This window comes from Hypanus sabinus, chromosome 24, assembly GCF_030144855.1.
Source record: "Hypanus sabinus isolate sHypSab1 chromosome 24, sHypSab1.hap1, whole genome shotgun sequence".
Taxonomy (NCBI): domain Eukaryota; kingdom Metazoa; phylum Chordata; class Chondrichthyes; order Myliobatiformes; family Dasyatidae; genus Hypanus; species Hypanus sabinus.
Genome location: NC_082729.1, coordinates 6,260,245 through 6,332,333, shown reverse-complemented (window position 1 = coordinate 6,332,333; position 72,089 = coordinate 6,260,245). Strand labels below are relative to the sequence as shown.

Sequence of the window (72,089 nt, the reverse complement as noted above, 5' to 3'; positions counted from 1 at the left end):
TGGAGCAGCAGATGAGAGACCATCACACATTGACACCCTCCTCTGGCAGCACGTCGAGTGAGAGGCTGGTGGGTGGCACTGAAAAGCTGCTCACCTTCCACTCTCACCTCAGTGAATTCAATCTTTCTTGATGCTTTCATTGGAGCGATCGGTGAAATCGGAGGTGATAATGGGTGCAGGTTTCCTGGCCTGCAGGCCGTACACTTCACTCAAAAACTCATGGAACACCCTCGGAGATGGCAACGTGTCAGATCATGCAACTGGCCTGGGAACAAGCCACCAAAGTGTATCTCACAGGCTACAATAGTAAGTAGAACCCACTTTGGAAAGTAAAAAGAGAGGAAGAAGTAGTTTTATTGTTCACACTGGTACCACCGTCCCCGGAATGGGAAGTGAGAAATCTTGGGAGAGCGAGAGAAAATGATTCCAGATCAGAGCGGATTGAGACAGCCCCAACGATCGGTAAGATAATTAATGATGCTGCAGCTTCATTTCCCTCACAATCTACATACTTTTCATCTTAGGCCTCTCATTGAACCATCCTGCCATCCAAGCAACCTCAAACCCTTCCACCACTCTCACTGTATCGACACACCAGGTTGCCACAACTGAGGCACCTGACCGGGGTTACAGCAAAATGCAGCATTTCCAGATTCTCTTTTGCACTTTACTTTATTGTCACCAAGCAATTGATACTAGAGCGTACAATCATCACAGCGATATTTGTTTCTACACTTTGCGCTCCCTGGAGTACAAAACGAAGCAAATATAATAAAGATTTAAATTATAAATCTTAATTAGAAAATAGAAAAGGGAAAGTAAGGTAGTGCAAGTCAGGTCCAGATATTTGGAAGGTACGGCCCAGATCCGGGTCAGGATCCGTTCAGCAGTCTTATCACAGTCGGAAAGAAGCTGTTCCCAAATCTGGCCGTACGAATCTTCAAGCTCCTGAACCTTCTCCCGGAGGGAAGTGGGACAGAAAGTGTCCTTGATTATCCTGGCAGCACTGCTCCGACAGCGTGCGGTGTAAAGTGAGTCCGAGGATGGAAGATTGGTTTGTGTGATGTGCTGGGCTACGTTCACGATCTTCTTCAGCTTCTTCCGGTCTTGGACAGGACAACTTCCATACTGGGTTGTGATGCACCCTAGAAGAATGCTTTCTACGCAATTATGTAACTTTACTCAACAAATATAAGCTTCAAACTACAAACATAATACTAAATTCATGCCATTCTTATAATGGAATTGCTGGAATGAGCTGGGGATATTCTCCCAGGCAAGCATGAATAAGCAATAAAAATATGCCCTGAGCACGCAGCCAGAATGGACTTAAGAGCAAATTATTTTCACTTGTCATTGAGCTACCAGCTTATGTTTGAAACAATGTCAAGGTTACCCATACTGGATGGCATGCTAAAATAATCCTCTGTTCTCCGGGCTGGCTTTGGAAGATAGGACAGTTCCTTATGTTCAAGATGGTCTTCTTTGGAAATGTGAAAAGGCCAAGAACAGAGACATTAGACATTAGGGAACCACATAAAGAATGGTCACCGTCCTGATGAAGGGTCTCAGCTCAAAATGTTGACCCTTTATTCCATTCCATGCTGAGTTCCTCCAGCACTTTCGATGTGTTACACTGGATTTCCAGCATCAGCAGAATCTCTCGTGACACTGACCGGAAATGTAAAGATTCAGATTCAGAATTTATTTGTCATGTGTACAGTACAGTTCAAAAGTCTTGGGCACATACATACAGCTCGGGTTCCTCGACTTCTGTACAGTACTGTAGTAATTTTGTGTATTGTACTGTGCTGCTGCCACAGAAATAAAATTCATGACATTTGTGAGTGATGATAAACCTGATTCTGATTTGGGTCTCTATTGTGGACTGAGAGTGAGAAGGGGGCAGGGAGAGGGGAATCATGGTTGGGAAAAGGGGGAGGGAGTGGAAAGCATCAGAGAGACATCCTGTAATGATCAATAATCCAATTGTTTGGAATCAAACGACCTTGCCTGGTGCCTCAGGGCCGGGTGTGTCTGCACCCACACCAAACCATGCCCCTGGCATTCCTTCTCTGCAACCTGTCCCCACACCCCCCCCCCCCCCGCAGTGCTCCACCCTCACCTTTCCCAACATCCTTTTCTCCCCCCAGATTTACAGACTCACTCTCCACTCCACGTTGACAAATACAGAACTGTGCAAAAGTATCAGGAACCCGAACTCTATAAATATACACATACATGTGCCTAAGACTTTTGTACTGTACTGCACATCAAAACATACAGAGAAATGTGTTGCTGGCATTAACAACAAGTGACCCAAAGGTGTGCTGGGGGAAGCCCACAAGTGTCAGTACACTTCTGGAATGTGGGAGGTCAGACATCACAGCCTGGCACTATCTTGACCAAAATGTTAGCCTCGATTCATTTCATTTCATTTTTTAAGCTTTTTATTGATTTTCAAATAAAGAATATATGAATCAGAGGAGGAGTTTAGCAAACAGATGATATAAAAGATAATATAACCAGCAATAAAAAAACCAGAAAGTATATAATGTCAAAATCAGGTAGGTAAAATGTTACGCTGTTATATATACAATGGTCAAAAACAAAACTACAACTCCTTATAGTAATCATTAAAAAAAGGATTGGAAATTTTGTTTGATAAAGGGGATAAAAGCCCCACTAACTAAACTGAAACGAAAAAAGAAAGAAAAAGAAAGATTGGGCAGTCCAATTGAGGATAAAATTTAAAAAAGAGAGAGAGAAAAAAAATTCTTCCAGTCATCTCCAAACCTTCACGGATAAGGATTTTCCCAAAAGAGAATAAAGAAAAATAAATAAATAAACAAACAAACAAACAAATAAATAAATAGATCCTGGGAATATTGAATAAAGGGTCGCCAGACTTGTTCAAAATTGAAGGATGTATCAAATGTCTGGCTTCTAATTTTTTCCAAGCTTAGACATGACATGATGGAGGAGAGACAATAAAAAAACAATAGGCGGATTAGATTCTTTCCAGTGTGGCAAAATAGCTCTCCTAGCCAGTAAAGTTGAAAAAGCTATCACATGTTGAGCGGAAGCAGACACTTTGCTTGCTTCCTCTGGAATAATCCCAAAAATTGCTGTAAGTGGATTAGGTTGAACAACCACATCTATATCTTTAGATAATATTCCAAGCACATCCCTCCAAAAATTGTTTAAGCTTACACACGACCAAAACATATGGGTTAGAGTAGCCACTTCTGTGTTACATCTGTCACAAATAGGGTTTATATTAGGAAAACTATGCGCCAATTTACCTTTGGACATATAGGCCCTGTGTACTATCTTAAACAGAATTAAGGTATGGCATGCGCAAATAGATGAATTATTGACTAGATGATAAATTTTACTCCATTGATTGTCTGAAAGTGAATGTTGAAGTTCTACTTCCCAGGTGCGTTGAACCCTATCATTAGGCGACCTGCGAGCATTCATTAACTGTTTATAAATGATAGCTATTAATCGCTAACCTATTAACCTGGACTCTCGCTCCATAGATGCTGCCTGACCTGCTGAGTGTTTCCATTATTCCCTGCGTTTACACAAATGCAAACTGGATATGCAGCTCGGGGCAAATTCCTGCACAAGAACTGGTTATATTTCCTACATTGTGGCATTAATTAATTTCAAAGGTTTCATATTTGAAAAACATGAAAGATGCTATCCCAAACACGGGAAAGTCTGTAGACGCTGGAAATCCAAAACAACACACACAAAACACTGGAGGAACTCAGCAGGCCAGGCTGCATCCATGGCCTGAGTAAACAGCCAATGTTTTGGGCTGAGGCCCTTCTTCAGGACTGAGAAGGAAGGGGGAAGATACCGGAATAAAAAGTTGGGTGGGGGGGAAGGAGGCTAGCTGGAAGGTGATAGGTGAAGCCAGGTAGGTGGGAAAGGTCAAGGGCTGAAGACGGAGGAATACCACGTTTCCACAGATGCAGCCTGACTTGCTGATTTCCTCCAGCATTTTGTGTGTGTTACATTACAATGAAGTTTAAAAAAATAGTTTATCTCTGAGGCTATGTTCAGATACAATTTCAGATTTATTTATCGTAAGTGCATCGAAACATACAGTGAGATTGGTTACTTGTGTTAACAACCAACACACCCAAGGATGTGCTTGGGCGGGGGGTGTGCAGCCTTCTAATATGACCACACACACCAGCGCCAACATAGTGTGCCCACAATGTTCAGCAGAACACAAGCAACAACAACAGAACAGAGCAAAACAACTGACAAACAAGTTGTTTTCCCACCCATTCGTACACACACAGACAGGTCTACAGCATAGGACAGGCTGTATCCAGGCCCCCGGGCCTCTGACCTGGACTCCCAGACTTGTGGACATCAGGCCTCCAAATCTGGACTTCTCCGACCTCTGGGCTCGCCGAGTATGGGTTTGATCTTCAGGCCTCGACTCCTGGATTTGCACAGCCCTTTGACCCTGGTGACCTAGGTTTTCACTGCTCTTCCATGATTCCTTCAGTCCTCTACCTTCTGACTCGTGGACTTAATCCTTCTGGACTTGCACAGACCTCTGACCCCGATGACCTGAGGTGGCTTGGGCCCCCATGATTCCTTCAGACCTCTACCTCTGGACTCACAGACTCCAGTCTTCAACCTTCAGGCTTCGCCATGGTCAAAATGGCTGCCATACTCTCCTGAAGGTTAGCATTTTAAGCAATCTGCAGAACTGTGTGACGTTCCTGAAATATGTGACAGATGCACTGCCTATAGTATCTTCGGTCAAAACCAAAGAGGACTGTGCGTTGATCCTTTCTTGTTGCTGCCTCAGTGTTTACATTGCTCTCTGCCCTATATCCAAGAAGTAGATCATAAGCACAAGCAAGTCTGCTGGTAGGCCAAAGCAGCACACAGAAAGTGCTGAAGGAACCCGGCAGTTCAGGCAGCACCTGTGGAAATAAATAAACAGTTGACATTCTGGGCCGAGACCGTTCTTTAGAACTGAGCGGTGTGGTGAACTACGTGTGCCTGTCTGGACATGCCACCTGCTGACTGCTCCTGTGGCTCCTCCCACAGACCCCTGTATAAAGGCAATCGAGGCCTGAGCCCGGCCTCTCAGTCTCCAGGATGTAGTATGGTGGTCAATCACTGCTGGTTCCTTCTTCCAGTCAATAAAAGCCGATATCTCGCCTTTACGTCTCAGAGTGAGTTATTGATGGTGCTTCAAGCGGGAAGGGGGATGACGTCAGAATAAAAAGGTGGGGTGAGGGGAAGGAGGAAGCTGGAAGGTGATAGGTGAAGCCAGGTGGGTGGGAAAGGTCACGGGCTGGAGAGGGATTTTGATAGGAGAGGAGAGCGGACAATAGGAGAAAGGGAAGGGCGGAGAGTCTGGGGGGAGGTGATAGGCAGGACATAAGAGGTAAGATTTCAGTCTGGGGAAAAGAAGAGGGGAGGGGAAGTGAAAACTACATTTTGTGCCAAGAAGTAAGCCAAAAACATATTGCATTGAAAGCACAGAAAATAAATATTACATTTGATCCAATTGCTTCATGCCAAAATTTATGCCTACCAATGTTATTCAACTGTGAAAGACCAGATGAAATTAGAACCTGGTTTAAATTAATCAATAAGAACAACGTTCATCATTCTAAAATGTATTAATTTATGGTGACATTCACAGGAATGTAGGCTTTATTTCAAATTAGCATTGGAATGTGAAAAATGCAATAGCCAATGCAGGAATGTCCCAAGAGATGAGTAACCTGTTATTCAACAACAAATACGCGGCTGTGGTGATCCTGTCTGATGATAGAGTGAGCTCCGCTCCATCTCAATTTCAAGAGGACTAGAAGATAAAAGCAAAGATGTCACGCTGAGGCTTCGTAAGGCATCGGTCTGCATTTGGAATGTAGTGAGTAGTTTTGGACCCCTTATCTAAGAAAGGATGTGCTGGCACTGGACAGGGTTCCAAATAAGGTTCACAAAGATGACCCCAGAAATGGAGCATTTGACATATTCCTTACACAGATGTTCGAAGTGTTCAAAAAGCCTTTTCCCTCCTGAGAGCTCTCGCTAAATTCCTCTAGTGAGGAGGTCATAGAGTCATAGAGCACTACAGCAGAAAAGCAGGCCCATCGGCCCACCTCGTCTATGCCAACCTGTTATTCTGCCTAATCTCATTGACCACACCGGGTCCACAGCTCCCATGCCTCTCCCAACCATGTACTTATCCAAATGTTGAAATTGAACCTTGGCAAATATTTCTACAGGAGTGGTTGGCATTGCCTTCTTCTGGGCAGTGACCCCAGCCATCATCAATACTCTTCAGCGATTGTCTGCCTGGCGTCAGTGGTTGCATAACCAGCACTTGCGACGTGCACCATCCTCTCATACGACCAGCCACCACCTGCTCCCATGGCTTCATGTGACCCTGGTCGGGCAGAGGGGTCTAAACAGGTGACCTGCAGGCTAACAGAGGGAAGGAGCACCTTACACCTTCTTTGGTAGAGACGTATCTCCACCCCACTACCTTCTATTGAATCTCCCCTCATTCTCCTACGCTCCATGGAATAAAGTTTTAACATGTTCAATCTTTCCCTATAACTCAAGTCCGCTGGACCATAATTTTAATGTGATTGGAGGGATGTATAGGGGTTGCCAGAGGGAAGTTTTTTCCAGAGAGTGATGGATGCATGAAACACCTTGCCAGGGATGGCGGTAGAGACAGATATTTAAGAAACTCTTAGATCGGCACATGAATGATAGAAAAATAGAGGGCTATGTAAAAGGTGGTGTAGTGGAATAGCACCAGACTTCGAGGCACGTGGTCCTGGGTTCGAATCCGGCCGGCTCCTTGCGTGCTTTCCACCCGTGCTGGGTTGAACATCGAGCTAGCAACACGGCCTCGTAAAAAACAGACAATTGCCAGGGAAGCGGAAAAACAAAATGCCGCCCATTGCGCCATGAGGCACGTAAAGGAACAACGACGTGAAAGGACAAACAAGAGAAAAACTGCCGATGCAGGAGGTCCAGAGCAACTCACACAAAATGCTGGAGGAACTCAGCAGGCCAGGCAGCGTCTACGGGAAAGAGTACAGTCGACGTTTCGGGCCGAGACCCTTAGGCAGGGCAGTGTAAAAGGAAGAGGTTAGATTCACCTTGGAGTAGGTTAAAAGGTCAGTTCAATATTATGGGCCATAGGGCCTGTACTGTGCTTAGTGTTTGCTTGTTTGTTTGTTTATTTTGAGAACAGGCTTTTCCAACCCTAAGAACCACACTACCAAGCAACCCACCTATTTTGCCCTAGCATAATCACAGGACAATTTACAATGAGCAACTAACCTACCAACCGGTATGTCTTTGGACTGTGTGAGGAAACTGGAGCACCCGGAGGAAACCCAAGCGCTCACGGAGCGAACATACAAACTCCTTACAGACGACGGCAGGAATAGAACTGTAAACACCGACGCGCCGAGCTGTAGTAGCGCCGAGCGAAACGCTAAGCTACCGCGGTGCCTCAACTGTGATCCACGTACATTCAAGGAAAAAGTTTTGATGTTGCAGTGAGCGAGATGGAAAGTTACTTGAAGAATGTGTGTGTGTATGTGGATACACACTGGGACCCCCTACTTAAAGCAGCCATTGCTTCAAACTGAAGTCAGAATGAAAAACTATTGCCACGGGGTGACAGAATATGATAAATCATCCACTTAGCACATTTGCTTTCAAAGGGGACGCAAAGTATTTGGGTGATGGAATCAGCCTTGGGTCATTCTGAATTAAAATGCACATGCGCCAAACAGACCCTCCGACGTCTTTATTTACTCTGCTATAGAAACTATTTGGGAAAAGGGTACTTGTCAAGGAACAAACGCATCATTTGGTTTTTGTTTCTTGACCGTCACAAACGTCAACATTATTGTCTTCAGTGACAGGAACTCCCATGGACTCAGCAATCTTAGATCAGGGAGATCGGAAATATATACTGTATTTGCCCTTGAACTACACAAAGCTGAGCTGGAAGCCAGCAAGCTAAATTTAACACGGTGCCCTTGATTTCTGAGGAGGCGCCTCCTCAAGAAGGCAACATCCATCATCAAAGATTCCCCCCTTCCCCCCCCCCCCCCCACCATCTGGACCGAACCAACTTCTCAAACAGGAGAAAATCTGCAGGTGCTGGAAATCCGAGCAACACACACAAAATGCTGGAGGAACTCAACAGGCCAGGCAGCATCGATGGAAAGAAAGTACAGTCGAGGTTTCGGGCCGAAACTCCTCGTAGCGACCATCGTGCAGGGAGTAGAGCAGCCTGAAGTCCCACACCACCAGGTCAGATTCAGAATCAGAATCAGGTTTATTATCACAGGCATAATTCATAAAATTTGTTGATTTTGCGGCAACAGTACAATCCAATACATAATAATAGAGAGAAAAAAACATTAATTACAATAAATAAATATATATGTAATAGTTAAATTAAACAAGTAGTGTAAAATAGAAATTTATAAAAAAGGTAATATTCATGGATTCAATGTCCATTCAGAAATTGGATGGCAGAGGAGAAGAAGCTGTTCCGGAATCATTGAGTGTGTGTCTTCAGTCTCCTGTACCTCCTCTATGATGGTAGCAATGAGAAGAGGGCATGTCTTGGGTGGTGGGGGTCCTTAATGATGGATGCCGCCATTTTGAGGCATCATTCCTTGAAGATGTCCTGGCTACTACGGAGGCTAGTGTTCACATTGGAGCTGACAATGTTTACAAAATCCTGCAGCTTATTTTGACCTTGCGCAGTGGACACCCCTACCCGCCCCCTCCACATGCCAGACGGTGATGCAGCCAGTTAGAATGCTCTCCATGGTACATCTGTAGAAATGTTTGATGGTTTTTGGAGACATACCAAATCTCCTCAAGCTTCCAATGAAATTAGCCGTGGACGTGCCTGCTTTGTCACTGCATCGAAACGTTGGGTCTTGGATAGATCCTCAGCAATATTGACACCCAAGAACTTGAAATTGCTCACTCTTTACGCTTCTGATCCCTCACCTCACTCTTTCTGAAGTCCACAAACAGTTCTTTGGTCTTACTGACGTTGAGTGCAAGGTTGTTGCTGCGACACCACTCAACAGTTTCAGGAACAGTGACTTCCCTTCAACCATTCGGTTCTTGAACCAACCGGCACACCCTAGTCACTACAGATTAGTAACACAGTCACTACCTGGCTCATTTTGCTCTAAAATATATTGTTGTTTTTCTTTTATTCTAAGTGTGTTCTTGTAATTATGTTTTTTTAAATTTAAAAAAATCCTGTATAATTTATGTTAAATTTATTCTTTCCTTGTGAATGCTGCTCATCTGACGCCCTGGGCCAGTAATACCACTGCAAGTCAATCTTTCTTTGCCCATGTGCATACCTATACCTGTACACTTAACAATAAACTCAATTTTGACTTTGACTTCAGAAATAGGTACAAAATTGGCCAATAAGAGCACATGGGTGCTCAAGCCGTTGAAAGTTCAAAGTGCATTTATTATCAATGTATGTGCGCTATATACAACCTTGAGATTTCTCTCCTTATAGGCAGTCAGCAAACAAAGAAATCCAATTAAAAAAAAAGTACAATGTGCAGGAAAAAGAGCAAATCATGCCAACAATAAAAAGAAAGCAAATGACATTCAGAACTAAGATTCGCGAAAGCAAGTCAGCAGCCGCGAAACCAGTCATCATTAGGTAAGGTCAGGGAGACCGTTAGTTGCAAGCCACGTCCTCAGTTCAGTGCTGAGATGAGTAAATCTTGCAAACAGAGTGCTGAACACTGACCCATCCTTCGCCTCCAGTCCCAACACTCTGACCTTTACAATCTAGCCCAGCGCCTAAATCAGCCAATCATCGTCTCGTTCCTCGCTGTTGGACTCAGGCCCTGCCGCTTTGATATGCTCTCCACTTGGAGACTTGATTTGGCCCATACCTGACCTTTCCAATCTGGCTCGGTGCTTCAACCGGTCAAACGTCGGCTGCTTCCGCACTCTCGAACCCGGGCCCCACTGCCCCGACTCTACCTCTCTTCACCTCAGACCAGCTGCTTCATTTCGGATCCAGCAATGGCCAAAGATTGGCTGGTTCCTCACTCTAGCGTCTGGGCCCCGCCACCTCAATTCAGCTATTACGTGCCGCCCCGCAACCATTCTGCACCTACGTGACTGAAGATCACTCCGCAAAGATGCTACGTCATACAGGCGGTACCAAAGCCCAAGAGCGAAGGGGATGTTACAAACTTTTGCTTGCAGTGATCATAGTGCAGAAAATGTGTGATTAACACAGCAATAAATAGATTTGTTTGATGTCAGTGAGACACTGCTGTGATTCACGAGTGCCATCTTACACCCTAAATTTTCTGAAATTAATCAGGGCTTTTACTTAGGTCCCAAAATAAAACTTAATTACAGTACTCCTCAAACATAAAGGAAAGGGTGTTGCTGTCATTCTGGACACCTGTGTTTGTTTGCCCTGATCAGAGTTGTGTTGCTCTAATGACCTGTCTTCCCGCCCCACCCTCCGCCTGTGCCCAAGCTGGTCACATGGGCTGATATTCCAGGGCGTTGGCAGGGGCAACCCCATCACAAAGATGAGCTCCGTTCGGTGCCGGTTGCCCTCTGACGTGCTGCGTTCTCTTGCTTGGTAAATGAAGTCTGGCTCAGGGCGAAGAACGATCAAGTCTCGTTGAGTCAGAATTGAATTTAAACTTGGATAATTTTCACCATCCCCTGTGCTGGCATATTTTAAAACCTTTCTAATGTTTCTTCTGCCTTTAGGGAAAACAGTTGATTTGAGCTTGGCTATCTGAATAGGTCAAGTTCAGACAAATTCCGTTCTTAAGTTGGTTCAGCTACATTTGATATGCATCAGGACAGCTACTACTCTATTGACCCAATCTGAGCCTGGCCCTCTGCTCTGTTATATTGGCCAATTTTTGTGCTTCTTTTAGAACTCAAAAGGTAAACGTCAATTTCAAAGTCAAGTAATTTGGTTATTAAAGTACATATTCATATAAAGGGGTGGCACAGTAGCATAGTGGTTAGCACAACGCTTTACAGTACAGGTGACCCAGGTTCAATTCCTGCCACTGCCTGTAAGGAGTTTGTACGTTCTCCCCGTGACCGCGCCAGTTGCCTCCAAGTGCTCTGGTTTCCTCCCGTAGTCCAAGGACGTATCTGTTGGTAGGTTAATTGGTCATTGTAAATTGTCTCATAATTAGGCTCAGATTAAATCGGGGAATTGTTGGGCGGGGCAGCTTAAAGGGCCAGACGAGCACTTAAATGAATGAATGAATGAATGAATAAATAGATAAATAAATAATTAGGCAGATAAATAAATGTCACCATCCATTACCCTGAGATTCATTTTCTTGCAGGCATTCACAATAGAACAAAGAAGTACAATAGAATCAGTGAAAAACTGCCCACAAAGACTGACCAATTGTTCAAGTACAAAAAGAAACAAGTATAATAAATTAGATAGATAAGTAAATAAAAATGATAACATGAGCTCTCGAGTTCTTGAAAGTGAGTCCAAGAGTTGTGTTTCGTGACCAGTTCAGAGTTGAGGTGAGTGAAGTTATCCACACTGGTTTAGGGGTCTGATGGTTGAAAGGTGGTAGCTGTTCCAGAACCTGGCAATGAGGGACCTAAGGCTTCCTGGTGGCAGCAGTGAGAAGGGAGCATTGTCTGGATGGTGGGGGTCTTTGCTGATGGATGCTGCTTTCCTGTGCCAGCGTTCTCTGTAGATGTGCTCAAAGGTGGGGAGTCTTTTCCTGCGATGGACTGGGCATCCAAGGACATCAAGGGCATAATTCAAGAGCATAATTTCCCCACAGGATGTGGATGCCACTCTCAATGCCAGTGTTTATCAACTCCTCCGATTGCCCCACGGAGTCAAGCAATGCCTATTGTATTGAGTCAAACTAAAACCGGCCCTCTGCACTCTAAGATTGGCCAATTTTTGAGCCTCTTTTTGACCTTGGAAATCAAGGCCGCAATTTTCCCACAGGGTGTGGACGCCACCTGACGCTAGCATTTATTGACCACCCAGTTGCCCCTGAGCTGTTGGACCTAGGGGTCCTGTAGCTCCTTCCTGATGATAGCAGCAAAAAAGGAGAAAACAGAATGCAAAATATAGTGTTACAGAGAAACAGCAGCGAAGGGAAACAAACAAAGATCAAGGGCCAGGCATGTTAATCTTACATTCGAGTTAAGGATTACTGATGTTGAGATATTTCCTAGGATGTGCTGGGACACAACAGTGATGTAACCTGAGGTCATCAGGCGTTTCGGGTCTATCAACATCAGACGCTTTCATCGAGGGACCCAAACAGGGTTGGTCAAGCCCTGGCTTGTGTCCCAGCAGCAATGGTGCACGGGTCGCACCTCTTGATCCGCAGATATCCGGGGGCTCGCTCGCTCGCTCGCTCAGCAGCCTCTGCGACGGTCCTGATGGCTCTCTTCTTTGCAGCCCCCATAATGTCAAGGTGAGAGTAGGTTCTGCAGAGCGAGTAGCCAACAAAACCTCTGCACCCCACCCCCTAGCAGCTCATATCGTGCCCTAAACTCCAGCCAGTACAGGCCCAGAGCCATCAAATGCTTCTCGTGCATTAACCCTTTCATTCCTGGGATCACTCTTCCGAAGTTGCCAGAAAGTATCAAGACAGGCTGCAGAGGGTTGTAGACTCAGCCAGCTACATCATGGGCTCAACACTCCCCACCACTGAGGACATCTCCAAGAGGCCGCATCCATCGCTAAAGACCCTCGCCATCCAGGACTTGCCTTCTTCTCATGAGGTACAGGAGCTTGAAGACCCACACTCGATAATTCAGGAGTAGCAACCTTTCTGCTGTCACAGTTCTCAACACTCCATGAAAACTACCTTGTTATTCATGTCTTTTTTCCCACATCTTTTTTGTAATTTATAGCAAATTTTAAGTTGCTATAAATGAAGTTGCTTAAAATGAAGTTCATAGTTTGCACTTTGAGACTCCAGTTCTAGCCAACAGGGCAGTGGTGCGTGTGGGACGTGGTGATGATGTCACTGCATGTGCAGGGGTCGGTGGTTTTGCTGGTGCAAGTGGGGGTAAGAGGAGGGGGGAAGGTCGATGTTTTTCCTGCTTCTTGGGCTTCAGAGGGAGATGGGGATCTTGGGATTCTGATATTTCCATCATTCATTCTTTGGGCTCCTCTCAGTTTTCTGGATGTCTGTGAAGAGTAAGAATTTCAGGTTGTATACTGTAAACATTCCCTGATATTAAATTGAACTATCGCGCCGTTAATGTGGAATTTATGGCAGGCTAAGATAAACGGTGCCTCACATCCTGTCTGGTCTCCCAGTGCAAGATTTGGCTCAGAAAAATGGCTGCAAGGTGATGAATCCCTATATTCAAAGTTCAAAGTAAATATTATTATCAAAGTACATATATGTCACCATATACAACCCTGAGATTAATTTTCCTGCAGGCATACACAGTAAATCTATAGAATAGTAGCTATAACAGTGTCAATGAAAGATGACCCAACTAGGGCGTTCAACCAGCTAGCAGAAGGGAAAAAACTGTGCAAATGCAATTGTACATAAATGTAAATAAATAGCAATAAATATCAAGAACATGAGACAAATAGTCCTTGAAAGTGAGTTCCTTGGTTCTGGGAGCATTTCAATGATGGGGTAAGTGAAGTTGTTCCCTTTTGTTCAAGACCCTGATGGCTGAGGAGTAATAACTGTTTCTGAACATGGTGTTGCAATGATGGCAGCAGCGAGAAGAGATCGTGACCTGGATGGTGGGGATTGCAGATGATGGATGCCGCTTTCCAATGACAGTATTTCATGTAGATGTGCTCCATGGTTGGGAGAGATTTATCCGTGAGCATATCTACATGAAACACCGTTTCGAACACCCGCAGTTCTGCAGATGCTGTAAGTCTGGAGTAACACACAGAAAACGTTGGAGGAACTCAGCAATTTGGGCACTATCCGTGGAAATGAACAGGCAACATTTCGGGCCAAGAACCTTCATCGTGATTCCTTTCCATCGACGCTGCTTGACTTGCAGAGTTCCTCCAGCATTTTGAGTGTGTTACTATCATTTGATTTTCCTATTTTTGCTTTGAATTCTACCTTGATCATTAATGAATTCTAATGAAATGTCGGTTACTGGATAAAATGACAAATTAATTGTTTTCATCTGCAAAGTGTTCTGGAGGATATCATTGGTCCATTTTAAAATCATTATTGTGAAAGGAGATGTTCGGATAGAATTCTTTCCATTCCATCATTTGACAAAGAGATTTTCCATCAGGGAAGCATAATATAAGCGAGACATATGAACCATTTATCATTATTAATAACATAAAGATTTCACTTTAATTTCATGTCAGATAAGACTGTTGAGTGCTATTTGGCATTCTTAATGCACTGACTATCTCATGAAGGATGTAAAATACTGCTGGGGTGGAGGAGTTGGAATGTATTGAATATATTTGCTTTTTGCTCTGACTGTCAGTGGGGGAGATATTCATTTAATGGAAATGAGAGTGGATTCATGTTGAAAACCTGTCTTCATCATCTCTTGCATTTTTTTGGCATGCATATAATATACAATCGGTTACAGATATTATGCATTTCCCCCCCTTAGTAAATAATGGTCCCATTTTCACACTGCGTGGCGAAAATCAGTCTAACCTTGTTTTGTTTTGGAAAATGCAAACATTTGCATTCCATTTCAGAAGGTTGCTTAAGCTCTATCGTTTGGCTTCAGTCTGGCACATCCTTTTTAATGCTTATTTCTCTTGGAATGAAGACTCATTTAATCCAATAATTGGTGTCGCTACCTTTGCCTCATTAGATACATATTTAGACCAACAGTACAATAAGGTCTCATTGGAAAGCTGATTAACTATTAATTTTGTAAAACCACTTCTCACTACAGCAATGACCTCATTAGATTGTGGCAGGTTAAACTTTATTTTGTGTAATTTTGTATTACATAGTGAGACAGATTTAATCCAGACAAGTTTAAGGTGATGCACTTCAAAGTTCAAAGTACACATATATATGTATCTATTTATTTGTTTGTTTATTTATGTACATGTGCATACTTATATACGAGTGTGTGTATATATATATATATATATATATATGTGTGTGTGTGTGTGTGTGTGTGTGTGTGTGTAACACTCTTCACTGGGCTCCCATACAAACTTGGCTTGCTAGCTAACTCTGCTAATAGTCAGGTGACTCAGCGGTGTGCAGGCCAGCTTCTATAAGCAATGGGATCCTGGGTCAGTATGATTTGGGTTCAACCAAACAGTTCAGTTGGGATGTTCTGATTAAGGGACATTCATTGTAGTGAATGCTGTGTAAGTACTGCCCCATACACAGAAATCGCTCCCCAGGAAATTAACAGATCGTACACTGGCATAAAATTACAAAGGGAATATATTTACCAATATTTCAACTTCAACAAACAGTTAACAGGAAAAGGAAATAAAATAAGGGGCCCATTGCAGTTAAACCAGTCACATAAACGTTGGAGCTCATTTCTGGAGTAGTCAGGTGTATCAGTTTGCCTACGCGCTGAACCCACATTGGGCATGAAAGACACCAGCCATAAGTTCAGACTTCCCCTGAAGACCATCTCGAACAAACTGGTTAACTCAGTGTATTGGCAGTTCCTCCTTGGAACCATTCATCTGCACAAAGTACTCCTTACAATGGGGACTGTGGCATCTTCCCTTGTGACCCACTCTGCAGCTCCCACCAAAAGACCCCCAACCAGACCACTGTCCTTCAGAAATCTGATCCCTTCCCCCCCCCCCCACCCAACCCCACCGACTATCTTGAAAGAGCAAACACGAGGAAATCTGCAGATGCTGGAAATTCAAACAACACACACAAAATGCTGGTGGAACACAGCAGGTCAGGCAGCATCTATAGGGAGAAGTGCTGTTGACATTTCGGGCCAAGACCCTTCGTCAGGACAGCTATCTTGAATGTTCCTTTGCATCACTGCTGGAGACGATGTTACAGCTAAAGCGAGACAAACCCAACTGGCTGACACAACATTGCTAGGCAGAGCAAAGGGTCCTCATCCCAGCTGGAGGCAAAACACTCGTCAATGAAGCTTAACTGACAGACACACTGCTAAAATAAAACACCTCACAGCATTTCAGCAATACAATAAAACAGGTTCTTAACTAGGGCACTATATATAGAGATAGATAGATAGATAGATAGATAGATAGATAGATAGATTATATTTGTATAATTATGCATTGCAATGTACCACTGCCACATAACAACAAATTTAATGAGCTATGCCAATGATATTAAATCTGATTTATTATTAAAGTTGGCCACAGATGGCTATGGGGGCCAAGTCATTAGGTATATTTAAAGCAGAGGCTGATAGATTGTTGATTAGTCAGGACATGAAGGGATATGGGGAGAAGGAAGGGGGTGGGGCTGAGAGGGAAATGGATCAGACATGATGAAATGGCGGACAGATCTCGATGGAACAAATGGCCTAATTCTGCTCCGATAACTTATGGTCTTATGATTCTGATTCTGATATAATCGAAGTTTGTATACAGTATACATCCTTGAGATTCGTCTTCTTGCAGGCAGCCGCAAAACAAAAGAAGCATCGTAGAAATCTTTCAAATCTCTTACTATCTTTCCTTTCGGTTAGTCCTGACGAAGGGTCTCAGCCCGAAACGTCGACAGCGCTTCTCCCTATAGATGCTGCGTAGCCTGCTGTGTTCCACCAGCATTTTGTGTGTGTTGAAGCACAGTAGAACCTGATTAAAGAAACCCGACAAGACCATCAGATGTGTGAAAAAAGAACAAATTGTGCAAAGAGCAAAAAGTGAACAAAAAAACACACAGAACATTAAACATCAAAGCACTGAGTTCCCAAAACTTAACTCATTCTATGTATTTCCTTCTATTAAGTGGAATGGAATGTCACCATCCACCCTGACAGTCTCCCATTCATCTGAATCTATAGTCACTGTCATGGAAATAAGGTCAATCTTCCCAACCGCATGAATCAGCTTTTTTTTCTTCAGCTTTATTAATTGTATATATATCAATTTGTTTAAATTTTGTATCATTTTATAGCTGTAGAAGCTTATGTATCAATAAAAAGATTCTAAAAAAAATGAATTATTGGGCCCAGATGGTGCCCCGGTGTGGATCAGCTTGCAGGGGCATTTGCCACCCTGCTTTAGGCTGTACCTCCTTCCTGTTTTAAGATGACCACTGTAAGACCTTAGCACTATAAGATATAGGAGCAGCAAAAGGCCATTTTTTCATTGACTCTCCTCCACCATTTCATCATGGCCGATCCATTTTACATCTCAGTCCCAATCTCCTGCCTCCTCACCATAATGTTCATGCCATGACTGATCAAGAATCTATCAATCTCTACCTTAAACATACCCGAAGATTTCGCCTCCATAGAAGACTTTGGCAACAAATTGTGAGGTTCACCACTCTCTAGCTGAAGAAATTCTTCCTTATCTCCATTCTAACAGGAGTCCTCTCTATTCTGAGGCTGTGTCCTCTGGTCACAGGAAACATCCTCTCCACCTCCACTCTATCGAGGCCTTTCTTATATTCGATAGGTTTCAATGTGGTCGCCCCTCATTCTTCTGAAGTCCAGTGACCACAAGACCAGAGCCATCAATTGTTCCTCATATGATAAGCCTTTCAATCCAGGAATCATTTTCGTAAACCTCCTTTGAACCCTCTTCGATGTTAGCTCATCCTTTCTTAGATTTGAGGACCAAAACTGCCCATAATATTCCAAGTGAGGCATCCTTACTATTTATATTCTAGTCCTCTTGAAATTAACACTATCATTACATTTGCCTTCCTCACCACCAACTCAGCATGCAAATTAATTCTGCACGAGGACTCCCAAGTCCCTTTGCACCTCAGATTTTTGAAATTCACTCCATTTAGAAAATAGTCTATGCTTCCATATCTTCTACCAAAGTGAATGATCATATACTTCCCAACCTTATTCCAACTGCAACTTCTTTACCCATTCTCTTTATCCGTCTAAGTTTTTCTGTAGTCTTGCTGCTTCCTCAACACTAGTTGCTACTCTATCCATCCTTGTATCGTCCACAAGCTTGCCACAAAGCCATCAATTCTATCATTGAAATCATTGATATTTAACAAAAAGAATAAGACCCAACACAGACCCCTGTGAAACACCACTAGCCACTGGCAGCCAACCAGGAAAGTCTCCTTTTATTCCCAGTCTTTGCATCCTGTCAATCAGCCAGTGCTATTATCTTTTCTGTAATACCATGAACTCCGAACTTCCTAAGCAGCCTCATGTGTGGCACCTTATCAAAAGCCTTCTAAAAATCCATGTGCACAACATCTACTGATTCACATTTGCCTATTTCACTTGTTATTTCTTTAAAGAATTCCAACAGATTTGTCAGGCAAGATTTTCCCTTCAGGAAACCATGCTGACTTTGTCCTATTTATCATCTCTTCTATTCTTTATATATCTTATGAAAATGAAATTTTTGGTACCTTCTTTAATATTATTAGCTAGCTTACCTTTGTATGCCCTATTTTCCCTCTTTATGACCTTTTTAATTCCCTTCTGTTGTATTTTAATAACTTCCAAATCCTCTTACTTCCCGTTAATTTTGTGCCATTATATGCGGTTTCCTTTGCTTTTATTTTGGCTTTTAATATATCTATGCTGCACTTTCCAATTTGCTCGTAGAAGGACTAGCCATTCCTGCTCTGCCATCATCCCTGCTACTGTCCCCTTCAATCAATTTTGGCCAGTTTCTCTCTCATGCCTTAGTAATTCCCTTTATCCACTGTACTACCGATACTGTACATCTGACTTTAGCTTCTCCATCTCAGATTTCATATTATGATCACTTCCTCCTCAGGGCTCCTTTACCTTAAGTTCTCTTATGAATTCCGGTTCATTGTACAACATCCAATCCAGAACAGCTACCCGCCAAGTGGCCTCGACCATGAGTTGCTCTATAAAGCCATCTTATAGGCATTGTACAAGCTCCCCCTCCTGGGATCCAGCACCAATCTGATTTTCCGAATCTACCCGCATATTGAAATCCCCCATGATTATTGTAACATTGCCCTTTTATCATGGATTTTCTGTCTCCTGATTTAATTTGTGTAGCCCACACCTTTGCTACTGTTTGGAAGCCTGTATATAACTCCCAATGGTGTCGTTTTACCACTGCAGTTCCTTAGCTCTACCCATAACAAATCTGCACCTTCTGATCCTATGTCACCTCTTTCTAAAGATTTGATTTCATTTTTTTACCAACAGAGCCACTATGCCCCTTCTGCCCACCTGCCTGTCCTTTAGATACAAAGTGTATCTTTGTATGTTAAGATCCCAACTATAGTCTTCTTTCAGCCATTATTCAGTGATGCCCACAATGTCATTCATGCCAGTCTGTAACCGTGCTACAAGTTCATCCATATACTGTGTGTATTCAAATACAACACCTTCAGTTCCGTATTCACCACCTTTGTTCATTTTGTCCCCCTTTTTCATTTCACCTCATCCCATTGACTGCAACTTTGCCCTATCATCAGCCTGTCCTTGCTAGCAGTATCATTACACACTGCCTCCATTTGTAAACCAATTGCCCCATCATCAGCCCTATTACTCTGGTTACCAAGTTAATTTAACCTCTCCTGAACAGCTCTAGCAAACCTGCTCACAAGGATATTGGTCTCCCTCTTATTCAGGTGTAACCTGTCCCTGTTGTACAGGTCATACTTTCCCAAGAAGAGATCCCAGTGATCCAGAAATCTGAAACGCTGCCCACTGCACCAGTTCCTCAGCCAGACATTTATCTGAAAAATGCTCCCATTTTCAGCCTCACTGGTGCATGACACAGACAGAAATCCAAAGGTTACTACCTTGGAAGTTCTCCTTCTCAGCTTTCTACCTAGCTCCCCAAAACTTCTCTTCAGGACACCCTCCTTTCCTACCTATGTCATGGTGCCCACCCTCCCCCTTTAGAATGTTGTGAACCTGATCCGAGGCATCCCTGACCCTGGCACCTGGGAGGCAACTAACCATCCGGGTGTCTGTATCACATCCGCAGAATTGTGTCTCTATTCCTCTAACTATGGAATCTCCTATCACTATACAGTGCTCTTCATCTCTCTTGTTTTCTGAGCCACAGTGCCAGACTCAGTGTCAGAGACCCGGTCGCTGCAGCTCCCCTCTGTTAGGTCATTCCCACTCAACAGTATCTAAAACAGTATAATTACTCTTGAGGGGAACGGCCACAGGGGCACTCTGCACTGGCTGCACATTTCCTTTCCTTCTCCTGACAATTTCCCAGTGACCTGCCCCCTGCAACTTAGGGGTGACGACATCCCTGTAGTTCCTTTCTATCATTTCCTCAGTCTCCCAAATAAGCTGAAGGTCATCAAGCTACAACTCCGGTTCCTTCACACGTTCTCTGAGGAGCTGCAGCCCGGTGCACCTGGTGCAGGTGTGGCTATCTAGGAGGAGGCTGGAGATTTTGTAGAATTCCCACATCTCGCACAAAGAGCACAACACAGACCCTGGAGCTATTTCCATTTTCACTGCACAAGCTGTGCTCTAACAGATGGGGAATGAAGAAGAAGATACTTACTCCGCCCAAGCCTGATGAGCCAAAACCACTCCAACATGGGGCCACTCGAACAATAGCCACCCCACTCGCCCCACTTCACTAATACTCATCCTTGCTAACGAATCCAGTTCAACGACTGGGCACAACTCATACTCTGAAAACTGCCGTGAAGCACTGTCTTCATCATCTTCAATCACGAACCTCTATGAAGTCACCTCTTCTTCTCATGCTTGGTCACTCCAGAACCCAAAAAAACCAAGATAACATGCCTCAACGACAGCTGTCCAGTGGCTCTGACATTCACTTTCACGACGTACTTCAAGGCGTCGCACATTTCCGGCTTTCCAGACAACCTGGACCCTTTACAAATTGACTACCACTGAAACTGGTCTGCAGAGGACACTATCTTCCTGGCCGGACACTTATTTTTGGAACATCTGGATGGTAAAGGTACCTCAAAAGTTCAAAGTGCATTTATAATTAAAGTATGTATACATTATATAACCTTGAGATTCATCTCCTAACAGGCAGCTGCGAAACAAAGAAACCTAAAAGAACCCATTAAAAAAAGATTGTCAAACACTGAATGTGCAAAAAGAAAAAAAAAACTGGAGGAGGGTTGATGCTTTACTGTTGCTTGTGCTGGGGGGGGGAGGGAGGTTTTGGGATTCTAACATCTTTCCATCATTCATTCTTTGGGGCTCTCTTCCATTTTTCATGGATGTCTGTGAAGAGCAAGAAGTTCAGGTTGCATACTGTATACATTCTCTGACATTCAAAGTTTAAAGTTCAAAAGTTCAGAAGAAAATTTATTATCAGTGTACATACATGTCACCACAGACAACCCTGACATTCTTTTCCGCAGACATAATTAGCAAATCTATAGAACAGTAACTATAAACTGTAAACATCGGGGACTGTTAACTGTAAATAAACTGTGCAAATACAGATATAAACTAAATAGCAATAAATAATGTGCATGAAATCACAAGATAAAAGAGTCTTTTAATGAGTGTAGCTATCCTCTTTTGTTTAAGAGCCTGATGGTTGAAAGGTAGTTCTTGAACCTGGTAGAGTGAGTCCTGAGGCACTCTTACCTTTTATCTGATGGCAGCTGTGAGAAAAGAGCATGGCCGGAAAGGCGAGGACCTTTGATGACGGAGGCTATTTTTCTATGGTAATGTTACCCTGCAGCAGATAGTGAGGTCAGTTGAGAAGATCATCGGGGTCTCTCTTTCCGCCATCACAGACATTTACACTACACGTTGCATCTGCAAAGGAAATAGCATTATGAAGGACCCCATGCACCCCTCATTCAATCTCTTCTCCCTCCTGCCATCTGGGAAAAGGCTCCGAAGCAATCGGGCTCTCACGACCAGACTATGTAATAGTTTCTTCCCCCAAGCTATCAGACTCCTTAATACCCGAAGCCGGGACTGACACCTTGCCCTACTGTCCTGTTTATTATTTATTGTAATGCCTGCACTGTTTTTGTGCACTTTATGCAGTCCTGGGTAGGTCTGTAGTCTAGTGTAGCTTTCTCTGTGTTGTTTTTTTTTTATTGTGTAGTTCAGTCTAGTTTTTTGTACTGTGTCATGTAATACCTTGGTCCTGAAAAACGTTGTCTCATTTTTACTATGCACTGTACCAGCAGTTATGGTCAAAATGACAATAAAAGTGACTTGACTCGACTTCATGCATATGTGCTCCATGGTTGAAAGGGTTTTTACTCGTGATGTACTGGGCTGAATCCACTGCCTTTTGTAGGCTTGTCTGCTCAAAGGTGTTGGTCTCCCCATTCCAGGCTGTAATGCAGCCGGTCAGCACACTCACCACCACACATCTGTAGAGGTTTGCCAAAGTTTGACCTGCCGAACCCCTGCAGACTCCTGAGGAAATAGAGGTACTGCCGTGCTTTCTTCGAAGTAATATTTCCAGGACAGGTCTTCTGAGATAGTGACACCCAGGAATTTAAAGTTACTGATCTCTCCACCTCTGTTCCTCCAATAATTACTCTGACTTCCCTCTCCTGAAGTCTACAATTGGTCTTATTGACATTGAGTGAGAGATTGTTATTATTACACCACTCAGCCAGGTTTTCTCAATCCATTGAATTGAACCATTTGAAAATGGAGCCATTTAATGTACACTGACCACTTTGTGGCTGGATTCCACTCAAACTCCATCTATGAGTTTACAGAGGATACCACAATAGAAGACTGCATCTCAAATAATGAGGAGTTGGAGTACTGGAAGGAGATAGAGACCTTTGTGAAGAGCACATGCTGTCATGACAACAACTTTTCCCTCATTGTCAAACAAATCAAAAGAACTGATCATTGACTTCAGAAAAGAGGGAGGTGCAAATGCTCCTGTGAAGTTAAGAGGGTTGAGAGCTTCATGTACTTTGGTGTGAACATCACCTGCCCTGCTCCAACCACAGAGAAATCATGGCCAAGCAAATGTCACGATAGCATAGTGGTTAACCATTTACAGTACAGGCAGTCCCGGTTCAATTCCCGCCACTGTCTGTAAGGAGCTTGTACATTTTCCTGTTACCGTGTGGATTTCCTCCGGCTGCTCCAGTTTCCTCCCATTGTCCAAAGATGCACCAGTTGGTAGGTTAATTGGTCATTATAAATTGTCCCGTGACTAGGCTTGGATTAAATCCGGGGATGGTTAGGTAGTGTGGTTTAAAGGGCCGGAAGAACCTACTCGGTGCTGTATCTCAATAAATAAATAAATAAATAAATTTTACCGATGCTGCTACTTCTTCATGAGACTAAAGAAATTTGCCTAAAGAGACTAAAGAGGGAAAGAAACTGCTCCAAACAACTTTGAGTGCCTGTCCTCAAACTCCCATACCTCCTCCCTGATGGTAGTAACAAGAAGAGGCATCTTCTTGGATGCCTTCTTTTTGAGGCATCATCTTTTGAAGGTGTCCTCAGTGCAGGGGAGGTTGGTGCCCATGATGGTGTTTGTTGGGTCTACAAAAGCAGGAAATCACAACCAGGGACCAGGGACTCCTCAGTTAATGGTAGGAGTTATTATTATTATTATTATTATTACTATTACTTCCTTTTGCACTGCTAACATTTAGGGCAGCAGCAAATGTCCTCCATCTTTGGTGGACTTCAGGGCTTCCATCATCGTGTCAGTAGCTTCCTCTTAGTTTTCACTACTGTCAGTCATGCAAGTCCTGGATGAAGACTCAGGAATACCGTCACACTCAGATGAAGAAGGATTCTTCATACCTGTTTCCGTAACAATTTTGTTTGACCAGTCAGTGTTGTTAGCCCTGGGTTGAACCCCTGAACCTGGAGGACCAGTGGACCCCACTTAGCCTGGCCTCTACCCTTTGACCTGTTTGGTATGGGGGACCCTACCAAAAGCCAAATCATAAAGCCCTGACTCCAGCCAACATCTCTCTCTGGGTCATTGAGGCATGCAAGTTTCCAAACAAGGTCGTGGTCCTCTTACAGGAATGGTAAGGATCCATGGCATTAAAAAGGGTGGAAACTCCTACTCTAAAGCATTTTCCAATCCCATGCATTGGTGCCTCCTCTCCAGATGGTGATGAAGCCAATCAGAATGCTCCCCATGCTAGGTCTGTAGAGTTTTGAGTTGAGATCCTTCATCTGGAATTCATCTATATTGATTAATGTTTTATTTTCTTCAAATGTACTGAAGTACGGTTAAAGAACTTCTCTTGCTTTCCGTTCATTACATCAGCACCTGGTATAGCTGCTTGAATGCATAGGATTGAAAGAGGCTGCAGACAGTTGTACGTGCGACACTAACAAACTAATTTAGCAATTCTCCAGTTCTGCTTTGCATGCCGTACAACTATTGACATCATCTGCTGGCCACCCACAAATGTGCGCAAAATTACTGCCAAATCAATTCTCAACGTTATTGCTCCTTTTTTCGGTTGGAGCTGTCTGAAAAAAGTTCAGACTTAGTAAGTTGAACACTGTTTGATGTTACTGCCATACGTGGAAGCCATTCCTTGTGTAATTGCGCTCTGACAATCTGATGCCATTATGATGTAATAGAAAAACCTGCCCACGAGAACCCAAACATACACACACTGGCCACTTTGTTAGGTACACATGTACATCTTGTTAATGCAAACATCTAATCAGCCAATCAAGGGGCAGCAACTCATTGCATAAAAGCATGCAGACATGGTCAAGAGGTTCCGTTGTTGGTCAGACCAGATGTCAGAATGGGGAAGAATTGTGGTCACAGTGACTTTGACCACGGAATGATTATTGATACCAGTCAGGGTGGTTTGAGTATCTCAAAAACAGCTGATCTCCTGCAATTTTCAAGCACAGCAGTCTCTAGAGTTTACAGAAAATGGTGCGAGAAACAAAAAAAAACATCTAGTGAGTGGCATTTCAGTGGGTGAAAACACCTTGTTCATGAGAGAGGTCAGAGGAGAATGGCCAGACTGGTTCAAGCTGACAGGAAGGTGACAGTAACTCAAATAATCACACGTTACAACAGTGGTGTGCAGACGAGCATCTCTGAATGCACAACACATCAAACTGTGAAGTGGACGGGCTACAGCAGCAGAAGACCATGAACGTACACTCAGTGGCCACTTTATTAGGTACAGGAGGTAATTGATACAGTGGCCTCTGAGTGCACCTCTGATTAAATTATATGACCTTGAAAACAAATACTTCTTGTCTATTTTTATTCTGAAGAATTGTTGCCCTCCCCTAATTTCCTTTCCTCTACTGGGTTGGCACTAACTACACCAACTCAGTGTGTCCTAATCTCTGCTTCCTCATTAACATCTTGTATGTTATTGTGCTCAACATTTACACAACAAGGAATACTTAAGGAATCTAAATATTTTTAAACTACTCTGGAATCGAGGGTCAAGGGGGATTAATACATCTAAGGCATCCTTAAGCAAACGGCGTCCACACCAAGGTGAAGCTGTATCAGAGCTGTGTTCTGTCCACACTTTTGTACCAGTCAGAATGCTGGCACATGACAGAGAGACCTTGCCAAGTCGTCATCGACCAACACCATGAGCCTCAGAAGGTCCAAGAAATATCTCCAGCCATGGCTCACTCTTTCGGAGTCATCAAGAGGACAAGGCCACCATCGCCATGAGGAAGCATTGGAGCTGGATTGGGGCACATGATGAGAAGAGAGGCCAGCTCCATCATCATTGGACCACTGAAGGGTGGAAGAAACACAGGAGGCCGTACCATCAAGGCAGAAGTGAGGACCCTGATCCATACTTGGGGTACAATAGAGAAGATGGCCAAGGACAGACAGAGATGGAGGACCTTCATTGCTGCCTTAAACACCAGCCATGTAACGGGCACTGCCTATCCTTAATCAGAAGATTCAATGAGTTAAATTGCATGGGTTAAATTGGTGTGTGTCTTCGCCCTGGTTCTAGGTTAAAGCCATCACAGAATTTAATCACTTTGTCTCATTTATTTCCACTGGGCTTTGAAGACTATTTTGAGCATCCTTTGCCCTGAATGCTAATTATAAACGCGTCACATCTCACTCATTTGAAGAGATGTGCATTTGCTTTGATATAAGACATAACCTATTTTTAAATGTCAGACTTCAAATAAACACAACTTATGCATTTCAAGGGGAATGTGATCCACTTCACTCACTTGATTATTAACCATCTTTTAACAACACCCTAAAACTGGTGGCATCATAATTGCACCCTGAACGTTTTGATTAAGGACGCCTTAGATATATTATTCAACAGCGTATGACCAACAACCTGAACATAAGTGTCACTCTAAGAATGAAATTCATTCAGTTCTGTACGTCGTACAGGTTTCATAACAGCATGTATGGAGGCTCCAATGCCCAACACTGCTGCAGAAGTTTGTAGGCTTAACCAACTCCATCATGGGCACAAGCCTTCCCTCCATTGAGACTGTGTTACCTTGAGATTCATTTTCTTGCAGGCATTCACAGGAGAAAAAGAGATACAATAGAATTAATGAAAAAAGGATTCTGTAGATGCTGAAAATCCGGAAATCCCACCATTGAGCATATCTTCAAAAGGCAGTGTATCAGGAAGGTAGCATCCATCACTGAGAACCCAAACCATCCAGGACGTCTTCTCGTTAGAGATGAGGTGCAGGAGCCATAAGGCACACAGTCAATGGAAAAACTTCTTCCCCATCAGATTTCTGACCGGCCCAAGAGCCCATGAACACGGCTTTGTTATTCATCCTTTGCACTATTTATTACAGAATTCAAAATAAATTTATTATAAAAATACTATAGTTGCCACCACATACAACCCTGAGACTAATTTTCTTGCAGGCATTCGGGTAGAACAAAGAAATAAAATGAAAAGCTACGAAGACTGACGCACAACCAAAGTGCAAAAGAAGACAACTTTTGCACCATTCTCTGTAAACTTTACAGATTGTGAAGCATGAAAATCTCTGGAGGTCAGAAGATTCTGAGAAACTCAAACCACCCATTCTGGCACCAACAGTTATTCCACGGTCAAAATCACTTAGATTACATTTCGACCTCAGTCTGATGTTTGGACTGAACAATGCGTGAACCTCTTGATGATGTCTGCATGCTTTTATGCATAGAGTTGCTGCTACCTGATTGGCTGATTAGACATTTGCATTAGAGAGCAGGTGTACAGGTGTATCTAGTAAAGTGGCCACAAAGTGTATGTATATCAGCGGTTCCCTCACTTTTTTTATGCCATGGACCCTTACCTTTAACCAAGGGGTCCATGGACCTCAGGGTGGGAACCCCTGATGTATATGGAAGGAGGATGTGAGTGAAAGTGAGGATTGGCAGTGAGCGGTGGGAAAACTTCAATTTATCCTCGGGTCCCGGAGAGTCGAATCAACTTGGAATCATTATCAGTGGCTGTCGGAGAACTCTGCACTTGGTAATCTCTCTACCCCTCAACAATGAAGGAGAGTTTGCTGCCAATTCTCGAGCTGAGTCACTCGAAATAAAACGCAGCGATTCAGACTGACGGATAACGAAATAACGACTTCGTCTCCCCTCTCATTGTGGAAGGAGCGATATCTGCCCCCCCCTTGTTAGTGAGAGACAGAGAAGAGCCTGTGGGAGTGAACAGTGAATTCTTGATGTACTGTAGACCATGGTCTCTCTCTGGGGACTTTGCTGCTGCTGGCTGGGTGGGTGGTGGAAATGCCAATGCTTTATGCTAGGGTAAGTAAGGGAAGCGTGGAAGTTAATGGTGCTTGCTGCTGCTTGTGCATGGGAGGGGGCAGAGAGCTCTGGGGGTTTTTTCTGTCATTCATTCTGTGGAGGGTTTTTTTCTGTTTCTGTGGAGAGTAAGAATTCCAGGTTGTATATTACATACATTTTCAGATATTAAGCGGAACTATTTCAGATATTAAGTGAAACCCCTTCTGGATCAAGGCTACATGGAGCCAGTTGGAACTGGATCAAGGCTACATGGAGCCAGTTGGAACTGGAACATCAAAGCCCAGTTATCAGGTGTGCCTTGCACTCTTACTGCCTGTTCTGCCACTGGGGTTTAGGGCAGCAATGAAGGTCCTCCATCTCTGTTTGCTCTTGGCCATCTTCTCCATTGTGCTGCAGCTGTGGGTTGAGGATCCTCAGTTCTGCTCTGAGGCACAGCTCCAGGTTGCCTTTGATCTCCAGCGTTTCCTCTGAACTTCAGGCGTCTGGTGAAGTGCTGCCTTGATGACAGAGTTGGCTTCCCTTCTCCTTAAATAATTTAACGCAGAGTCACTGCCCTATCACAGGTTTCATGTGCCTGACCAAGGATGATCTAGATCTCTGATTGTTTGAGATTCCTGTGGTATGGCAAGTATTTCACCATCATTGTTTGTGTGAGTGGGGAGTGGATTAGCTGATGTCACTTCAGTTTAGTCTGTTTTATTGGAATTTAATTGAATTGACATTATTACTTACATCATATACATGAGGAGTAAAAATCTTTGTCTCCATCTAAATGTGCAATGTGTGATTTATAGTAATTTATAATAAACAGTATGTACAACAGGACAGTCAATATAACATAGAGATATAGTTGTGTCAGCGTGAATTAATCAGTCTGATGGCCTGGTGGAAGAAGCTGTCCCGGATGTCCCTTTTATGCTGCGGTATCATTTCCCGGATGGTAGCAGCTGGAACAGTTTGTGGCTGGGGTGACTTGGGTCCCCAATGATCCCTCGGGCCCTTTTTACACACCTGTCTTTGTAAATGTCCTGAATCGTGGGAAGTTCACATCTACCGATGCACTGGGCTGTCCGCACCACTCTCTGCAGAGTCCTGCAATTGAGGGAGGTACAGTTCCCATACCAGGCAGTGATGCAGCCAGTCAGGATGCCCTCAATTGTGCCCCTGTAGAAAGTTCTTAGGATCTGGGGGTCCGTACCAAACTTCCTCAACCGTCTGAGGTGAAAGGGGCGTTGTTGAGCCTTTTTCACCACACAGCCGGTATGTACAGACCACGTGAGATCCTCGGTGATGTTTATGCCGGGGAACTTAAAGCTGTTCACCCTCTCAACCCCAGATCCATTGATGTCAATAGGGGCTACACTGTCTCCATTCCTCCTTGTGGTCACAGCCAGCCACAGGAGGAGGTATTTACTGCCTCTCGCATAGAGACATACAGACTCACTGACAGAGAGGAACCAGGCCCTTCGGCCCACCTAGTCTATGCAGAACAGGTTTTCCATCTAGTTCTATTTGCCTGTGCTTGGCCTATATCCCTCTAGATGTTTCTAATGCATGTACTGCACTATGCAAAAGTCTTAGGCACATAGATACTGCTAGGGTATTTGTCAACGTGGAGTGGAGAGAGAGTTTGTAAATCTGACAGGAGCAAAGGATGTTGGGAATGGCGAGGGTGGAGCACCGAGGGAGGGGTGTGGGACAGGTGGCAGAGAAGGAGTTCCAGGGACGGGCGGTGGCACAGGTGCAGACACACCCAGCCCTGAGACACCAGGAAACATCAATCGATTCCAAACAATTGCTTTATTGATCATTACAGAATGTCTCTCTGGTGCTTCCTGCTCCCTTTCCCTCTCCCCAACCGTGATTCCCCTCTCCCTGTCCACTTCCACTCACAGTCCACAATAGAGACCCACATCAGAATCAGGTTTTCATTAAACGCATATGTCATGAATTTTTTTTTGTGGCAGCAGTTCAGTGCAATACATAAAATTAATACAGTACAGTGCATCAGTCTTAGGCACCCTAGCTATATACAGTATATTTGCCTAAGATTTCTGCACAGCACTGTACCTATGTAAATGTCTTTCAACATTTGCTGATGTACCTGCCTCAGCCACTTCCTTTAGCACCCTCTGGGTGCAAACAGCACTCCTCACGTTCTTACTGAATCTCCCCCACCCCACTCCCCGTCTCACCTTAAAACTAGGCCCTGTAGTTCTTGATCCTTGAACCATGGGGGAAAGACTGAGCGTGTTCGCCTTTACAGTTTTACATACAGGATGCTGACAGAGTAACGTGCCAAGGTTTGGTGGCAATGAGCCTGCCATCATTTCCCCTTGTTAATTAACTGCAGGGCAATTGCCTCCCACTGTCAGTGTCAAGGTCAAGCTCGCAATTTGGATCTTGGGCTCCGGTCAACTTTTGAACATGGCTGTGTTCCTGAACCCTTAACGACAAGGGGCAGTCGTAGAACATAGGAGAGTACAGACAGAAACAGGCCATTCGGCCCACAGAGTTGTGCTGAGCCAGCTAAAAAGTAAATTAAAAAACCCAAAACAAATCTCTCCTACCTACACAATCCTAACATCTTCCTCACATTCATGTCCTAATCTGAACATCACTTAAAAGCCTCTAATGTATTTGCCTCTACCATCATATCAGGGAGCACATTCCAGGCATTCACCACTCTCTGAGTAAAAAAATCTTACCCCTCACATCCCCCTTGAATTTGCCCCTCTCACCTTTAATGCATGCCCTCTGGTATTAGATATTTCTAATCTGGGAGAAAGACACTCCCTGTCCACTCTATCTACACCTCTCATAACCTTATAAAACTCAGATCTCCCATCAGCTTCCACCAGTCCAGAGAAAACAACCCAAGTTTGTCAATCTCTCATGATAGCACATCCCCTCTAAACCAGGCAGCATCCTGGTGAACCTCTTCTGCACCCCCTCCAAAGCCTCGACATCCTTCCTATAGTGGGGCAATTGGAACTGTATGCAATACTCCAGATGTGGCCCAAGCAGAGGTTGCAACATAACCTCTTGGCTTTTGAACTCATTGCTTTGACTAGTAACACCAAGAGTTGCATAAGCCTTCTTAACCACCTTATCAACCTGCGTAGCCACTTTCAAGGAACTATAAACTTGGACCCCAAGATCTTTATGCTCATCAACCTAATAAAGGTCTTAATAGTGTATTATCTCCTCGCATTAAGGGGATAATTTTTATTTTTTTTTACTTTGGACTTCATGTTGACATGGTGCCTGAGCTCTGAATCATTGCTCCGATAAATATCTAAAGGCTACTGAATTTCCGGAAAGCAATGTACAAAGTTTAAAGTAAATTTTGGTATCAAAGTACGCATATGTCACCATAAGCAACCCTGAGATTCATTTTCCTGAGGGGATACTCAGCAAATCTATGGAATAAGTCGCTACAACAGGATCAATGAAAGACTGTCCAGCTAGAGCGCAGAAGGTAACAAACTGTGGAAATGCAGATTTAAATAAATAGCAATTGCTCAGCAAAAGAGAAATCCATCAAGAAAGAGCTGATATAATGCACAGAATGTACAAATAGAAGACCCATTTCATAGTCCATTGTGTAGCAGCTGGTGTTACGGATGTCCCTATCCAGCCAGCCTGTTAAACTCTTCCTGAAAGTTGTCCAATAAACCAGTCTGCTCAGTGTTTTTCCAATACAGCATTTTATTTCCGGCTGCTGATTTGCATTGTCCTGGTTTTGAATAGAATAAAGGTCATTAACTGAGTCACAGCAGCGCGTACAAAGCACAATACTAACTTGGAAAATCAATTCCAAGTATTAAGTCAATATCTCTTCTACAGCTCGCTTCTTCCCAATGTATTGTCTCTCTTGATTTTGTACGGTTAAACTTTTCAGAGAATAATATTGACTCACTGTGAATCAATTGTTAACCCATCGACACACGAGCATTTTCACAATGAAAACACCGCAACGCATTTACACCATTAAAACGACACTACAGGGAGAATTAAGTTGCAGAATTCACTCACTTACTGACTTACTGCCCGTTTAGGGCAGCACTGAAGGTCCTTCACCCCGGCAGCGTTCACCAGTTCCTTCATCATGTCAGTCGCTTCCTCTCGGTTTTCACTACTGACAGTCTCACAAGGCAGGAATGCCATCACACTTTGATATAGGATTCTTCGTTGCTGTTTCCGTAACAGTTTTGTTTTACCAGTCAGGGTGGTTAACCCTGAGCTGAACCGTCGAACCTGGAGGACTGGTGACCTCTACCCTTTGACCTGTTTGGCAAGGGCGACCCTACCAAGAGCCAAAGCGTAAAGCCCTGATTCCAGCCAACACAGCTCTCCAGGTCATTGAGGCACGCAAACCTCCAAATCCTACGACGATATTGTGGTCCTCTTAGAAGGAGAATACTATCAGTGACCACTTTATTAGCTACCTTCTGTACCTCATAATAATACCCTCAACCACAGCTGGGGCGCAAAAGAGAAGATGGCCAAGAACAGACAGAGATGCAGTACCTTCATCACAACCCTAAACACAAACGGTGGTCCCGAAGGAGGGTCTCGGCCTGAAACATCAACTGCCTACTCTTTTCAAGAGATGCTGCCTGACCTGCTGAGTTCCTCCAGCATTTTGAGTGTGGTGCTTTGAGTTTCCAGCATCTGCAGATTTACTTGTGTTCATAAGTAGGTACCTAATTAAGTGGCCACTGATTGAATGTTCATGGTCTTCTGCTGCTGTAGCTCACCCACTTCAAGGTTCAACGTGTTGCGTGTTCAGAGAGATGCTTTTCTGCACATCTTTGTGGTTATTTGAGTTACTGTCACCTTCCTGTCAGTTTGAACAGACTGGCCATTCTCCTCCGACCTCTCTTAGTAATAAAGCGTTTTCACCCACAGAACTGCCATTCATTAGATTCTTTTATTAGTTTTTTTGTTCCATTCTCCGTAAAATCTAGAGACTGTTGTGTGTGAAAATCCCAGGCGATCAGCAGCTTCAAGGATACTCAAACCACCCCATTTGGCGCCAGCAATCATTCCACGGTCAATATCACTTAGATCACATTTCTTCCCTCTTCTGATGTTTGATCAACAACTGAACCTCTTGACCATGCCTGCATGCTTTTATGCACTGAGTTGCTGCCACATGATTGGCTGATTAGATATTTGCATTAATGAGTAGGTGTGCAGGTGTACCTAATAAAGTGGCCACCGAGTGTAAACTTTGTAGTGTAATTTTCTTGTTCCTAGGGCTACACAAGCTAGGATTGCATTCTATGTTACATGCTGGTGACGGCATAGGCCAGGAGCACTATCAAATCTTAGTTTTGGAAATAACTGTTAAACCATGTCGCTCAGGTGCTTGATGGTTGGGTTGAGTTGTCTTCTGATCTTGCGATCCATTTGCAAATGTTTTGTCATTATACAAGGAGACATCATCAGTACGCTGTTCACTTGCGGTGTGCCCTCCGAATGCTTGGCCTTTATATACTTATCAATTAGCTGATTGGTCGTCATTACAGAAACTCAATTGTGATGTAGGGAGGAGGTCTTGTCACTGATTGTTTGAGTGGCGAACTTCATGCGTTGTGGAGTTTTGCCCACATTGGCTCATAAGTAGGGCGTAAGTCTACGCAAACACAAGGACACTTAAGTCTACGTGTCTGTTTGCAGCATTGTTCGTAGAAAACCACGCTCCTAGGAATTCTCTTGCATGCCACATGCTTGCTTGTGCCAAGACTTTCACAGGTGCCCATTCAAATTTGTGCCTCTCTCGATCTAACCAATCAGCCAAGTATGTGAAGGCCAGGTGTTCGGAGGACACACTGTAGATAACAGCGCACCGATGATGTCTCCTCATACGGTGGTGAAACATTTGCAAATGAATTGCCAAGATCATAGAACAACTCAACCCATCCAGTCCTACTTCTCACTATAGTTCTCATGAACCTGACGAACTTCATGTAGAACTCTCGTCACTTTCTGCATTTTAATTCGGTCAAGGAAAAGAGGAAGATTCTAGTCAGGGCTGTACTGAAATTGGGAAGTTGGTAATTGGGTTTATTATTGCATCCACAGAAGAGTACAGCAAACATTTGCAGTTACAGTATACTGTATTCCTTGTCCGGGAAAGAGGACTGCCATTTCGACAGACGCTGTAAAGGAAGAGCTTTCATTTTGTTATTACTTTCAGCCGCAATTTTGACTTTCAGTTTGAGAGTTTTAGTTAACAGCTCTGTTGGTCTAATGTTTATTGTTTTTCTTTTCCTTCAAATTCCGCAACAGTTCTAATTAAAGTCAGTGAGCCAATTCAGAGTCTCTCTCTCTCTCTCTCTCACTCTCTCTCTCTCTCTCTCTCTCTCTCTCTCTCTCTCTCTCTCTCTCTCTCTCTCTCTCTCTCTCTCGCTCTCTCTCTCTCTCTCTCTCTCTCTCTCTCTCTCTCTCTCTCTCTCTCTCTCTCTCCCCCCCCCCCTCTCTCCCCCCCACCCCCCACTTGGGCCATATCGGAAATTTTTGGCAAAGAAAGGTACATGTTCATAAAGGGGTAAAAAGTGTCCATCTTCTCAAACTAGTGAACTCCACAACTGCTTTATAGCAGTAGGATAGAAGCTGTCTTTGAACAGTCAAGTCGTTTATTGTCAATTAACTATATATATGTATATCGTCAAATGAGACAATTGTTCTCCAAACCAAGGTGTAAAACACTGCAGTACACATAAAACATAATCACTTTTGAAAGCAAGGATGAGACCTACATATGGATTACATATTAATAAACTAAATTGCATAAATTAACTATTGTCAGATACAGAACAGATTAACTGGTGACACTTCGAATGCGATGCAGCAGGGAGTTCAGAATCCTAATGGCCTGAGGGAAGAAACTGTTTCCCATCCTGACCGTTCTTGTCTTTATGCATCAGCGTCTCCTGCCTGATGATAGAAAGTCAAAGAGGATGCTGGATGGACGGGTGGGATCCTGATAATACTAAGGGCCCTGTGTATGCAGCGCACCTGATAATTGTTTCTGCAAGGTAGGAAGACCCCACGATCCTCTCGGCCATTCTCACTGTCCTTTGTAGGGACTTCCGGTCCGATGCTTGGCTGGTCCCACACCAGATGGAGATGCAACTTGTCAGGACGCTCTCAATGATGCTCCTGTAAAATTCAGTAATGATGGGGGGGGATGGGGGAAGCCTCAGTTTCCTCAATCTCCTTAGGAAGTGGAGACACTGCTGTTCCTTCTTGTTCAGGGAAGTGATATTAAGGAACCAGATGAGGTTGACCATGATGTGAACTCCTATCCCCGATAGGAGAAGAGAGAATGCGTAGGGTGGGCATCTCGGCAAATGTCGGCTTTGATTTTGTGATCAGGTCTCTCTGTGGAATTTAAACCCCAAATGAATAGGCACCTCGGTAGTGTAATGATTAGCACGATGCAGTTAAAGGTCAGGATATCAGAGCTTGGAGTTCAAATCTAGCGCCATCTGTACGGAGTTCATATGTTCGTCTCAGGTTTCCTCCTGGTGCTCCGGTTTCCTCCCACAGTCCAAAGATGTACTGGTTGGAAGATTTATTGGTCATTGTTAATTGTCCTGTGATTAGGCTAGGGTTTAATCGGTGAGTTGTTGGGCTCTGTGGCTCACTGAGCCAGAAGGGCCTGTTACACACTGATTCTCTCAATAAGTAAATAATTCTGGTCGCCTCACTATAGGAAGGACGTGGAAGCATTGGAAAGGGTACAGAGGAGATTTACCAGGATGCTGCCTGGTTTAGAGAGTGTGCATTATGATCAGAGATTAAGGGAGCTAGGGCTTTACTCTCTGGAGAGAAGGAGGATGAGAGGAGACATGATAGAGGTGTACAAGATATTAAGAGGAATAGACAGAGTCGACAGCCAGCGCCTCTTCCCCAGGGCACCACTGCTCAGTACAAGAGGACATGGCTTTAAGGTAAGGGGAAGGAAGTTCAAGGGGGATATTAGAGGAAGGTTTTTCACTCAGAGAGTGGTTGATGCGTGGAATGCACTGCCTGAGTCAGTGGTGGACGCAGATACACTAGTGAAATTTACGAGACTACTAGACAGGTATATGGAGGAATTTAAAATGGAGGGTTATATGGGAGGCAAGGCTTAAGTGTCAGCACAACATTGTGGGCTGAAGGGCCTGTACTGTTCTGTACTATTCTAAGTTCTATGTACATGTATGAGATATAGTTAAATATACAATAGTATAATGTTACTGATGTATTCATAAGTAACAGTGTGGCTGCATCCCTATCAGAGTCTGGGATCTCCAGCTCCAGCTCAAGCTACGGTTCTCTACGAGTGGCGGGCTCTCACTCTCAAATCGCAGTTCAATATCTCCGGGCGTGACCTGGACGACGTGTGCCTTTGCACCACGCCACAGTACACGGGCAATCCAGCCGCTCGCCAACAGGGGCGTTACGAGAGACTGAAGCATCAGGCGGTGTGAGCCACTGCCAGAAGGTGGCCCCTGCACCTGAGCAATCCTCTCTCTCTCTCTCTTTCTGAGGCCCCGTCAGTCCTTAAATCCGCGGACTCGAAGAAGTGACGTGGAAGATTGTCGCATCGAAATAGGGAGCTGCTGGTTTCCCGCTTTCGTTGTTGTTGCAGGGAGTGTTGGAACGGGCTGTAGCTTTTCAAGGTCCCTCTGGGAGCTTTGCTATTGTTTGCATGGTGGCAGGGGAGGGGGTGTCGGTGCTTCTGCTGGAGCAAGTGGGGGGAGGGTAGATGCTTTTGCCGCTGAGAGGGACGAGCCAGCACTTTGAGGTTCTTTTGTCTCTGTCATTCATTCTTTGGGTTTTTTTGGTTTCGTAGATGTCTGTGAAGAGTAAGAATTTCAGGTTGTCTCCTGTATACACTCTCTGACATTAGGTTGAACCATTGAATCATTGAATAGTGTAATAGGTACAAGATTGCAGAAGATTCACCTATCAGTTTCTCACTTCACCCCCTCTGCCCCATTCACCTACCTGACTTCACCTTTCACCTTCCAGCTTCTACTCCTCCCCCTTCTCCCCACTTTCTTATTCTAGCTTCTTCCCGCTCCCTTTCCAATCCAGATGAAGGGACTCCGATCGAAACGTCGACCGTTTATTCTCCTCCAAACAAAACAGGTGAGTTCCTCCAGCATTTCATACGTGCTACTCTGGACTTCCAGCATAGGCAGAATCTCAAAGGTTCAAAGGTTTGTTTATTATCAACGCCTGTATCCATGTGCAACTCCGAAATTCACCTTCTCCGGATAGCCATGAAACAAAAAAAGAGAGAAACATCAACCACACCCCCTCCCCCCACTAAAAAAAGACAGCATCCCAATCATCAGCCCCCAAAACCCCACCTTTGCACAAAACGGAATGGGAACATACCCTCCCACACACAAAAAAAGAACAGAATACAACAGAACATCAACCCCCAAACACCCTCCCCTTGCACAACAAAATGAAAAGAAACAGGCGATAACACAGAACAGAAAAACCGCTTTTCTGAAAAAGCCCACAAACCATAAACATGGCAGTCCAATCCATAAATGCAGAACCACAGTACCATCCTCCGATATCACTGACATTCACCGGAAGAGAGGGACACTGCACGAGGCAGAGAGGCCTACCCACCTGTCACAGTGAGCCACTGAGAGACAGGCCGCTCACACATTCCTTCTCAGGCATTCGGCGCTGAAACTCGCTCACCTTCCACATTCGCCTCGATGTCTCAATCTCCCTCGACTCTTTCATCGGCAATTAATGGACGCTGTAATTGGTGAAACAGAGTCAGGTGTAGGCTCGTGCCCCGACTCAAAGTTTTTTCACCCTGAGGCTGCCTAAGTGTGTTCTCGGAGACGTCAAAGTACTGGATCACTCGATCAATCGCAGGCTCTTAACAGACACAGAAACACATCAAAGGTGGTGGAGGCGGATACGATAGGATCTTTTAAGAGACTTTAGGATAGGTACATGGAGCTTAGAAAAATAGAGGGCTATAGATAACCCTAGTAATTTCTAGGGCAGGGACATGTTGGACACAACCTTGTGGGCTGAAGGGCCTGTATTGTGCTGTAGGTTTCCTATGTTTCTGTTAAAGGAGAAAAACAGACATAAAAAGAAGTTGAGCTAACTGGAAGATGTCGACCAAGACAGTGTTGTACTCTGGCAACATCTTGACCAGGAGGGTAGTACTCATCTCTTATGTTGGGGAGATATCATGTTCCAAAGAGCCCAACTCTACCCGGAGGGTCTTTGCCAATGTGGTTTCCAAGACGGTGATTGGCCACTCAACTTCCTATCCCAGTTCCATATTCCCTGCAAATTGCACCTCCTCCAGTCACCAGTTTAGTGACTGGCCATGAATTATTTAGTTGGTGATAATCTGTCGGGTTCTTTGTAAAGGGCATTTCAATGAAACCACGCCCTGTGCTTCCAACAGCCATATCAGTTAGTTTCCGGAAGGCTTCCTTGCATTGTAATTGGGAGCAGCAGCGATGAATCATTATTTTGATTTCTCTGTAATTCAGCATAGCAGTTGTAGAATCCCTGGAATCACCTTAAATTGAGAACTTCAATCCATCAGCAAGGAAACTGTAAACATGAGAAAGTCTGGAAATCCAGAACAACACTTACAAAACGCTGGAGGAGCTCAGCAGGTCAGGCAGCATCTATGGAAATGAATAAACAGTCGACTTTTCGGGCCGAGACCAATCCTCAGGACTGAGAAGGAAGGGGGAAGATGCCGGAATTAAAAGGTTAAGGACAATAGCTGGAAGGTGATTGGTGAAGTCAGGTGGGTGGGAAAGGTCAAGGGCTGGAGAAGAAGGAACCTGATAGAAGAGGAGAGTGGACTATAAGAGAAAGGGAAAGAAGAGGGGAACTGGGGGAAGTAATAGGCAGAAGAAAAGAGGTAAAAGCTCAGAGTGGGAGATAAAGGAAGAGGGAAAAGGGATATTTTGTTTACCAGAAGGAGAAATCAATATTCACTCAGGTCGGAGGATACCCAGACGGAATATAAGTTGTCGCTCCTCCAAAATGTACTTGGCAGCATCCTGTTCTGCTCATTGTGAGGGCTTGTAAAGATGTCTTCTCAAGGCTGTTTGTCTGGGTGGGCCAATTGGCACCGGAATACATCTGGATTTGGTGTTGCCATGGTGGGTGGCACAGTAGCACAACGCTTTACAGTATCAGCAACCCAGGGTTCAATTCCCGCCAGACACTGCCTGTAAGTTCCCTCCGTAACCTTGTGAGTTTCCTCTCGGTGCTCTGGTTTCCTCCCACAGTCCAAAGACGTACTGGTTGGTCGGTTAAGTGGTCATTGTAAATTGTCCCGTGGTTAGGCTAGGGCTAAATCAGGGGTTGTTGTGCAGTGCTGTTCAAAGTACCAGGAGGGCATATTCTGTGCGGTATCCCAATAAATAATTTTAAAAATGCTACTGTAACGCACGCAAAATGCTGGAGGAATTCAGCAGATCAGTCAGCATCTATGGAGGGGAATAAATGGTCGAGGTTTCAGGCCAGGGCCCTTCATCAGGACTGGAGAGGACAGGGGAAGAAACCAGAATAAATGGTGGGAGGAGGGGTGGAATCTGATACTTGCCTACCTTCCTAACGCCCCCCTCAGCTGGCTTCACCTGTCACCTACCAGCTTGTACTCCCTCCCTCCCCTCCCCCACCTTCTTCCCACTTCCTTTCCAGTCCTGACGAAGAGCCTTTGGCCTGAAATGTTGACTGTTCATTCCTCCCCATGGATGCTGTCTCACCTGCTGAGCTCCCCCAGCATTTTGGGTGTGTTGCTTCACATTTCCAATATCTGCAGAATCTCTTTTATCTATAATGTTGCAACACACAGTCTGACACCACACCTTTGCTTCTCAGGGGAATACATCGCACCTGTCAGAGGGATTTGTCAAGATCTACTCGAGCACTGATTAATCACCACGCTAGACACAGAGAGGATTTTTTTTCTCATTGCTTAGCAAGTCCTGTAAGGGTTCTCATTTTTGTACAGTGTAAGTAGAAGACAGTTTGAGGCTGGGACCTGTATCTTGTTTCCAAGACTTAAAGGTTACTGTGACCTCGAAGCAATGTGCAGGTATATTCTTAAAATAGTCTTATTTTGGGTTGCGTTGTTTTCGCAATTCAGAAGAGTAAGGAGGTACAAGTGCTGTCGGTCCCACACCACCAGGTTCAGAGAAAGTTATTACTTTACATCCAGACGGCTCCTGAACCAGTGTGGATAACTACACTCACAAGAACTCTGAAGCACAACTTATGGACTTAATTTCAAATACACTACAACACAGGTTCTTGGTATTATTTATCTATCTGTTTATCTATCTATCTATCTATCTATCTATCTATCTATCTATCTATCTATCTGTCTATCTATCTATTTATCAATCTATCGATCTATTTGTCTATCTATCTACCTGTCCATCTATTTATCTATCTGTTTATCTATCCATCTATCTATCTATCTATCTGTTTGTTTGTTTATTAATTGAGATTCAGCACAGAACAGGCCCTTTCAGCCCTTTGATCTGTGCCACCCATCAATCCCCATTTAACCCTAGCCTAATCACGGGACAATTTACAATGACTAATTAACCTATCAACTGGAACGTCTTTGGACGACTGTGGGAGGAAAGCAGAGCACCCGGAGGAAACTCACATGGTCACCGGGAAAATGAGCAGGCAACGGCGGGAATTAAACCCAGGTCATCCATCCTGTAAACGTTGTGCTTCAGGTAGCATCTATGGAAGTGAATAGACAGTCAATGTTTCAGGCCGATATCCTTCTTCAGTATGTCCAGAATTTCTCCTGTTTATTATTCGTTTCTTTTTCTGTATTTCCACAGTTTGTCTTCTTTTACACATTGTTGTTTGTCGCTCTTTGTTGGTGTGTAGATTTTCATTGATTCAGTTGTATTTCTACCATGAATGCCTGCAAGAAAATGAATCTCAAGACAGTATATGGTGACAAATACATAATTTGATAATAAATTTACTTTGAACTTTTGAACCCTGGAAAGGTTAATGTCAAATTCATTGAGCGGAGAGTGAATGTCATCTGGCCATCACTTGCAAGGCCAGGTATCAACTCACACAGCACAGGAACAGACCCTTCAGCCCAACACATCTGTGCTAACCAAGCTTTCTACCTAAGCAAGCTCCATTTGCTTGTGTTCGGCTCATATTCTACGAAACCCTTCCTATTGGTGTAATAGTCCAAATGTCTTCAAAACATTGCAAATTGCACCTTCCCCCGCAGCTTAATCCATATAGACACTCTCTCCTGGTGAGAAAAGGTGCCCCCCCAGGTTCCTTATAAAATCTCTTCCCTCTCACCTTCAATCTACGTCATCTAGTTCTTGATTGCCCAGCCCTGGGAAAAAGATCGTGCGCAATCACCCTGTCTAAAGTGATTAAAGATCAGCTTCATTTGTCAAATCTACACCGAAACACACAGTGAAATGCATCACTTGTGTCAAATGAAATGAGCAATGATCGGTTCTTGAAGGGCAGATGGATGCAGTATAACCTTCCTATCGTGAGGGTGCCTGTATATACCGGTATCAGATAGGGTTTAAAACGTTTGAATTTAAGGCTTTGTGGGCCATCGTCAACATCATTATGTGGCATGTCGTATGACATGGGTGATCATGGTCCTTCTATAAGTTGCGAACGCTGCATCCGTCGCAAAAAAACGAAGATTCAGGAATGAATTCTTCTTCTTTTTGTCACTCCATCTTCCTGTTATTCCTAGCAATCCCCCTTTTTTCTGATACTTATACTATTTTCTTCTGAATGACATCATCTGCATGTGAAGTTTTCCAGATACTTTTGCTGGGACAAAGTAACTCACACAGATGGTCTTAAAACACCCACAATTAATGCCTTGAGTGCTGGCACCATGACATTCCATCTTGTAACCACGTTTGATGTGCTAAATGACATAACCACATTGTCTTGCATTTGGCTAATGGAGACAAGTCTCCCAGTTACTCCCTGCAGTTCGCTCAGCAGACGACGCCATTGCCACCACCCTCCACCTGGCCCTCACCCACCTGGACAAACAAGACACATACATTCAGATGCTGTTCATAAACTTCAGTTCAGCATTCAACACAATCATCCCTCAGAAACTGATCGGAAAGCTGAGCCTACTGGGCCTGAACACCTCCCTCTGCAACTGGATCTTAGACTTCCTGACTGGGAGACCTCAGTCAGTCCGGATCGCGAGCAGCATCTCCAACACCATCACACTGAACACGGGGGCTCCCCAGGGCTGTGTGCTCAGTCCACTGCTGTTCACTCTGCTGACCTACGACTATGCTGCAACACACAGCTCAAACCACATCATCAAGTTCGCTGATGAAACGACCGTGGTGGGTCTCATCAGCAAGAACGATGAGTCAGCATACAGAGAGGAGGTGCAACAACTAATGGACTGGTGCAGAGCCAACAACCTGTCTCTGAATGTGAACAAAACAAAAGGACAGTTGTTGACTTCAGGAGAGCACAGAGTGATCGCTCTCTGCTGAACATTGATGGCTCCGCCGTTGAGATCGTTAAGAACACCAAATTTCTTGGTGTTCACCTGGTGGAGAATCTCACCTGTGCAACAGTTTCTTCCTCCAAGCCATCAGACTCCTCAATACTCAGAGTCTAGATTGACATCTACATCATTTATCATTATATTGAAATTCATCGTCTACTGTGCCTATTGTCCTGTTTATTAATGATTTATTTATTAATTAATTACTGTACTGCCTGCACTGTTTTGTGCACTTTATGTAGTCCTGTATAAGTCTGTAGTCTAGTGTAGTTTTTTGTGTTGTTTTACGTAGTCTAGTGTAGCCTTGCGCTGTCTCACATAGTCTAGTGAAGTTTTGTGTTGTTTCATGTAGTACCAGGATCCTGGAAAAACATTGTTTCATTTTCACTGTGTACTGTACCTGCAGTTTATGGTCGAAATGACAAATAAAAAGCGACTCGACTTAACTTTGCAAAGCTGTGCTTCCAGCTTCAAAATGATTGCGACTTGCAAATTTCATTAAGAACTGGTGACTGCTTCTTACTCGCATCAAAAAGCCGAGCAGAGGTTATTTGTTAAAAGCTTAACTTCATCACCAAAAATTCTGACCATTTGGAAAGGTCGTGCCACTGTGCTAGAAAGCTGAGGTCGGCAATAAGCCTCTTGTAGCCTGGAAATTGGGTATCTATCTATTTATCCATCTAGCTATCTATCTATATTTCTGTCTATCTGTCTGTCTATCTATCTATCTATCTATCTATCTATCTATCTATCTATCTATCTATCTATCTATCTATCTATCTATCTATCCATCTATCCATCCATCTATCTATCTATGTATCTATGTACTTACTGAGATACAGCACAGAATTGGTCCCTCCAGCCCTTTGAGCTTTGCCTCCCAGCAACTCCCCAATTCAGTCCTTGCCTATTCACAGAGAAATTTACCGTGACCAATTAATCAAGCAAGCAGCATGTCTTTGGACTGTGGAAACCCATATGGTCACGGAGATAACGTACAAACCCCTTATGGGTAGCAGCGGGAATTGAATCCGGGTCGTTGGTACTGTAAAGTGTCGTGCTAACCATAACTCTCCTCTGCCTAATATCCAGCGCATAAGGCCACTCTGCATCTTCCTTTGCTCCAATCTGATTAACCTTTCGCTATCATTCACAATCACCCTGAACTAACTGCTATTTCAGAATCTGCCATTCCTGTCTGGGGCCTGGAATCACATATAGGTCTGAGAATTTAAGATACTACAAATCAAATGGACTTTAATGTCGATCTGGTAGATAACGATTTTGTGTTAGCTCTTAGTTGGATTTCACTTCCACTGCTACCAAGATGGTCTCCTAGCTTGGCAACTCAGGATAATTAAGTGCTTGCAATCATGCCCCATTTGAGAATTTGATGTTCATTCCATCAGGTTGGAGGCTACCCAGATGGAATATAAGGTGTTGCTCCTCCAACCTGAGTGCGGCCTCATCGTGGCCGTAGAGGAGGCCACAGACTGACGTGGTGGAATGGGAATGGGAAGTAGAAATGGAATGGGTGGCCACTGGGAGATCCCCCTTTCTCTGGTGGACACAATGAAGGAGCTCAACAAAGCAGACTCCCAATCTACACTGGCCTCACTGAAATACAGGAGGCCCCATCGCCTCCCTCTCTCCCAGTTTCACCTATCACGTGTTTCTTCCTCCTCTCCCTCCACCTTCTTACTCTGACTTCTCCCCTTCCGCTCCAGCCCTGAAGAAGGGTCTCGGCCCGAAACATCGACAGCCTATTCGTTTCCATAGATGCTCCCTGGCCTGCAGAGAGTTCCTCCAGCATTTTGTGTGTGTATTTGTGTCTTTGTATTTCCAGCAACTGCAGACCTTTCTCGTGTTTGGCATCCTGATAAATCTCCTCTGCTCTCTCGCTAAGGCTCCCAGATCTGTTCTCTAATGAGACGACCTTGACGACTACTAGATGAGTGAACGAATGGAGCACAAGTGATGAGTCAGCACTGCTATGAATACATAAAAGCTTTCATCAGTTTAAAAATATTAAGACCCAATTAAGAAAATTTGTGATCTGGAACAACCTAATCACTGGTTGCTTCCGTTACTTGGACGGACACAGTGAGCCTCTGCAGGAATAAGTTGCCCTGAGATATTTCAGCATGTGGAAAGAAAGGTCAAGGATTTCATTAGAAATAGAGTTGTATAGATTTTAGCGTGAGAGGCAGCATCCAGTGCCACACAACCAGCACACTGCTGGCTCTGCCTGCTTCGAGTAACCTTGTGCAATGATCTTAGCTGTCGAGCCTTGGGACTGTGAAATTATGACAAGGTGGACTCAAAACTCTGCTGATGGCTTGTCCCTGGAATTCGTCCGCGTGCTACATAATCCGTTTACCCACAAATTGCTCAAAGGGATCAAGGGTTTGTTTTCTCCCCAGTTTTAAATTGATGGGACTTAAGCATAATAATTATTTAATGGTTCACCTGTTCAGCATCACTAAGAGCAAGAACTTTAATTATTTTAGCAGTCTAGCTGCTCGCTGAACTTTCTGCTGTATCATGGAATACCGTGTTGGGAAGTGTGTGGTCACGCTCTTTGGCAGAAGAAGCAAAGATGTAGAAATCCGAGGTGCAAAGGGACTTGGGACTCCTTGTGTAGGATTCCCTAAAGGATCATTTGTAGGTTCAGTCGGTGGCAGGGAAGGCAAATTCAATGTCAGTATTCATTTTGAGTGGACTAAAATACAAAAGCAAGGATGGTTCTCGCTTGAGACTTTGTCAAGCACTGATGAGGCCTCACTTGGAGCAGTTTTGGGCCCCTTATCTAAGAAAGGATGTGCGGACATTGGAGAGGGTTCAAAGGAGGTTCACGAAGGTTGAGGAGCATTTGATGACTCTGGGACTCTACACACCGGAATTCAGAAGAATGAAGGGCGACCTCATTGAAACCTATCGAATGTTGAAAGGCCTCGATAGAGTGGATCTGGACAAGATGTTTCCTGTGACCAGAGGATACAGCTTCAGAATGGAGGGGCATCCTTTTAGAGCAGAGATAAAAAGGAATATCTTTAGCTAGGGAGCACTACATCTGTGGAATTCATTGCCACGGGCAGCTGTGGAGGCCAAGTCATTGAGTATATTTAAGGTCGAGGATAATAGATTCTTGATTGGTCAGGGCATGAGGGGACATAGGGAGAGGGTCGGAGACTGGGGCTACAAGGAATGATGGATCAGTTATGATGAAATGGCAGAGCAGATGATGGGCGCAATGGCCTAATTCTGGTCCTAATTCTTATGGTTTTATGGTCTTTCATGTGTTTTACCTCGATAGACAACATAAAGGCCATTCTCCTGAACTTTAATTATCGTAGTTTTTCTCAAACTTTTCCAGACCCCCTTTCTTCCTCCATGGAAACTTGCTCACGTGCTGAGTCTTACAGGGGCACAAGAGATGGCAGATGCTTGAATCTGGATCAACAAGCATCTGCCAGAGGACCTCAGTTGGTCAAGCAGCAGCTGGGTGCAGAAAGGGAGACTGCTTGTTTCCCTCACTCCCTGATTCCCCTCTGCCATCTGATTTCTGAAAGGATACTAAACCCCCTCACTACCTTTTTATTGAGATTTTTGCACTACTAATTTAACTTAGCTATAATAAATGTAACTCACAGTTTCTTCTATTAATAAGCATTGCAAGCTGCTGCAGCTGCAAAGTTAAAAATATCACGACTTATGCCAGATATTAAACTTGCTTCTGATTCTGATTCTCCTTCTCCTCTCTGGAATGGCCAACTCCCCTCTCCAGTCTCAGTCCTGATTCAAGGTTTTGACTCAAAATGTTGAGTTCTTCCAGGATTTTGCATGTTGCTGTTCCTGGATCGTTGACTGCATCATTGCGTATAAAATGCTCTGTGCATTTTCCAACGCAATAAAGTATGCTTGGTTGAGTGTACTTGGCCTTTTCTCCTTGGAGCGACGGACGATGAGAGGTGACCTGATAGAGGCGTATAAGATGATGAGGGGCATTGATCGTGTGGCTTTTTCCCCAGGGCTGAAATGACTAACTTGAGGGGGGCATAGCTTGGAAGTAGGTACCTTGGGGATGTCAGGGGTAAGTTTTTCACACAGAGAGTGGTGGGTGCGTGGAATGTACTGCTGGCGGTGGTGGTGCAAATGTATATGATAGGGTCTTTTAAGAGCTTCTTGGATAGGTACATGGATCTTAGAAAAATAGAGGGCTCTGTGCTAGGGGAATTCTAGGCAGTCTCTAGAGTAGGTGATATGGTCAGCACATTTTGGCACTGTTCTAAGTGTCCCAGGCTTCTCTCTCCATAGATGCTGCCTGATCTGCGTAGCTGTTTCCAGCATCCTCTGTTTTTATCTCAGACTTTCAGCAACTGCGTTTTTAAAATTTTCTTTCTCTCCCTCCCTCTACACCTAGCGCCACCAGCTGGTATGCATCACAGCCTGGTATAGAAACACCAATGCCGTTGAACAGAAAATCTTACAAAAGGAAGTGGATTAGGTCCAGCAGATCATGCGTAAAGCCCTCCCAACCATTGTCTCCTTTTATTCAAGAGCCAGATGGTTGAGGTGTTGTAATTGCTCTTGAGCCTGGTGGCATGAGTCCTGAGGCTCTTGTATCTTCTACCTAATGGTAGCAGTGAGAGAAGAGGATGGGGAGGACCCCTGATGATGGCCAGACAGCATCGCTTTCAGGATCTCGGGAACTCACTGGCCTCTCCGCCACGACAAGGTGACCATACCTCTAAGAAGACTGCAACCAGCCGGGTGTCACAATGGTACCTCAAGAGTTAATCAACTTTGCACATTAAAAATTTCTGCCTGCAATTTGCATAAAGAGAGGAAATTTGCGAAGCTGTATTATCTTCCCTTCCCAACCCCCACAAGCTTTTCCAAAGCAATTGCTACTCTATTATGCAGTTTGCAGAGTAAACACACAGGTCCCACGTACTTGCTGTGCCGCCATTCGGCTGCATGGTCTCTCAGTGAAAGGAGCAGTTAAGTGAAGCCAGCTGTATAAATCCAGCCTTTGTTAAAGAAATGCTAATGTCTCAGGGACCTCAGTGCGTTCTGAATACAACACCTTGGTGGGAGCATTGTTCAGACTGATAACTCATCGGTGCCATTTCCTTTCAACGCCCTGCCAGGCCTGCCCTTACTGATTATTCACTGCTGTGTTGATTATCCCAGTAACAAACGCTGCAATTCAATCCTAACGCAGCGTCTGATTGTAATGAAACAGTATCTGAAAGGGCCCTGTTCTAATTTGCCTATCCGAGCAGGGACTATTTTCAGGATTCAAGATAGTTTACTGCCATTCTTCAGAACACGAGTGCAAAGGAGAACAAAATGATTGTTACTCCGGATCCGATGCAGCATAAAAACAACACAGAAAGCATAAAATCACAATGAAAGCACAATAAATATAAAAGCAATCAGAATCAGGTTTAATGTCACCGGCACATGTCACGAAATTAATTCTTTTGCGGCAGCAGTACATTGTCATACACAAAAAAACTAAAAGTTACAAAATAAAACAATAAATTAAATAAGTAGTCCAAAATGTACGAGTATAAAATATTTATCTAACCCCCTTCCCTCTCTGTTTCACCTATCACCTACCACCTTGTACTTCTATCTCCCCCCTCCCATCTTCTTATTCTGACTTCTCCTCTTCCTTCCCAGCCCTAAAGATCTCGGCCCAAAACGTCAACTGTTTAACTCTTTTCCATAGATGGTGCCTGACCTGCTGAGTTCCTCTGGCATTTCATGTGTTTTTTTTTTGGATTTCCATCATCTGCAGATGTTTTTGTATTTGCAAGTATGAACCACAGAGTACACAAGTAATTGTTAAATGCGAAGGCTGTAAGTGACACCAGGTGATGTGTTTGTAGCGTGGTGAGTTGGGCTTGTGGGTGGAAGTGTTGATCAGCCATATTGTTCAGGGAAAGAAACCGGGCTTTTTTTTTAGTCTGATGGTCCTGGTGAGGATGCAATTTAGCCTCATCTTTGATGGGAGTGGGACAAAGAGTCCGTGAAGGGGTGGGTGGGATCTTTCAGAAACAGAATCAGGTTTAATATCAGCGGCATATGTTCTGAAATTTGGAAGAGTTACTTCTCCTCAACAATCAGGCTCTTACCAAAGGGAATAACTTCACTCAACTTCACTTGCCCCATCATTGAAATGCTCCCACAACCATTTGACTCCTGTTCTTGATATTTATTGCTTGTTTTTTTTTATTCTTCTTCTTTCTTTCTTTATGCATTTGCACAGCTTGTTGTCTTCTGCACATAGGTTGAACAATCAAGTTGGGTGGTCTTTCATTGCTTCCATTATGGTTATTATTCTATAGATTTTTTTGAGGGCGCCCACAAGAAAATGAATCTCAGAGCTGTAGATGGTGACACATACATACTTTGTTAATAAATTTATTTTGAACTTTGAACTTTAACATGCATTCTGAGGCCCTCTGTTGGCCATGGATATTGCGTCCTAGATGCCATTGTGAAATGCAACCCTATATGCAAACCTGGGCAGTACAATATGTGCAGTATGCTCTTGCCCAAGCAGCTAGCTCCCCCTCTCCATGCAGCTGATGAATCCAAAGGAACGGCAGAGACTGATACAGTTTGGCACCAGTAGCATCAGGAGTTGCTAGCCAGCATTGAACTCAGTGTAGGACTGCCTTACGGACTCCATCTCCAGACTTTTCCAGCAGGATATTACTCCTGAACCGTCCCCCGTGAGTGGGTGTAGTCGCAAGGCCTTGGAGGTTTGAGATCAGAGTTTTCCTTCTCCCAGATGAGCTGACAACCATGGCTGACAAACACCATCTGCCCAAAGAGACTGGTTTTAAGGCACCAGTAACCCATCTTTTCCCCTTTTCCTGTCAATAGAAGAAGTTCTGCCTGGCTTAGTAGCTGAGCTATACGTGAAGGCCAAGAGCTGGACTTGGTTATCAGAGATTATTTGGACACACGACAGTGGGAGCATTTTAATAGGTAATTTTAATGATAACCTTAAGGAAGCAGCATAGACTCACCATCACTTTATTAGGTACTCGCAGACATACTCATTAATGCAAATCTCTAATAAGCCTATACTGTGGCAGCAACTCAATGCATAAAAGTTTGCCAACACGGTCAAAAGGTTCAGTTGTTCAGCCCAAATATCAGAAAGGGGAAGAAGTGTAATCTAGATGACTTTGACCAGCAAATGATTGTTGGTGCCAGGCGGGGTGGTTTGAATACCTCAGAAACTGTTGATCTCCTGGGATTTTCACACAGTCTCTAGAAACTGATGTGATCCAGAAAATAATATATACGGTGTGAGGCAGTTCTGTGACTGAAAAGGCTCTGTTAATGAGAGAGTTTAGAGGAGAATGGCCAGACTGGTTCAAGCTGACAGGAAGGTGTCAGTAACTCAAATAACCACAGTTACAACAATGGTGTGGAGACGAGCATCTCTGAGGGCACAACCTGTTGAACCTTAAAGTGGCTGGACTACAGCAGCAGAAGACCATAAACACTTTATCAGGTACAGGAGATGTACTGTGGAAAACATTCTGACTGGCTGCATCACCGGCTGGTATGGGGAAAGCCACTGCGTAGGATCAAGGTCAGATGTAGAAAGTGGCAAAGTTGAGATGCAACCGAGATGCAACACTGAACGTCATAGGAAGTCATTTCTGCCTGTGGCCATCAAACTTTACAACTCCTCCCTCGGAGTGTCAGACACCCTGAGCCAATAGGCTGGTCCTGGACTAATTTCCATGGCATTATTTACTTATTATTATTTAATTATTTATGGTTTAGATATTGCTATATTTCTACACTGTTCTTGGTATGTGCGACTGTAACGAAACCCAATTTCCCTCGGGATCAATAAAGTATGTCTGTCTGTCTGTCTGTCTGTTATCATGGGTACCTCTGTAGTATCCAAGACATCTTCAAGGAGTGGCGCCTCAGGAAGTTGGTGTCTATTATTGAGGACCCTCACCACACAAGGCATGCCCTCTTTTCATTGTTATCATCAGGTAGGAGGCACAGAAGCCTGAAGGCACACACTCAATGATTCAAGAACAGCTTCTTCCCCTCCGCCATCCGATTTCTAAATGGGCATTGAACCCATGAACTCTACCTCAATACTTCTTAAATTTATTTCTGTTTTTACACTACTTATTTTAACTGAACTATTTAATATACATATCTATACTGACAGTAATTCTTTATTCTTGTTTTATTATGTATTTCATTGAACTGCTGTCGCAAAGTTAACAAATTTCACGACATATGCCGGTGATATTAAACCTGATTCTGATTCTGATAAAGTGGCAAGGGTGTATATAAATAAATTAACTCTGCCTTGAAAGAATCAGATATCTATCTGTTTGCATTGCAAACACCTGCTTGTGTTTATGCATTTGCGCACATCTTTTTCCATATCTCGACTTTAACCTCAAACTTACTTTAATATAATTGTTTAACCTGTATAATTGTTGAATGGTGTTCTTTGTTGTATGTCATGTCTACACACCGCAGCAAATTCTTAATAGTTATAAATGTATATTGCGACTCAAGTTGCTCCTTGACCCTTGAACTTTGCCATATTCAATTACAATAAAGGGAGTGGGTTTTGAATTTTAGAATATGGAGTTTTTGTTGGCTGTTGGTTCATGCCCGCAAAGATGCTGTTATTTTTCTTTTCTGACCTCCTCAGTGAACATAAACAGGATATGGTATTCACTTGGCTCGGCGCCTTCTTTTAATTTTAGAAGTCACTGCTCTGTTTCACTGAGCTGCGGAGGCTTCTGTGGAGATCAAGCGGAGGGCTGTGGTCATTGGGAGGTCAGCTGGTTTTGAAACAGTTGGATCATAACTCTCCGCTGCTATCCCAGTAACCTTCCGAGCAGGCCCTGTACATTTTAATGAAAAGTAATTTGATAAGTGTGTGGAAAGAAAGGGAGAGGCATTGCCTCACATTGTGCGCCTTTTGGCACCCATACAAACTGTGTGCGTTGTGTCAAAATAGGAAAGTCCTTTGTTAATATAATTTTCTCTACAGCTATATGGAATATGCTCGCAAAATTAAAAACATTTATTGAAGCCCACAATAAAGGCAATTGTTAATCCGACAAAGGAATCATTTCAAGCATCAAAAATCAACGTTATTCACCAGATACATTTACATATATTAGGAATTTGCTGTGGTGTATCAGTCAAGACACGACATGCAACAAAAGAAACACCGCTCAGCAATTATAAAGGATTATACTAAAAAGTAAAGAATTATATATTGAAAATGAACAATTGTTTAAAGTCAGGATTGAGAGAGGGGAGGTAGGAGCAAACCATTTCCAGTAAGTGAGAAGGCAACATACATCAAAGCTCAAATGCGAGAGAATTCGGGCAGAAGGCATCAGAAATCTTTCTGCAAAGAGGGTTGCAAGGATGTTGGATGCACAACCAGAAATACTGGTTGAAGCGCAATCTATGTCAAAGTGCAACGCAGGTTTACGAGCTGTTCAAAGGAAAGGAAATAGAAAGGGTGTGGGTACATGGCAAGGACATGGGACCATGACATCTATCCTGACTCAAAGTTCAAAGTAAATTAATTGCCAAAGTTCACACATGTCACTTATACGACCCTGAGATTCATTTCCTTGTGGGCATACTCAATAATTCCATTACAGAATATAACAATAACAACTACAGCATGGAAATAGACCATCTCGGCCCTTCTAGTCCGTTAATAATAACCGTAAAAGAATCAATGGAAGACCGCATCAACTTGGGCGTTCAACCAAAGTTCAAGTTAATTATATCACCAAAGTACATTAATGTCACATATACATTCCTGAGATTCACTTTCTCACTGGCATACTCAAATAAATCCATTATAGAATAATAGCCATTATAGAATCGATGAAAGACCACACCAACTTGGGCATTCAACCAATATGTAAAAGACAACAAACTGTGCAAATACAAAAAAGAAAGAAATAATAATAATTAATAAATAATCAATAAGTATCAAGAACATGAGATGAAGAGTCCTTGAAAGTGAGACCCCAGGTTGTAGGAACATTGCAACGATGGGGCAAGTGAGATTGAGTGTAATTATCCCTGTGCTGTCTTTACGACAGTTATTTAGTTTATAATATTTTTGCTTAGTAATTCATTCGATAGTATTTTCTAGTTAGAATTAGAAGTGTTTAAAGTATACTCATTGCATGTAAAATATATCGGCATGCGATGACGTCACATCCGGTTTCGCCGTGTCTTGTGGGAAAATACCGGTTTGAAATTAACGCGAGGGTGGGGGCTTACCACGAGGCAGACCCGAGCAGAAGTTGTTTTGCAGGCATGAGAAATCACAGTGAGAGCAACGCTGTAAGTTAATAGATAATCGATATATTGAACTAAGATGTTAATGCCGATCCTGTTAGAAGTAACGACGGTAGATAATGTTTATGCTTTCGTTAGTTAAAGAGTCGCGGATAGTTTGCATGGAAGTGTATTTAAAGTAGTCAATGGAGCAGGTAAACTCTCCCTGTATACTGCACCTTAGTGTAATGTAGTTATAGTCACCTTTGCAAGTATTTACACTTGAAATGTGATATTAAGGAAGGAACAAATACTGTATCAATCTTGTATTGTTTTACCAACAGTTTTCACCATATGTTAATGTGAAGAGTGAACAGTAAATGGTTAATCTTGCTGCGATCTGGTTCTTATTAACTGTGGTTTATCTCGACGCTAAATTCGGCGTTCGTGACATGCGAAGGAGAACGTTACAGTGAAAAAGCGGCATTATCAGGTGTTTCAAGTGCTGCAATGTCAGCTCGATCCGGGATCAAGTCGATGGCACCCAGCAACAAGGGCAGTAGAACGACATCAAGTAAGTCCACACAGGCAAGAGCCAAGGCAGAAGCCGCCAAGGTGCGACTGCGTTACGCCAGACAAGAAGCAGTTTTGAAAATGAAACAGGCCACCAGAGAAGTCAAAATCCAGAAAGAAAGGGCCGCCAGACAAAGAGAAGAGGCTGCCAGAGAAGCCGAAATCCAGAAAGAAAGGGCCGCCAGACAAAGAGAAGAGGCTGCCAGAGAAGCCGAAATCCAGAAAGAAAGGGCCGCCAGAGAAGCCGAAATCCAGAAAGAAAGGGCCACCAGACAAGGAGAAGAGGCTGCCAGAGAAGCCGAAATCCAGAGAGAAGGGGCCGCCAGAGAAGCCGAAACCCAGTTGGAAATGGCAAAAATATCGACAGAGATGCAAGTGCTGCAGCTAGAAAGAGAAGAAGAAGCTGCCATGGCGGAAGCAGAGTACATAGAAGAAGCTGAAGGGTCGCGTGATCTGACCGAAGCAAGATCTACTTTAGAAAGGACCAGACTGGAACGCACAAGCGACTATGTACAATATCAAACAGACTGGCAGGCTCGTCTCCCCTCTCCATACCTATTCGATAACTTCCCCAGCTACGAGGAACCTCAGAGAGTCACGATTGCATCACATCCATACGAGGAAGGAAATTTACCCTCACGGCTCCGTGATGAAGTCAAGAATGAAAGAACCGACAACGCTCCTTCACCCCCACAACAGGACGGCGGGGAGGGAGAGGTTCACTCCAGGACAACAATTGTCAGCTCGAACTGTACAGAAGTTTGCGGTCAAACTCAGTCAAGCCGTTCTTGTTCCAAGATCTGCCTCACTGAGGTGTACCCTAAAGAAGCACAACAAGACATTACCAAGCGTAAAGTAACCGACGAGACGCTAGGTCAGTCAGTCTTCGTTCAAACCGAGCACGGAAACAAACTTGCACAATCAGCTCAAGATACCATTTCTTTAAAACCCAAAGACACCAAGGTCTTCAGAGATGAAGCAAATAATGGGGTTGCCCCATTGCCTTTCAGAGAACCACGCCAGCGCTCACCAGATAACAAAGAGCAGGCAGTCAAACGGTTCACGTCCTTACGGAAAACCCGGAAAAGGAAACCTGAGATGCAGCAACGCACCCGATTGGCCCACGAGGTACTGTGCACCCTAATGGCAGAGGTCACAGCCATTATAAATGCACAATCATTCCTACCTGTGTCTTCTGACCCAGAAAACCCCTTTATACTTTCGCCATCAACGCTCCTTACGCAGAAGGCAGGAGCACCTCCTCCACCAGGAGACTTTTCAGATAAGGATTTGTACACAAAGCAATGGAGACAAGTCCAGGCTCTGGCAAATCAGTTCTGGCCTCGCTGGAGACAAAAATATCTACCTTTGTTGCAACAGAGACAAAAATGGACAGAACCCCACAGGAATCTTCAAGTTGGAGACTTAGTCCTGCTCAGGGACAAGCAAATCACCCGCAACAGCTGGCCAACGGCCAGAATCACTGCTACATTCCCTAGCGAGGATGGACATGTCAGGAAGATCGAATTGAAGACTACCGACCAAGGCGATGTGAAAATTTACCAAAGGCCAGTTACAGAAGTTATTCTACTTCTACCCAATGACTGATTAAGAGACTAAGTTTGTACTCTGCTCATTGTGACCTTACGAAGGTCAAGCGGGGAGTGTGCTGTCTTTACGACAGTTATTTAGTTTATAATATTTTTGCTTAGTAATTCATTCAATAGTATTTTCTAGTTAGAATTAGAAGTGTTTAAAGTATACTCATTGCATGTAAAATATATCGGCATGCGATGACGTCACATCCGGTTTCGCCGTGTCTTGTGGGAAAATACCGGTTTGAAATTAGCGCGAGGGTGGGGGCTTACCACGAGGCAGACCCGAGCAGAAGTTGTTTTGCAGGCATGAGAAATCACAGTGAGAGCAACGCTGTAAGTTAATAGATAATCGATATATTGAACTAAGATGTTAATGCCGATCCTGTTAGAAGTAACGACGGTAGATAATGTTTATGCTTTCGTTAGTTAAAGAGTCGCGGATAGTTTGCATGGAAGTGTATTTAAAGTAGTCAATGGAGCAGGTAAACTCTCCCTGTATACTGCACCTTAGTGTAATGTAGTTATAGTCACCTTTGCAAGTATTTACACTTGAAATGTGATATTAAGGAAGGAACAAATACTGTATTAATCTTGTATTGTTTTATCAACAGTTTTCACCATATGTTAATGTGAAGAGTGAACAGTAAATGGTTAATCTTGCTGCGATCTGGTTCTTATTAACTGTGGTTTATCTCGACGTTAAATTCAGCGTTTGTGACACACGAAGGAGAACGTTACAATCCCCTTTGGTTCAATAACCAGATTGTTGGGAGGTGGTAACTGTTCTTGATCTGGTGGTGTGAGTTCTGAGGCTCCTGTACTTTCTTCCCGTTAGCAGCAACAAGAAGAGACGGATGGTAAAATCTTTGCAAACTCCTAAGGCAGTAGACACATTGCCATGCTTTCTTCGTAACTGCACTTAGGTGCTGAGCCCAGGACAGGTCATCCGAAATAATACCAAGGAGTTTAACATTGCTGACCCTCTGCACTTCTGATCCTTCGATGAGGACTGGCTCATGGGCTTCTGATTTCCTCCTCCTCTTGCTGACATTGAGTAAGAGATTGCTGTGGTGGCACCACTCAGCCAGCTTTTCAATTGTCCTCCTCTATGCTGATTTATCACCACCTTTGATATGGCCCACTACAGTGGTGTCATCAGCAAACTTGAATATAGCGTTGGAGCTGTACTTAGCCTCACAGCCATAAGTGTAAAGCAAGTAGAGGCGGGGGCTAAGCACACAGCCTTGTGGTGCACCTGTGCTGATGGAGATTGTGGAGGAGATGTTGTTGCCAATCCAACTTGATTGGGGTCTGCAAATGAGGAAATCAAGGATCTAATTGCACAGGGTGGTATTGAGGTTTATTGATTAGAATCGAGGGGATGATTGCATTGATTGCCAAACTGCAGTTTAAGATCATCCTGATGTGTGTATCTTTGCTATTCAGATCCTTCAGGGTTGAGTGAACAGCCAATGAGATGGCATCTGCTGTGGACCTGTTGTTCTGGTAGACAAACCGGAGTGGATTCAAAATACTTCTCAGTCAAATGTATTCTGATGCAGGGCTTGTGCCCGAAACGTCAATTGTTTATTCATTTCCAGAGGTGCCTGACTTGATGAGTTCCTGCGTGTGTTGCTTTGGATTTCCAGCATCTGCAAAATCCCTTGTGTTTATGGAATCACGTTTGCAGATAAAAACATGTTTAAAAAGCTGAGCAGTTCCCTAGTTTAATAACCTCACAATCTACATCGTTATGATCTTACCCTGTATTGTTTGACTGCACTGCACTTTCTCTGTAACTGTTACACTTTATTCTCCATTGCTTTATTGCTTTATCTTGTCCCGCCTCAATGCACTGTGTAGGACATCACAGTAGTGGACAGCTATTACCTCGCCAGCAGTCAGTGATCAGCCTTTCCGAGATGTCAGCCTATTTCAATTTACTTCCCATTCCTAGTCCGACATGTGAGCCTATTTCAATTTACTTCCCATTCCCCTTCTGACATCAGTCCACGTCCTCCTCTGCTGTTGCAATGAGGCCACACTCAGGTTGGAGCAGCAACACTTTATATTCAATCTGGACAGCATGAACATCGATTTCTCAAACTTCCGGTAATTGTTCCCCTCCTTCTCCTTCTCTATTCCCTATTCCCATTTCCCTCTCTCATCTTATCTCCTTACTTGCCCATCACATCCCTCTGGTGCCCCTCCTTCTTCCCTTTCTTCCATGGCCTTCCACCATCTCTATCAGATTCCCCCTTCTCCAGCCCTTTACCTCTTACACCAATCAACTTCCCAGCTCTTTACTTCCCCTCTCCCATTATCACATATCACCCTACCACATTGCACTTCTTCCTCCTCTTCCCCCAACTTCTTACTTTGACTTCTGATCACTTTTATCCAGCCCTGATGAAGGGATTCGGCAGATTTTCTCTTTTCTTGTGATCAGTGATCAGGGCACAATTCCCATCAATTCTCATCAGCGTTCAGTTAGCTTAATTACAGGATGGGGCAGTAGCGTAGCAGTTGGCACAACACTTCACAGTGCCATCTGTAAGATTCTGTTTCATTTCCGTTGCGTTCTTCCAATGAGGATTTCCTTCAGGCGCTCCGGGTTTCCTCCCACATTCCAAAGATGTACAGGTTCGGGTTAGTAAGTTGTGGGCTTGCTAAGTTGAATTAGAATTAGAGATGGAATTAGTTTACTGTTGTTTGAGTTCAAGGTCAAGTTTAATTGTCATTCAACCAATCATGAATGCAGCCAAATGAAACAACGCCCCTCCAGGGCCGAGTTGCAGAACACAGTACCGACAGCACACAGCACAGAGCACGTAATCATCGTCATTATACGCCATGTCATGATAAAGGCGATTATGGACTACCTGTGACCATGATTGTTCTTGTTTTCTAAGAAGTGATTTGCCATTGGCTTCTTCTGGGCAGTGTCTTTACAAGATGGGTGACCCCCCCCCCGCCATTATCAATACTCTTCAGAGATTGTCTGCCTGGTGTCAGTGGTCGCATAACCAGGACTTGTGATCTGCACCGGCTGCTCATACGACCATTCACCACCTGCTCCCATTGCGAACTGCTCCAGCACAAATGATGCACTGCCTTGTATGTATCATTGTGACAAGTGAACCTAACCCTTATTTTTATCTTTATCTCATGAATTGATCTGTATGAACAGTAAGCAAGAAGCTTTTCACCTCATTATATGTGTGACGAAGTGGAAGTATGTGCATTGGGTGGTAGCGTGGAGATACATCTCTACCCATGGAGGAGTAAGGCGCTCCTTCCCTCCGCTAGACTGCAGGTTACCTTTGGGCAAGGTGTAGCATCTGCTTGGCTCCTGATCAGGTTCATGTGAAACCATGGGGAGAAGGTGGTGGATGGTGAGCAGCCGGTGAAGATCACAAGTCCTGGTTATACCACCACTGATGCCAGGCAGACAATCTCTGAAGAGTATTGATAGTGGCTGGGAGTCACCCGTCTTGTAAAGACACTGCCCAGAAGAAGGCAACGGCAAACCACTTCTGTAGAAAAAAACTGCCAAGAATAATCATGTAAATGGATAGAGAAAAGATTAAGAACATTCAATGTGAAGGGGCCTTCCCCACAGAAAGTCATCAGGCTACTGATTAAAGAAGAGTGGAAGACCATGATCACCCACATCATAAAGATGATGATGATGATGATAATGATGATCTTTCCCACAAATGTAGAATCCCTCTTTACTTCCTTCTTGTACCAGGATGATCTGAGAGTCCTCCACTCTTCTCTTGAACAGAGACCCAACCAGTTCCAATACATGTATTCCCTTGACTGTACTTCTTACACACTGACCTTTTCGCTTTCCCACTCCACCAGCTCCGCAGATGAAAGCTGCTTCTACTGGAATGAGCTCATCCAAGCAATTAGCCTGTAAACCCCTGACAACTCTGGCCTCACGCTGTAGGAGATGCTCCCTTTGTCCTATCCAACCCCGCACTCTCTCTGCAACTTAACACTAATGTGATCCCCCCCTTCCCAGTTTTCATGAAGGGTCTTCAAACTAGCACCTTTAGCAAAGACTGCCTAACCCACTGCATGTTTCCAATATGTCCAACTTTGTGGGCTTAAGGGCCTGTATTGTGCTGGAGGTTTTTTGTGTTTCTATGTTTACTTCAGAGCATGAGTTCAAAAACTTAACCACGACGTGACTAATGATTGTATTTGACCCGAATCTTGACGTTTACAGTATTGTGCAAAAGTCTTAGGCATGTATGTACAGCTAGGGCGCCTAAAACTTTTGCACAGTGCTACATTTGTCAACATGAAGTGAAGAGTGAGTTTGTCAGTCTGGTGGGAGCAAAGGATGTTTGGAATGGCGAGGGTGGAGCACCGCGGAAGGGGTGTGGGATAGTTGGCAGGTTCTGATTCTGATTCCTGCAGGTTGAACACAGGTCACCACCAGCCACTCTGTTACTGGATTCCGAATTGCCTAATCATCAAATTTCCCCCAATAGTTTTCCTCACTGCTTCTTTCTGGTTATGGTACGCAGAGTCATAATTATAGTTGCTAAGAAGCTAATCATTCTGATAAATGATCTCAAGCTTGAAATCGTAGCTCATGTTTTTCTTGCCTGTAGATGCTACCCGGCCTGCTGAGAAATTCTATTATTTTGATTTTCTATAGCATTCTTGCATCATCAGCAATCACCAGCATTTTCACAATCTAAATGTTTCCCGTTAAGAATGGACATGTGAAGACTTGTCTCGAGAGCATGCGGAATTACAGAGCTGTGAAATTTAGTTTTTAATAGGGGATTTTTTAAACTAATGTAGATTCCACCCATCAGCTTTCAAAATGGCACAATTACAATCATCCTGCCGTAGGGTCTCGGCCCCAAACGTCAACTGTTGACTCTTTTCCATAGATGCTGCCTGGCCTGCTGCATTCCTCCAGCATTTTGTGTGCGTTGCTTGGATTTCCAGCATCTGCAGATTTTTTCTTGTTTGTGGCTTAATCATAATTATCACTACTGGTGACCTTGTGCAAGCTCAATTCCGAACCCTTTAACTGTCCTACGAACCATGTGACAGCACCGTTGTAAAATGGACAGTCCACGCACCAGGATTGAAAACCGCTGGAAAAACTCAGCAGGTTAGACAGCAGCTGGGGAGAGAAAAACAATACGGGGGTGGGGGGGGGGGGAGGTGTAACACAGGTGTAGACACGCCCAGCCCTGAGATACCAGGCAAGGTCACTTGATTTTAAACAACTGGTTTATTGATCATTACAGAATGTCTCTCCGGTGCTTCCCAGTTGCTCCCCTCTCCCTTTCCCTTTTCCCAACCATGATTCCCCTCTCCCTGCCACCTTCCCACTCTCAGTCCACAATAGAGACCCACATCAGAATCAGGTTTGTCATCACTCACTTATGTCATGAAATTTGGTCTTTTTTGCTGCAGCAAAAAACAAAATTACTACAGTGCTGTGCAAAAGTCTTTGGCAAATATATTTATACATAGCTATCATCTCTTATAAGGTCAAGTGACAAAAGTAATGCAGGTAAAGGCTACACAGGCAGAAAGGGAAGGGGTGGCCACTAGACAGCGTAGCAGTAGGCAGGTAGTGCAGGAGTCCCCTGAGGTCATCTCCCTCCTAAACAGATATACTGTTTTGGATACTGTTGGGGGAGATGTCTCATCAGGGGAAGGCAGCAGCAGCCGAGTTCATGGCACCATGGGTGGCTCTGCGGCACAGGAGGGAAGGAAAAGGAGTGGGAGAGCTATAGTGATAGGGGATTCGATTGTAAGGGGAATAGATAGGCGTTTCTGCGGCTGCAAACGAGACTCCAGGATGGTATGTTGCCTCCCTGGTGCAAGGGTCAAGGATGTCTCTGAGCGGCTGCAGGACATTCTGGAATGGGAGGGTGAACAGCCAGTGGTCGTGGTGCACATAGGTACCAACGATATAGGTAAAGAACGGGATGAGGTCCTACAAGGTGAATTTAGGGAGTTAGGAGATAAACTAAAAAGTAGGACCAGAAAGGTAATAATCTCTGGATTACTACCCGTGCCACGTGCTAGTCAGAGTAGAAATAGGAGGATATTTCAGATGAATATGTGGCTTGAGAAATGGTGCAAGGGGGAGGGATTCAAATTTCTGGGGCATTGGAACCAGTTCTGGGGGAGGTGGGACCGGTACAAACAGGACGGTCTGCTCCTGGGCTGGACTGGAACCAATATCCTAGGGGGAGCATTTGCTACTGCTGTTCAGGAGGCTTTAAACTAATGTGGCAGGGGGATGGGAACAAGTGCAGAGAGACAGAGGGGTGTAAAATGAGGGTAGAAGCAAAAAGTATTAAGGTGAAAAGTAAAAGTGGCAGGCAGGCAAATCCAGGGCAAAAAGCAGAAAGAGACACTTTTCAACATAATTATACAAGGGCTAAGAGTGTTGTAAAAACAAGCCTGAAGGCTTTGTGTGTCAATGCGAGGAGCATTCGTAACAAGGTGGATGAATTGAATGTGCAGATAGTTATTAATGAATATGATATAGTTGGGATCACAGAGAAATGGCTCCAGGGTGACCAAGGATGGGAGCTCAACATCCAGGGATATTCAATATTCAGGAGGGATAAGACAGGAAAGAAAAGGAGGTGGGGTAGCATTGCTGGTTAGAGAGGAGATTAACACAATAGAAAGGAAGGACATTAGCCTGGAGGATGTGGAATCGATATGGGTAGAGCTGCATAACACTAAGGGGCAGAAAACGCTGGTGGGAGTTGTGTACAGACCACCTAACAGTAGTAGTGAGGTTGGGGATGGCATTAAACAGGAAATTAGAAATGTGTGCAATAAAGAAACAGTAGTTATAATGGGTGACGTCAATCTACATATAGATTGGGTGAACTAAATTAGTAAGGGTGCTAAGGAAGAGGATTTCTTGGAATGTATGCGGGACGGTTTTCTGAACCAACATGTCGAGGAACCAACTAGAGAGCGGGCCATTCTAGACTGGGTATTGAGTGATGAGGAAGGGTTAGTTAGCAATCTTGTCGTGCGAGGCCCCTTGGGCAAGAGTGACCATAATATGGTGGAATTCTTCATTAAGATGAAGAGTGACATAGTTAAATCAGAAACAAAGATTCTGAACTTAAAGAAGGGTAACTTTGAAGGTATGAGACATGAATTAGCTAAGATAGACTGGCAAATGATACTTAAAAGGGCTGATGGTGGATATGCAATGGCAAGCATTTAAAGATCGCATGGATGAACTACAACAATTGTTCATCCCAGTTTGGCAAAAGAATAAACCAGGGAAGGTAGTGCACCCGTGGCTGACAAGGGAAATTAGGGATAGTATCAAGTCCAAAGAAGAAACATATAAATTAGCAAAAAGAAGCAGCACACTTGAGAATTAGGAGAAATTCAGAGACCAGCAGAGGAGGACAAAGGGCTTAATTAGGAAAGGGAAAAAAGATTATGAGAGAAAGCTGGCAGGGAACATAAAAACTGACTGTAAAAGCTTTTATAGATACATGAAAAGAAAAAGATTGGTCAAGACAAATGTAGGTCCTTTACAGTCAGAAACAGGTGAATTGATCATAGGGAACAAAGACATGGCAGACCAATTGAATAACTACTTTGGTTCTGTCTTCACTAAGGACATAAATAATCTTCTGAAAAGAGTAAGGGACCGAGAGTCTAGTGAGATGGAGGAACTGAGGGATATACATGTTAGTAGGGAAGTGGTGTTAGGTAAATTGAAGGGATTAAAGGTGGATAAATCCCCAGGGCCAGATGGTCTGCATCCCAGAATGCTTAAGGAAGTAGCCCAAGAAATAGTGGATACACTAATGATAATTTTTCAAAACTCCTTAGATTCTGGATTAGCTCCTGAGGATTGGAGGGTGGCTAATGTAACCCCACTTTTTAAAAAAGGAGGGAGAGAGAAACCGGGGAATTATGGACCAGTTAGTCTGACATCGGTGGTGGGGAAAATGCTAGAGTCAGTCATCAAAGATGTGATAACAGAACATTTGGAAAGAGGTGAAATCATTAAAGTCGGCATGGATTTGTGAAAGGAAAATCATACCTGACGAATCTTATAGGATTTTTTGAAGATGTAACTAGTAGAGTGGATAGGGGAGAGCCAGTGAATGTGGTATATTTAGATTTTCAAAAGGCTTTTGACAAGGTCCCACACAGGAGATTAGTGTGCAAATTTAAAGCACACGGTATTGGGGGCATGGTATTGATGTGGATAGAGAATTGGTTGGCAGACAGGAAGCAAAGAGTGGGAGTAAATGGGACCTTTTCAGAATGGCAGGCAGTGACTAGTGGGGTACCACAAGGCTCATTGCTGGAACTCCAGTTGTTTACAATACATATTAATGATTTAGATGAGGGAATTAAATGCAGCATCTCCAAGTTTGTGGATGGCACGAAGCTGGGCAGCAGGGTTAGCTGTGAAGAGGATGCTAATAGGATGCAGGGTGACTTGGATAGGTTAGGTGAGTGGGCAAACTCATGGCAGATGCAATTTAATGTGGATAAATGTGAGGTTATCCACTTTGGTTGCAAGAACAGGAAAACAGATTATTATCTGAACGGTGGCCGATTAGGAAAAGGAGAGATGCAACGAGACTTGAATGTCATTGTACACCAGTCATTGAAGGTGGGCATGCAGGTACAGCAGGCGGTGAAAAAGGCAAATGGTATGTTGGCATTCATAGCAAAAGGATTTGAGTACAGGGGCAGGGAGGTTCTACCGCAGTTGTAAAGGCCTTGGTGAGACCGCACCTAGAATATTGTGTGCAGTTTTGGTCCCCTAATCTGAGGAAAGACATACATGTCATAGAGGGAGTACAGAGAAACATAGAAAATCACCAATCACCAGATTGATTCCTGGGATGGCAGGACTTTCATATGAAGAAAGACTGGATCGACTAGGCTTATACTCACTGGAATTTAGAAGATTGGGGGGGGATCTTATTGAAACGTACAAAATTCTAAAGGGATTGGACAGGCTAGATGCAGGAAGATTGTTTCCTATGTTGGGGAAGTCCAGAATGAGGGGTCACAGTTTAAGGATAAAGGGGAAGCCTTTTAGGACCGAGATGAGGAGAAACTTCTTCACACAGAGAGTGGTGATTCTGTGGAATTCTCTGCCACAGGAAACAGTTGAGGCCGGTTCATTGGCTATATTTGAGAGGAAGTTAGATATGACACTTGTGGCCAAAGGGATCGGGGGTATGGAGAGAAAGCAGGTATAGGGTTCTGAGTTGGATGATCAGCCATGATCATGCTGAATGGCGGTGCAGGCTCGAAGGGCTGAATGGCCTACTCCTGCACCTATTTTCTATGTTTCTATGTAATATCAAAGCTTCGCTTCCAGATTAACTCAATGGCTTCTATGCTCGTTTTGACTATCAAAACATGGAGGAACCTTCACGAACTCCCACAGCTTGCAGTGATGTTGTGATTTCAGTCTCTGAGGCCAGCATGTGAGCATCCTTCAGGAGGGTGAAGCCATGAAAATCATCTGGTCCAGATGGGATGCTGGGCCAAGTATTGAAGACCTGTGCTATTTAGCAGGCTGGAGTGTTCGTTGAGATCTTTAACCTCTCACTTATTCAGACTGAGGTACCCACCTGCTTCGAGCACACCTCACTTATACCAGAACTTAAGAAGGACATGGTACCTGGCTCAATGGCTATCACTCAGTAGCACTTACATCCACAGTGATGAAGTGTTTTCAGAGTTTGGTGATGAAACTATCAACTCCCGTCTGAGAAACAAATTGGATCTGCTGCAATTTGCTGAACAGAGCAACCAGTCCACATCAGATGCCATCTCATTGGCTCTTCACACAATCCAGGAACATCTGGAGAGCAAAACAGATACATCAGGATGCTCTTTGTCGACTGCAGCTCAGCGTTCAATAACATCATCCCTTCAAAACTAATACATAAGCTTCAAGACCTTGGCCTCAATGCCTCCTTGTGCAACTGAAGCCTCGATTTCCTCATTTGCAGACCCCAATCAGTTCAGATTGGCAAGAACATCTCTTCCACTCTCTCTCTCTCTCTCTCTCTCTCCCTCTCTCTCTCTCTCTCTCTCTCTCTCTCTCTCTCTCTCTCTCTCTCTCTCTCTCTCTCTCTCTCTCTCTCTCTCTCTCTCTCTCTCTCTCTGTAAATGTGTGTGTGTGGATCCAAAGATAATAGTCCCAGAGGTAGATGGTAGATATCAGACTTATGGTGTCAGGTAAGTTTAAGCAGTTCAGTTCACTTTGTGTTGCGTCGAGTTGAATTAATGGAGAGAGAGAGAGAGTTAATTAAGTTGATGTTTACGTTGGCAGCTTTAGTTGTTCTTGCTCCCGAGGTCTTTAGGGTCACTTCGTGTGAACCCCACACAGACACAGATGGACAGAGCCCCTTCTAGGGAATGGTCTACTAACCCATGGCACGGGTTCACCACCAGCAGACCCCCCCAGGCAAGCTCTTACCCGCACTGGTAATCACGGGTGGGAATTAATCGGTCCATGACCTCCACCCTCGTGGTGGTCTTAAACACTATTGGTTTCTCGGATAGCTTCTGCAATTCTCCCATGTCGTGTCTCCTCTGCTGTTATCAGACCAAAAGCCTCAACCATTTTATAATCCATTCGAAATTCCAGCCATCCGTTAGCTCAACCGCTCTGAGCTGTTACCATGGTGACTTTCCAGCTCGTGTTTCAGCTGGCACCGTACTCTCTCTCTCTCAAGGCCACAATTAAAAGTGTTATCAAAACCAAGTCAGAGTCCTCTCTCTTTTTTAATTGCCTCCTTGTTCATTAGACTGCTGAATTTTCTAACAGTTTCTCACCTGCGTGACAATAATAACAACCAATGTCAGCAAGACCAAGAAACTGATTATTGACTTCAGGAGGAGGAAATTAGAGGTCCATGAGCCAGTCCTCATTGGAGGATCAGAGATGGAGAGGGTCAGCAACTTTAAATTCCTTGGTGTTATTTCATAGAGCCTGTCCCAGCATGTAAGTGCACTTAAAAAGAAATCATGTCAGCACCTCTACATCCTTAGAAGTTAGCAAAGATTCAGCATGGCATCTAAGCCTTTGACAAACTTCTTTAAGTGTGGTGTGGAGGGCCTTTTTACAGTGCTTCTTGAGGTTAGCACATATACCAAATAACTTCAGCAACTGACTTCAGCCACCAGTCTTCAGATTCGAATATGAACATTGGATTCAATTTAAGATGAAGTTCTGAACAATGGGTTCCTAAGTCCGTTAACCACAGTCAATTGGAGGACCAGACAATGCTGATTTAAATTAATTAGTTGGGTTTCTGTGTTGCAGGTTTGAAGAGGTAGGCATGGAATTTGTATGTCGTTCAAAGGAAGCATTGTTAGTATGGAATTGTCCTGAATTGACCTTGGATCTTTAGCATATAAAATGTCATGCAGTGTTGGGTCAAGCAGATCTCTTCCTCAGAAAGGGTCTCAATTATGATGCCTGATTTGTCTCATTTTTTCAAATAAAGGGACTGCTTCATGTTACCAGTACTTCTCTCCAGTGACTTTGCTCACACAATAACATTTGGAGACACATCTGTGATATATTTGCAACCCATCATTTGGGCAGCGATCTCATGATTCTAACTGGGTGCATACTTTAAAAATTAGTACTCATAATTTGACTCGTTGGGGTCAGTGGCTATGGAATCACTAGGTATCACAAATATTGCAGAGCTGAACTGGTAGATATAAAGGTTGTGTTTGTGTGTGTGTGCTTATGTAAGAGACTAAATTTTGTGTGTTAATTTTGTGTGTGTTAATTTGGTGAGATGGGGCCACCAGCTGCAAGGGGTTGGTATTGAAGGTTCAGGACGCCAGTGGGGGCATGTATACTCGTTCCGGGAACAGTATTTTAACATTCGCATTTGCCAAAGAGTGTGCCTTGATGCACAGGAATACAGCAGGCGTCATGAGGTTAGATGCACAGAAGTGGCAGATGGCGGAGTACAGTTTTAAGTGTGCACTGTTTAACTTGTATCCATCATTTATGCTTTGTGTTGTGTGGAGATACTTCAGGGTGAGGTTTTACCCAGTTATGTCTGTCAGGAGGCACCTTTTAAGGTCAAGCAATATCAGGTTGCAAACCCTGATGACCTGAGCAAGCCCTTGACCCTGATTATGACCATCCATAGGGTATTGGCAATAACAGGTCAAGGCGAGGTAGATTATCTTGTTGGATTACAACCAGGAAGTACATGTGTGAGGCCAGTGTTCTGAGCTCGGTGTCAGATTTGGCATCGAGCTGCAGCTCCTTAAGGACCGGGTTAGGGAACTGGAGATGCAGCTCGATGACATTCGTCTGGTCAGGGAAAGTGAGAAGTTGATAGAGAGGAGCTATAGGCAGGTAGTCACACTGAGGCCTCAGGAGACAGATAAGTGGGTAACAGTCAGAAGTGGGAAGGGCAGGAGTCAGAGGCTAGAAAGCACCCCTGTGGCTGTACCCCTTGACAATAAGTACTCAGTTTGAGTTCTGTTGGGGGGGGGGGGATGGCCTACTTGGGGGGAAGCAACAGTGGCCGTGCCTCTGGCACAGAGTCTGGCCCTGTGGCTCAGAAGGGTAGGGAAAAGAAGAGGATGGCAGCAGTAATAGGGGACTCGATAGTTAGGGGGTCAGTCAGGCGATTCTGTGGATGCAGGGAAGGAACACAGATGGTAGTTTGCCTCCCAGGTGCTAGGGTCTGGATGTTTCTGATCACATCCACAGTATCCTGAAGTGGGAAGGAGAACAGCCAGAAGTCGTGGTACATATTGGTACCAATGACTTTTGCAGGAAAAGGGAAGAGGTCCTGAAAGCAGACTACAGGGAGTTAGGAAGGAAGTTGAGAAGCAGGACCACAAAGGTAGTAATTTTGGGATTACTGCCTGTGCCATGTGACAGCAAGTATAGGAATGGAATGAGGTGGAGGATAAATGCGTAGCTGAGGGATTGGAGCAGGGGCAGGGATTCAAATTTCTGGATCATTGGGACCTCTTTTGGAGCAGGAGTGACCTGTACAAAAAGGACGGGTTGCACTTGAATCCCAGGGGGACCAATATCCTGGCAGGGAGGTTTGCTAAGGCTATTGGGGAGAGTTTAAACTAGAATTGCTGGGGGCTGGGAACCAAACTGAAGAGATGGAGGAAGAGGCGGTTGGCTCACAAATAGAGAAAACTTGTAGACAGTGTGAGAAGGAGGATAGGTAGGTGATAGAGAAGGGACGCGCTCAGACCGATGGTTTGAGATGTGTCTATTTTAATCCAAGGAGTGCTATGAACAAAGCGGATGAGCTTAGAGCGTGGATCAATACTTGGAGCTATGATGTTGTGGCCATTACAGAGACGTGGATGGCTCAGGGGCAGGAATGGTTACTTCAAGTGCCAGGCTTTAGATGTTTCAGAAAGGATAGGGAGGGAGGCAAAAGAGGTGGGGGCGTGGCACTGTTGATCAGAGATAGTGTCACGGCTGCGGAAAAGGAGGAAGACATGGAGGGATTGTCTACGGAGTCTTTGTGGGTGGAAGTTAGGAACAGGAAGGGGTTAATGGAGAGGTATTTAAGTTAGAGCAGAGACTTCAGATTCCATAACTTCAATGGCATGGCAGACTGAGAGAGACTGCATATGACATCTTTGAAGGCACTCCGAACGGGGACTGGCTGCAAGACAGCTGGACCAGGTGTTAACTGGACGTTTCGGAAGGGGGTGGTACTGGGGAAAGGTCCTTGTAGTCATAGAGGCATCTCCAACCACTCCTGTGCTTCGGTGAGAGGGCCTGTGAGCCTGATATATTTACCTCGCCGGTGCCCTCTGGACAAAGAGAGTTTGGCTGACAAAGAACTGTGAGCTGCAGCTAACCAGAAGACCAGGCAATGCTGCTTTGAATTTTTTTATTTGGGTGTCTGTAGTGTGGGTGCAAAGAGCGAGGTGTGAAGGTTGGGTATCGTTTGGGAGTCAGCAGTGTGGGTGTGAAGAGGGAGCTGTGAAGTTTGTCTTTAGTTCAAAGGAATCATTGTAAATATGGAACTAACCTAAATTGTCATCGGAGCTTTAGCATGCGCTCTGAAAGGGTTCTCAATTATAATGCCTGCGACGCCTCAATTTGTTGAATAAAGAGACTATTTCATATCTACCAGTACTTCTCTCCGGTGACTTTATTCATGCAATAAAAAAACACATTGACTGCATCACCACTGAGAAAGTAGTCACTGACTCTTTTATGGTTATTATTCTATTACGGATTTATTGAGGATGTCCACAAAAAATGAATCTTGGGGTTGTATATGGTGACCTATAAGTTGTTGTGGCCTCCGTCGGTCGCCGTCGACCATGGGTACTGCGCCTCTGGTAGTCACTGGGAGTGGCTTCTCCAGGGCACAAGCCAGGGCAGAGTTGATATGGAGATCCTTCTGTTGCCCAGGCAGTGGAACTGCACCCCCCCCCCCCCCCCCCCCATCCATGCTGGTGACAGGTCCAAAGGAACGACGGAAGTTGGTACGGTTTGGTGCCAGCAGCTTCGCAGGAGTTGCCGTGCCGGTGCTGGGTACAGCGGTCAGCCGCCTTCGGGATTCCGACTCCGGATTTTTCCTCGGGGTTTACTCCCAAAGCCTTTCCCGTGAGCGGGTATAGCAGCAAGGCAGCGGAGGTTTGAAATCGGAGTTTTCCCTCTCCTAGATGAGCTACCATCCGTGGTTAACGAGCCCCATCTGTCCGGAGCGACTGGTTTTAAGGCGCCAGTGGCCCGCCTTTGCCCCTTCTCCTGTCAGTGAGAGCAGCTCCACTGGGCACAAGAACTATGCCACACGTGAGGCCGGGAGTTGGACTTGGTTGTCAGAGGCTGTTTGAGACGCACGCCATGAAGAGCATTTGTTTAGCAGTGGGAGCTCATCCCCACTACCACCCTTCGGCTATGACTACCCTTGGAACTTACAAGTACTTAGGTAATAAAATGACTTTGAAATCGGAACTTTGGTCCGCCTCCAGGAAAACTTTGTGACAGACTGGAACGAAAGGAGTGGATGTCTTTGTAGAACTCAGCAAAGCCATAGCCAGGTCACGCTTGGAGCAGCACAGGAGTGTGGCCCCTCAATAGGTTAGTGTATTTTAGGGTGGGGTGCCATGGTGGTGTAGGGGGTGGCACGAAATGTGGTGGTTAGCATTATGCTTTTCAGGGCCAGCAGTCAAGGTTCAATTCCCACGGCTCTCTGTAAGGAGTTAATGTGTTCTCCCTGTGACTGCGTGGGTTTCCTCTGGGTGCTCTGGTTTCCTCCCACCTCCAGTTAGGGTTAGTAAGTTATGAGTATGCTGTACCCAATGCCAGAAGCACAACGCCACTTGCACGTTGCACCAAGCACTTCCTCGGACTGTGTTGGCTCTTGTCACAAACAAAGCACTTCACTTCCATGTACACGCCATAAATAAAGCAAATCTTTAAAAATATTTTCACTTCAGCTGCACTCACCCTAGAGAAAATGCAATGTAGGCTTCCCCAAATGTTACTTCGTGGATTAAGTTTTGACTCTGATTATGCAAACAGTCAATATAGAGGTGAATTGATTAAAAGATCCAAGCTTTCAAGATATTATGTGGCTTTTTTAAAATTTATTGAGATACAACGAGGAATAGACCCTTCTGCCCTTCAAGCTGCACTGCCCAGTAACTCCCCCACACCTGATTTAATCCTAGCCTAATCACAGGGCAGTTTACAATCACCCAATTAACCTACCAACTGGTACGTCTTTGGGCTGTAGGAGGAAACTGGAACATCCAAAGAGAACCTATGCAGTCACGGGGAGAACGTACAAACTCCTTACAGACAGCGGTGTGTTATTAAGCAGAGAAAAAGAGACGTTTCCTTTGGTCATGGAATCCAGAACTATGGAGGAGGGATCTAAAATTCAGAAGTAAAGTTGTAAAACACACCTCCACAAAGTTTAAACTGCTCTTCCACCAATGAGCATTGATTATAGAAACGTAGAAAACCAACAGCACAATACAGGCCCTTTGGCCCACAAAGCTGTGCTGAACATGTCCTTACCTGCAAAATTATCTAGGGTTATCCATAGCCCTCTATTTTTCTAAGCTCCATTAACCTGTCCAGAAGTCTCTTAAAAAACCCTATTTGTATCCACCTCCACCACCGTCACTGGCAGCCCATTCCACGCACTCACCACTCTACGTAAAAAACTTACCCCAGACATTGCCTCTATACCTGCTTCCAGGCACCTTAAAACTGTGTCCTCTCATGCTAGCCATTTCAGTCCTGGGAAAAGGCCTCTGACTATCCACATGATCAATGCCTCTCATCATCTTGTACACCTCTATCAGGTCACCTCTCATCCTCTGTCGCTCCAAGGAGAAAACGTCAAGATCAGTTATTTATAAATCAGAGGTATTTGGGGTTAGTCAAAGTCAAACTCAAATACTAGGCATAGCTCAAATGCCATTTATAAATTTGTTGGTGATACATCCATTGTCGGTAGAATCTCAGGTGGTGACGAGAGGGCATACAGGAGTGAGATATGCCAACTAGTGGAGTGGTGTCACAGCAACAACCTGGCACTCAACGCCAGTAAGACGAAAAAACTGATTGTGGACTTCAGGAAGGGTAAGATGAAGGAACACATACCAATCCTCATAGAGGCATCAGAAGTGGAGAGAGTGAGGAGCTTCAAGTTCCTGGGTGTCAAGATCTCTGAGGATCTAACCCTGTCCCAACATATCGATGTAGTTATAAAGAAGGCAGGACAGCAGTTATACTTTATTACAAGTTTGAAGAGATTTGGCATGTCAATAAATACATTCAAAGACATTTATAGTTGCACCATGGAGAGCATTCTTGCAGACTGCATCACTGTCTGGCATGGAGGGGCTACTGCACAGGACCGAAAGAAACTGCAAAAGGTTGTAAATCTAGTCGGCTCTATCTTGGGTACTAGCCCACAAAGTACCCAGGACATCTTCAAGGAGCAGTGACTCAGAAAGGCAGCATCCATTATTAAGGACCTCCAGTACCCAGGGCATGTCCTTTTCTCACTGTTACCATCCGGGAGGAGGTACA

The 72,089-nt window shown here is 44.2% G+C and overlaps 1 long non-coding RNA gene across 1 annotated transcript; it reads right to left on the bottom strand.

Moving 5' to 3' along the window:
- Positions 1-16,529: 16,529 nt before the first annotated feature.
- LOC132380757 (uncharacterized) lies at positions 16,530-32,123 on the bottom strand. Its single transcript, XR_009507846.1, has 3 exons — positions 31,949-32,123; positions 21,796-21,969; positions 16,530-16,852 (listed from the first exon to the last, which is right to left on the bottom strand). It is a non-coding gene; the product is annotated as an uncharacterized LOC132380757 (long non-coding RNA).
- Positions 32,124-72,089: the final 39,966 nt, after the last annotated feature.